Source organism: Urtica dioica, chromosome 12, assembly GCF_054948205.1.
Source record: "Urtica dioica subsp. dioica isolate 48M chromosome 12, U.dioica_male_clone48M_v1_H2, whole genome shotgun sequence".
NCBI classification, from domain to species: domain Eukaryota; kingdom Viridiplantae; phylum Streptophyta; class Magnoliopsida; order Rosales; family Urticaceae; genus Urtica; species Urtica dioica.
In genome coordinates, this window is record NC_142767.1 from 6278465 (window position 1) to 6350051 (window position 71587).

The 71587-nt window shown below is 43.2% G+C and overlaps 6 protein-coding genes and 1 long non-coding RNA gene across 7 annotated transcripts; 5 read left to right on the forward strand and 2 right to left on the reverse strand.

Moving 5' to 3' along the window:
- The first annotated feature begins 14113 nt into the window (after window positions 1-14113).
- LOC149378794 (mitogen-activated protein kinase kinase kinase 20-like) lies at window positions 14114-15151 on the forward strand. Its single transcript, XM_089603861.1, has one exon. It carries the CDS (start codon window positions 14114-14116, stop codon window positions 15149-15151), a length of 1038 nt encoding a protein of 345 aa, XP_089459987.1.
- A 23702-nt stretch (window positions 15152-38853) lies between these two features.
- Window positions 38854-39891, forward strand: LOC149378795 (mitogen-activated protein kinase kinase kinase 20-like). Its single transcript, XM_089603862.1, has one exon. It carries the CDS (start codon window positions 38854-38856, stop codon window positions 39889-39891), a length of 1038 nt encoding a protein of 345 aa, XP_089459988.1.
- A 438-nt stretch (window positions 39892-40329) lies between these two features.
- LOC149378796 (uncharacterized) lies at window positions 40330-41984 on the reverse strand. The gene is made up of 5 exons (XR_016294294.1): window positions 41899-41984; window positions 41627-41798; window positions 41413-41529; window positions 41237-41317; window positions 40330-41131 (listed from the first exon to the last, which is right to left on the reverse strand). It is a non-coding gene; the product is annotated as an uncharacterized LOC149378796 (long non-coding RNA).
- A 4472-nt stretch (window positions 41985-46456) lies between these two features.
- Window positions 46457-46768, forward strand: LOC149378797 (uncharacterized). The gene has a single exon (XM_089603863.1). It carries the CDS (start codon window positions 46457-46459, stop codon window positions 46766-46768), a length of 312 nt encoding a protein of 103 aa, XP_089459989.1.
- Window positions 46769-52580: 5812 nt separating this feature from the next.
- On the reverse strand, window positions 52581-53988 carry LOC149378798 (uncharacterized). Its single transcript, XM_089603864.1, has 3 exons — window positions 53878-53988; window positions 53394-53814; window positions 52581-52672 (listed from the first exon to the last, which is right to left on the reverse strand). Exons 1-3 carry the CDS (start codon window positions 53986-53988, stop codon window positions 52581-52583), a joined length of 624 nt encoding a protein of 207 aa, XP_089459990.1.
- Window positions 53989-65234: 11246 nt separating this feature from the next.
- LOC149378799 (uncharacterized) lies at window positions 65235-66926 on the forward strand. The gene is made up of 4 exons (XM_089603865.1): window positions 65235-65348; window positions 65419-65511; window positions 65584-65685; window positions 66831-66926. The coding sequence occupies exons 1-4, from the start codon at window positions 65259-65261 to the stop codon at window positions 66924-66926; spliced, it is 381 nt and encodes a 126-aa protein (XP_089459991.1). The 5' UTR covers window positions 65235-65258.
- Window positions 66927-70099: 3173 nt separating this feature from the next.
- LOC149378800 (mitogen-activated protein kinase kinase kinase 20-like) lies at window positions 70100-71137 on the forward strand. Its single transcript, XM_089603866.1, has one exon. It carries the CDS (start codon window positions 70100-70102, stop codon window positions 71135-71137), a length of 1038 nt encoding a protein of 345 aa, XP_089459992.1.
- The last annotated feature ends 450 nt before the right edge of the window (window positions 71138-71587 follow it).

The window sequence follows — 71587 nt, forward strand, 5'->3', positions numbered from 1 at the left end:
CATGTTATTCTGGGGACCGCGCCATCCTCCATTCTGATAGGTGCTCATCGGGCCTTGATTGTAGGGCGGCCGATTGTTGATGAAGCTTGCTTGTTGGCCCTTGTTCCCTTGCGCGCACTCATCGCTAGAATGAGGGCCGGCACACCAGAAGCACGGCTCGGGAGTAGGGGCGTGGATAGCCTGAACTGTAGCTTGCTGCCCGTGGAGCGTTTTGGTGAGGTCGGCCACCTGTGCTGCGAGAGCTTTTATCAATTCCATCTCGGGCGTGACCGGCTCGCGCTTCTGAATTCTTCGCTCGGAAGGACATTGGTCGTTGTTGTATGCGAGCTCCTCGAGGATGGCATGAGCTTCCTCCTCGGTCTTTTGAAAGAAGGATCCTCCCGCGGCGGTGTTGACGAGGGTGCGCGATGAAGGAGAAAGGCCGCCGTAGAAGATTTGCACCATCATCCACCCTTGGATGCCATGGTTAGGACACTTCCGTTGCAGCTCCTTGAAGCGCCCCCAAGCTTCAAATAACGACTCACCATCGAACTGAGAGAACGAATGGATTTCGTTACGCCTCTTATGCATCTTCTCGAATGGGAAGAACTTCGAGATGAACTTTACGCGTAAGTCCGCCCCCGAGGTGATGGAACCCGGCGGGAGGGAGTTGAGCCACGTCTTGGCTCGGTCCCGTAGTGAAAACGGGAAGAGGCGGAGGCGGATGGCTTCGTCGGACACGTTGTGGAGCTTGAACGTGTTGCTGATCTCGACGAAGTTGGTGAGATGGTCTTGCGGGTCTTCGGCCGGTGATCCCGAAAATTGGGATTGTTGCACCATATGGATCACGCCGGTCTTGATTTCGAAATTCTGATTACCCGCAAGAACCGGAAGAACAATGGCCGATTGTGTGGCATCGGTCGGTGGCAGCCCGTATTGGAATAGGGTCTTGGGCTCCTCGGCGTTGTTCCTGTTCTCTTCCATTTCTCGTTCCTTTGATTCTTTTCGATTTTTTCTGCAAAATTTTTCGATCTCAGGGTTGATTGGAACGAGAGCTGATGACCCGTCTTTTCGCATACACCTTCAAAAGCAAGAAAGTGACGCAAAAAGTTAGAAAACAAAGATTAAGAAATTAAATAGCAAGAGCAAGTAAATTCAATCGCTATTGTAGACTAGTCCCCGGCAACGGCGCCAAAAACTTGTTGCGATATTTCTCGCGCACGCAAGCGTACGTGTGTCGCCCAAGTAATATAGAATGTAAATTCGAGTATCGTACCCACAGAGACTAGTTACTCTAGCGATTTTCTAAAACTTGATGCTAATTAATTCCAAGTAAAGTTGAGAAGATGGTTGTAACAAAAGAAATAATAAAACTAAAGCAGAAAGTTAAATATGAGTTTTGCAAGAAGAGAAAGTAGGGGTCACGATTTCACCGGAACTAACTAGGACGGGGGTTTCGGGCTCGAACAACAAAATCTACTCCTATGGATACTAATCTCACTCTATCAAAATTATTCACTAGCCTCTCTCGAGTGTTCTAGCAAACCTATGCAATTGACGGATTATTATCCTCTCGGCATCTAATCCTATTAAAACAATCACACGCAATGAAACAAGAGTTCAAACGATTACATAAATTGCCTAGAGTTTATAACCTAGGATCAACTATGATGACATGAACAAAAGCACGATTATTTACTCTCTCTCGAGTAGCTAAACAATCCTAGATAACAGTTCTAATGGTGATCAAGCATAAGAACGCATAATGAACGATTCATATCAGGCAATCCATAATAATGAAGCAAACAATAATTATCTAACCCTAACGAGCCCCCCAACCATTATCAATCCCGGCTACATCGCAACCCCATAAGAAACTTAGCCTCTAATGGAATTCATAATCAACGCTAAACAACAACAGAATAATTAAAAGCACTAAAATAAAGATTGAAACTAAAACAGAATTCATATTAAATAAAATTGATGTTCAACAATAATCCAAAGAAATAAAATAAATAAAAGAAAGGGAAGAAAGAAGAACGAATGAATTCGGAGAAGGAGAACTCGTCGGGTTGTCAATTCCGTTGAAGAACGCCTTTTTCCTCTTCCAAAAGCTCTCAAGAACAACCAAACAATAATATAGAAACTAAAACAAAAAAGGAGATTCTGTTTTCAGAGCTTAGAGTCTAATTTATAGGTCAAGGGGTGATTTTCGGAGCATATTGGGCCTTTGGAATGGGTTGATTCGCTCAAAAACATCAAAAACGGAAAGTAAGTCCGTCAAAACCCGAAGAAGGGCGCGGCGCGCGGTCCTCCTTGCACGGCGCGCGGCTCCAAATTTCAGCTATGCGCGGAGCGCGCGTAAGACTCTGTGATTTTCATGTTTGCGTTTCCCGGTATGCGCGGCGCGCGACTTGAGGCGCGCGGCGCGCGGTCTCGTTCTTTGCCTTGGCGCGGCGCGCGATGGTGGTTGCGTGGCGCGCTGTCTCGCCAATTTCCTTGCTTGTGCTTTTTGACTCTATTTCGACTGTTTTATCTCCAAATCCCGTCATTTTTCCATGAAATTGATTGTAGACGCTCTATTGCTCATCTAAACCTGAAATTACACAAAAACCTACTAAAAACCATTAAATTACTTGAGGACTCGTCGGTTTTTGGTTCGGGAAATAGGAGTTTTACGCGTGATTAACGCACCTATCAAATCTCCCCAAACTTAAACCGTTGCTTGTCCTCAAGCAACACAAAAGACTAAACAATAAAATAAACACACCAAAGAAGTTACACTAAAAACGAATGGTGATTACAAAGTTAGCAACAATATCAAGTGTTAGTTACATGCCTCAACCTACAAAAATTTCCGAATCCAAGTCAATCATCACATGAAACCCAAAAATAATTAGATTGACTAAATGGCCTTTTGCAACACATTCCCGCTCAAAATCCCCCGTGTGTGAAATATGTCCCGAAAGAGAGAGAGATCAACTCAATATGTTCGTTCACATCTTCTAATGTCAAATGCTCAAATAATAATGAGATGAATGTGAATCGAACACCATAATGCTTTTCGCCGCTCACTCTCCACTAATGCAAGACACTTACCAAGGAAATCAATAGGACTTTGTCGGCTTGTAATGTTCGGCTAGGGTCAACGGTAGGATATGGTCAAAATGTGGCTAAAACATCAACCTAGCGACTCAATCTCACCAAACTCACCAACTTTCACATGATGTTACTTACTCACCCATTCCCACGTTCATGGCACAAATTTCACCTTTCGAGAACATTTTTCTTTTTCTAAGCCTTTACTCCCCAATGTTTCCCCCCCCAAACTTTGACTATGCAACGTCTAGTCTCTAAAACTAATGTCACAGATTACCACGCCAGGAACTAATACAAATAATAATAAAATGCATAAATTAAACACTCTTTGTTTTTGTAGTTTTTTTTTTCCTTTTTTTTTTCTTTTTCTCTTTTTTTTTTCTTTTTCTTTTTTTTTTTCTTTTTGATACAAAACAATAAAAATAAACACGAACAATCACCGGCGTGGTGTCTAATGAACTATAAAACACGTAGAGACTAGTCGAAAAACATGTCACAAAATCGAAAGAATTCACTCAAGAGTCGCTAAGTTAACTGGGTTCTTTGTGGGATTTGAAACATTATTGGCTCGGCTTTTTCTGACTAAGTATCGAGAAAGGATTCATCGTTCGGCTTTTTCTGAAAAGGGTGCTCAATGGGATGTTACGGGTCGGCTTTTTGGCTTAGAGTGGCTAACAAAATGAAGGCCTATTTCATCTTTCCTAGGTTCGTGTCAGGTCATTTCGCCTCGAAGAGGGCTAGAGCGGTTCTTAGTGTTCGTGAGCTAAAAGACATTTAAAGATGTGATCGAACCTCTAAGGACTACTCAAACCCCGGGACGGACGTGTGTGCATAAATGGGAAAAATCAACCGAAATTGCGTTACTCAAACCACCAGTCAATCACAATGAAGCATAAAAAATTTTAAAATTGACTCGAACTCGGATTTCTTTGAAAATACATGGTATCATTGGCAAGTAACGAGAGAAAACACTTTAATACTATCGCCTCTAAGCAATCACCAGACAAAATTAAGAAAATAGAAAAAATAAAAAAAACAACCTAATCTAACAGAAATCCCCCACAAAGTAGTTCATCCCCCCAAACTCAATCTCTACATTGTCCTCAATGTAGATCCATAAAAACACGGGAGATCGAGAACTTACCTCGCGGGGGTGGTAGAACTCCCCTACTCGTCGCCGCCGCGCTCGGGCGGCGGTGGATCTTCTTTCACGCGCTCTTTCTTCCTCCATGCCTCTTTGAATGGTTTCGGCCAACGTCCTCGCCATGGCTTGAATGGAGACTTCGGCTTTGCACCCTTGCTCGCACTTTTTGTTGATTCTTCTTTAGGAGCCCGTGGCGGAGGTGTGGATGGTGGATTGGCGACTTCGTGCGTCTCGAGGACGTAGACCTCTTCATCTTCCTTCTTGCGCTTTCGGGTTTCGCAGGTCCCGAATGTCTCTTCCTCGTTCTTCACGCGCGTCTTTAGCTCCCTTCTTTGCACGTCTATGCGAACACCACAAGTGGCTAAGAAAGCCCTCCCAAAAAGAATGGGGATATCGCGATCCTCGTCCATGTCGATGACGTAGAAATCGGCCGGAAAAGTGAATTTTCCAACTTTCATGAGCATGTCTTCCACGAAACCGCGCGGGTGCCTTACGGTCCGATCCGCCAGTTGGAGAGTGGTGCGCGTGGGCTTTAGTTCACCCACCCCGAGTTTGGTGAAGACGGCCGACGGCATAAGGTTGATGCCCGAACCAAGATCGCACAACGCGTTCTCGATGAAGATGTCTCCAATGGTGCACGGCAATGTGAACTTGCCCGGATCTTCTAATTTTGGCGGGAGCTCTTGTTTTAGAAGCGCACTACACTCGGCTGAAAGTGCCGCCGTGAGCCTTTGCGGGAACGGAAGTGGCGGCTCATATGTATGGACCGGCGGGTGCGGCTTAAGAGCTTTGGTGACTGGGGCAGCCTCTTCTTCTTCTTTCTTCGGGCTCTTGGTGGCTGCAACGTGTTGATGAGAAATGGCATTGCAGTGCTCCCTTGGATTCACTTCGGGGGCGCTTGGAAGCGTGCCTTGGGGTCGTGTGTGAATGGCGTTGGCGAGCTGCCCCACCTGCGTCTCGAGGTTTCGGATCTGCGCCGATTGGTTCGAGAGGGCTGTCTTCGTTTCATGCATGAAGTCGGTGGTGGTATTCACGAAGGCAGTCGTCGACGTGGCCAGATTAGCTACGAGCTCCTCCAGATTGGTCTCATTCTTGTAGGCTCGCAGTGGTGGGGCTTGATATGGCGGTGGTCGGGGCTGATTCTGAGGCGGTCGAGGTTGAGCTTGCGGTGCGGGTTGCATCGGCATGTTATTCTGGGGACCGCGCCATCCTCCATTCTGATAGGTGCTCATCGGGCCTTGATTGTAGGGCGGCCGATTGTTGATGAAGCTTGCTTGTTGGCCCTTGTTCCCTTGCGCGCACTCATCGCTAGAATGAGGGCCGGCACACCAGAAGCACGGCTCGGGAGTAGGGGCGTGGATAGCCTGAACTGTAGCTTGCTGCCCGTGGAGCGTTTTGGTGAGGTCGGCCACCTGTGCTGCGAGAGCTTTTATCAATTCCATCTCGGGCGTGACCGGCTCGCGCTTCTGAATTCTTCGCTCGGAAGGACATTGGTCGTTGTTGTATGCGAGCTCCTCGAGGATGGCATGAGCTTCCTCCTCGGTCTTTTGAAAGAAGGATCCTCCCGCGGCGGTGTTGACGAGGGTGCGCGATGAAGGAGAAAGGCCGCCGTAGAAGATTTGCACCATCATCCACCCTTGGATGCCATGGTTAGGACACTTCCGTTGCAGCTCCTTGAAGCGCCCCCAAGCTTCAAATAACGACTCACCATCGAACTGAGAGAACGAATGGATTTCGTTACGCCTCTTATGCATCTTCTCGAATGGGAAGAACTTCGAGATGAACTTTACGCGTAAGTCCGCCCCCGAGGTGATGGAACCCGGCGGGAGGGAGTTGAGCCACGTCTTGGCTCGGTCCCGTAGTGAAAACGGGAAGAGGCGGAGGCGGATGGCTTCGTCGGACACGTTGTGGAGCTTGAACGTGTTGCTGATCTCGACGAAGTTGGTGAGATGGTCTTGCGGGTCTTCGGCCGGTGATCCCGAAAATTGGGATTGTTGCACCATATGGATCACGCCGGTCTTGATTTCGAAATTCTGATTACCCGCAAGAACCGGAAGAACAATGGCCGATTGTGTGGCATCGGTCGGTGGCAGCCCGTATTGGAATAGGGTCTTGGGCTCCTCGGCGTTGTTCCTGTTCTCTTCCATTTCTCGTTCCTTTGATTCTTTTCGATTTTTTCTGCAAAATTTTTCGATCTCAGGGTTGATTGGAACGAGAGCTGATGACCCGTCTTTTCGCATACACCTTCAAAAGCAAGAAAGTGACGCAAAAAGTTAGAAAACAAAAATTAAGAAATTAAATAGCAAGAGCAAGTAAATTCAATCGCTATTGTAGACTAGTCCCCGGCAACGGCGCCAAAAACTTGTTGCGATATTTCTCGCGCACGCAAGCGTACGTGTGTCGCCCAAGTAATATAGAATGTAAATTCGAGTATCGTACCCACAGAGACTAGTTACTCTAGCGATTTTCTAAAACTTGATGCTAATTAATTCCAAGTAAAGTTGAGAAGATGGTTGTAACAAAAGAAATAATAAAACTAAAGCAGAAAGTTAAATATGAGTTTTGCAAGAAGAGAAAGTAGGGGTCACGATTTCACCGGAACTAACTAGGACGAGGGTTTCGGGCTCGAACAACAAAATCTACTCCTATGGATACTAATCTCACTCTATCAAAATTATTCACTAGCCTCTCTCGAGTGTTCTAGCAAACCTATGCAATTGACGGATTATTATCCTCTCGGCATCTAATCCTATTAAAACAATCACACGCAATGAAACAAGAGTTCAAACGATTACATAAATTGCCTAGAGTTTATAACCTAGGATCAACTATGATGACATGAACAAAAGCATGATTATTTACTCTCTCTCGAGTAGCTAAACAATCCTAGATAACAGTTCTAATGGTGATCAAGCATAAGAACGCATAATGAACGATTCATATCAGGCAATCCATAATAATGAAGCAAACAATAATTATCTAACCCTAACGAGCCCCCCAACCATTATCAATCCCGGCTACATCGCAACCCCATAAGAAACTTAGCCTCTAATGGAATTCATAATCAACGCTAAACACAACAGAATAATTAAAAACACTAAAATAAAGATTGAAACTAAAACAGAATTCATATTAAATAAAATTGATGTTCAACAATAATCCAAAGAAATAAAATAAATAAAAGAAAGGGAAGAAAGAAGAACGAATGAATTCGGAGAAGGAGAACTCGTCGGGTTGTCAATTCCGTTGAAGAACGCCTTTTTCCTCTTCCAAAAGCTCTCAAGAACAACCAAACAATAATATAGAAACTAAAACAAAAAAGGAGATTCTGTTTTCAGAGCTTAGAGTCTAATTTATAGGTCAAGGGGTGATTTTCGGAGCATATTGGGCCTTTGAAATGGGTTGATTCGCTCAAAAACATCAAAAACGGAAAGTAAGTCCGTCAAAACCCGAAGAAGGGCGCGGCGCGCGGTCCTCCTTGCGCGGCGCGCGGCTCCAAATTTCAGCTATGCGCGGAGCGCGCGTAAGACTCTGTGATTTTCATGTTTGCGTTTCCCGGTATGCGCGGCGCGCGACTTGAGGCGCGCGGCGCGCGGTCTCGTTCTTTGCCTTGGCGCGGCGCGCGATGGTGGTTGCGCGGCGCGCTGTCTTGCCAATTTCCTTGCTTGTGCTTTTTGACTCTATTTCGACCGTTTTATCTCCAAATCCCGTCATTTTTCCATGAAATTGATTGTAGACGCTCTATTGCTCATCTAAACCTGAAATTACACAAAAACCTACTAAAAACCATTAAATTACTTGAGGACTCGTCGGTTTTTGGTTCGGGAAATAGGAGTTTTACGCGTGATTAACGTACCTATCACACCCCGAGAATGCCAATTATGTGAGGACCTACAACAACAGGCCCCCGTTCCAAAACTCCAACAACTACAAAAATGGAGTCTGGAACAACCAATACACCCACGGGTGGAGAGAGCCACAACAACAACAACAACAGGGATTCCTACAGAACCGGCCTCCACCGGCGTTCCAAAATCAACAACAGGGGCAACAACAAGGGTTTCAATTGCGCCAACAACAAAATCAGCCCGCTCCCAAGGACAAGCTGGAAGAACTCATCACCTCCTTCATCACCGAGTCTCGAACGCGAATGACGAATCAAGAGGCGCAAATCCGGAGCCTTGATACGACAGTGGGGCAACTAGCAAAGGATTTCCATGCGAGAACCCAAAACGCACTTCCTAGCACCTCCAAGGTAAACCTAATAGAGCATTGCAACGCTATCTCACATCATCATGTTGCAGATGTCGAAAGCTCGAAGAAAGATAAGGGAAAAGATGTCCCGATCGCTGTAGCTCCGAAGCCACGTTCGCCGGTCCACATCCACGAGCTGCCACATCCGTTCCCGCAAAGCACCACGCTGGCACTGTCTGCAGAATGTAACGCGCTTCTACAACAAGAACTCCTACCAAAATTGGAGGATCCCGCCCAATTCACGCTGCCATGGACCATTGGAGACGTCTGCATCGACAACGCTTTGTGCGATCTAGGTTTGGGCGTCAACCTCATGCATGTGGCCATCTTCAACAAGCTGGAAGTGGGTGAACTAAAACCCACGCGCACCATTCTCCAACTGGCAGACCAGTCTGTAAGGTGTCCGTGCGGCTTCGCGGAAGACATCCTCGTCAAAGTCGGAAAATTCACTTTCCGAGCTGATTTCTACATCATCGACATGGACGAGAACCGCGACATCCCCATACTCTTGGGACGAGGTTTCTCAGTCACATGTGGTGCTCTCATCGACGTGACGAAAAGTGAACTGAAGACGCGAGTGAAGAACGAGGAAGAGACGTTCGGGATCTACAAAGCCCGAAAGCGCGATCCCCAAGATTGATGAAGTCAAACCTCTGCCGCTCCCATCACCACCACGTACGCCTCCAGACAAAACTACGAAAGGAAAGAGAAAGGATGCGACGCCGAAATCACCAATCAAACCGACGCAAGGACAATGGCCAACACCGTTCAAAGAGGTGTGGAAGAAAAAAGAGCACCAGAATGAAAATGAAGATCCACCGCCGCTTTAGCGCGGCGGTCACGAGTAAGGGCATTTGACCACCCCCGCAAGGTAAGTCCTTCTATCCATGTTTTGCATAATTATATTTGGGTCAATGTAAGTTTTAAGTTTGGGGGGGGGGGGGGGGGGGATAATTGTTTGTCTTGCGGGAGATTTTTGTACATTAGTAGTTGATTTTCTAGATTGTTTTTGTTTTGTTTTAGGATAATTGGTAGAAATTGATGTTTGTGTGCTTTAACTGACTCAATAAATGTTTACCGATGATATGGATAGTCTTAAGCCGTAGACATGTGAAAAAAATCCGTGAATTACCGAGTGAAAAAGAATCTTGTTGAGTTTTGTGTAATCACTTAAAGCCCGAGTAATGTTTGTCTCGATGTTTAGACGACCTTGAGTAGTAGTCTAACTAAGTTATGAAAAGTGACCACCAAACACACTAAGAACCTTTTCGGATCCCTAGTCGAAGCGAAATTGAGCGCATATTGATCTAGTAAGAATGATATAGGCATTATGAATAACCCGTCGAGCTAAAAAGCCAACCCGAGAATATTTATCAATTAGAACCCACTCACAAAAAGCCGAACGATTTACCTTTCTCAATACTTAGTCAGAAAAAGCCGAGCCAATAATTTTGAAATCCCACAAAGAACCTCATTGACTTTAGCGACTCTTGAGTGACATGGTTGAGTGAAATTTTCTCTATTTTATGACATGTTTTCCGACTCGTCTCTATATATTACATTGTCCACTAGACACACCACGCCGGTGATTATTTATATTGTTATGTACCGAAAAAAAACATGCAAAAAAAAAATCTGAAAAAATAGAAAAAAGAAAAAAAAATATGAAAAAATAGAAAAAGAAAAAAAAAGCGTCTATTTATGTCATACATTTTAATTTTGGCGTGGTGTTCTATGTTTTCGTTTTAGAGACGTGTCGCTTATTGTTGTTGAGTTGAAGTTTGGGGGGAAACACGAGAAATAAAAGACTAAGTAAAACGTTCACGTTAGGTGAAAGTTAATGCCAAGAATGTGGGGATGAGTGAATGAGCTTTGTTTGAGGGTTGTGATTTTGGGTGAGAGATTTGAGTCGCTAAGGTCGACGTTTGAGCTACTAAAAATTCCATTCCATACCTTTGACCCTAGCCTAAAACATTACAAGCCGTTAAGACCTATTGACAAGCTAGGAATGACATGTGCGCATTAGTGGAGATCAAGGGTGAAGAGAAGGCTTATGGTGTGTAGAATCGAATAAACTATCATTCAACGAATCGATTCTTGTGGTCGTATATTAGGATTGGGAAAGACTACGAGACTTGGGATCGAAAGCTAATCGAGGCGAAAGGACACTGCAAACGGCTTGAACTAACACGAACTTGTAAGGAATTTTTTACATGGGGTAGTTGACGTAGAGTTTAAAACCATGGATTTCCGTGTAGATGTAAGTCCAGAGGTTTGAAATTGAGGCAAATATGAGTCAGTTATTTTACGTAAAGCATTGAGATTTATCAATTTAGTGTAGGTAACTTCTTTTGTGTGTTTTATTTTGTGTTATTTGTTTCGTTGCTTGAGGACAAGCAACGGTTTAAGATCGGGGGTATTTGATAGGTGTGTTAATCACGCGGAAAACTCCTATTTTCCCGACTAAATCCAAGCTTGTTCTCGAGTATTTGTGATGTTTTTTTGTGTGTTTTAGAGAGACTTATAGGTTTTAGAGGCCAATGAGATATAAAGAAGGTTAGTAGAGCATCACGTGAAGTAACGGAGCAATTTTGAGAAGACTTGAAGAGGAAACGCGGATTTGGAGTCGATCTGAGCCGTTGGATCACTTTTAATTACCCAGTCTGCTCCGAAAACTAAGAGAAACCCAAGGATTTCGACCTAGGCCTATAAATACACCTCTCAATCTCTTGTTTAGGCATCTTAGCATTTTTTTATTGTTTTGATCACTTAATATTTGGGAGAGATAGAGAAAAAGAGGATAGCCGTTCTTCATCAATTCACGCCAATTACAGTTTTATTCTTCTCCTTTACTCTTGAACTCCCGTATTTTAATTTACAATTGAGTTTTTAATTATGGTTTCTTATTTTTATTTTCTCATTTTCTTTTTGTTTTCTCGCTACGCAATGAACTAATTCCATTAAGGACTATGGCGTAGCGGGTTTAGGATTCGGTTATGGATATGATTTAATATATTGAAGTTCAATTTCCATTCTCTACTACTTTGCTTAATTCAAATCCGTTTTAATGCTTGATCGAGATTAGCTACCTTGTTCATGATTTTATACTTCAACTTGATGCTTGAGAAAGATTAGGTTGTTAGTGTTTTGGTTTGAATTACTATGTTGCATGACTAGGCTAGAGATAGTTAGGTTGCCATAGAATCGCGTGAATACTCTTGATATGAATGCATGCCATTGTTAGGGATTGAGATCGAGAGAAGATTTTCCTAATTTTGACATAGATTGTTAGATGCTCGAGAGAGACTTAACAATATTATTCTGTGAGTATGGTTAGCAAAGAGTAGTGAGTTGATTATTGCTTGTGCGTGAAATTCGTGTGTCCAAACCGTTGAATAAACCCGTGAAACCTTTGTCCTTAGCCTCTCTTTCTGCTTACAACTTTTATTTGAGTATTTTGTTAATTATTTGCGTTAGAACTTGTCAATAATGTGTGACATCTTTCCATCTCATCTTTAGTTCAATTCGTGCTAGTTGATTTGTTTGTTAATTAAGCTTGTTCCTCGTGGGATCGACACTCGTACTTAATTCACTATATTACTTGAGCGACACGTGCACTTGCGCGCGTAAAAATCGCAACAAAGTGCCACATCAATGCATTGACGTTAAAAAAACTTCATCGCAGCAATATAAAAAACTGTGTAAAAATTGTTAAATATCTGTAAATGATCAAACGTAGAAGAAGATATCAACCATATATGTTATAGATATCGTATATAAGAAAAAAAAACGTGAATTCGATTTGTTGTAAAAAATTGAATGGCTATGAAAAAAAAACTTCATTTTTCAAAATTTGCCATTAAAATACGGGGAAGAAATTTATATCAAAAGTTTATAATGAAATCAAAAATAGAAACTTACCCGATTCAATAAGAGAAAAGGGTGATCCAACCATTATGGCACACTGCACAATGGTGCCCTAAAAATTTAAATATGAAAATTATCTAAGGAACGATGAAATATGTCAAAAATATTCTCGCCAATTTGAGAGACTAAATACCCACGTAATGTCATAAGTGCATGTTAATTTGTAAGGATTGATTTGAAATTAATAAATAAAATATATGTTATTAAAAAATTCAAACTCAAACGCATAATAAATTTTAGAATAAAAAATTGAAAGTAGGGCAATCCAAAAATGTATAAAAAAAATTAAAAAAAACAAAACAAAAAGGGCTATTTTGCTAACTTTCCCAATCAACCTACTAATATTAAGAGAAAAGCCAAAGTTTCATTCAATTAAGTGAATATAGCATATTTTGTACACTACCTAAATTACCATTGAAATCCCACTCACCCAACCCAACTTCACACTCTCTCTCTCTCTCTCTCTCTCTCTCTCTCTCACGATATCGTCTACTTCTCCGACTATCTCTCCGCCGGGGAACGACGCGTCTCCGCAGCTTTCGGAGGCTCTGCCGGAGGCGCCGGCCACGTCGAACGTGACTCAGAAGATTCTGCCGTATCCGCCGCTGCAAATATGAGTGGACAGTCGACTCGTCGCCTCCACCGACTCAAACGACGATGCCGGTAGATTTTCCGCCTCCACCGCCTCGCGTTTCACGCCGGCGATGATTAGAGGTTTTCTAGAGTTTTCTGTTTTAAATTGTGGCTTGGTTTGCTGGTGGTGGAGAAGAAGAAGAGGACTCGCCGCATCCGCCGCTGCAAATATGTGTGGACAGTGGACTCGTCGCCTCCACCGACTCGAACGACGATGCCAGTAGATTTTCCGCCTCCACCGCCTCGCGTTTCACGCCGGCGATGATTAGAGGTTTTCTAGGGTTTTCTATTTTAAATTGTGGCTTGGTTCGCTGGTGGTGGAGAAGAAGAAGAGGATTCGCCGATTTTGTTGATTCACTGTGAATTCGAGAATGTTAATTTAATTAACTGACTGTTGAGTTAGGTTAATTAATTAACTTATTGGTTGAATATTAGCTTAGGTTCTGATTTTTTTGTGAGTAAAGTTAATATACTAAATGATTTAATTAGGAATTAGGTTAATTAATTGAATGATTTGAATATCAATTGACTTAAGCTCTTATTTTTGTAAATTTTTTGTGAATTTCAAATCCTTCACGAATCGGTTAATTAATTAACCTAACTCGCTTCAGTACGTTAATTAGTTAACTGATTTGTGAAGGAAGCGAGAGCAAAAAATATGGACTATTTGATTAATAAAATGAAACTTGAGTTATTCTCTCAAGAATAGAAAATTTGACTAATTACAACAAATTTCACAAAAAAAAAAAAAAAAAAAAAAACTCACATGTTGCCACGTACTTAGTTAGTTAATTTATTATTATTTTTATATATATTTAAACTTATTCCTAGTAAAGTCGGCTTTGGAAAGAGTCCGACTTTAAGTCAAGCATTTCCTAAATTAGGTCTTCGAATATTATATCGTGAATATCCATAATTTTGTATATAATAATCATGAAGAAACACGTGCGTGCAATAGTTGATATATATGTAAGCTCTCACTATTCCCTCAACTTCGATACGAAGAAAGAAAACCCTGGTTTCCGTTTCGAAGCAACAAGCCATCAAGTCAGCAGTTAACGATCAGAGCCGCTGAGAATGGAGAAGAAGAAGAATAATGATAAGATTTTGTGGAGAGGAGAGAGAAGCGTTAGGTACGCCGGTGGAGAGTGGATGCGAGGTCGGCTTCTCGGTCAAGGCAGCTTCGGACGAGTCAACTTGGCCTACTTCCCGGACCCGAGCTCCCGAAACTTCCCCGGAATGCCATTCATCACCGCCGTGAAGTCGTGCCCTATGAGTGGGCCTTCAGAAGAGCTCGCCACGGAAAGGAAGATTCTAGAGCGTTTCAAGGACTGCCCTTCCATAGTCCAATGCCTGGGATACGACGTCACTTTCGACCATGAACCGCTTCTGAACGTGTTCTTGGAGTATGCTTCGGGAGGAACGCTGGGAGATCACGTGGCCTCGGCTCGCTCGGGTCTTCCCGAGCCTCAAGTTCGGCGCTTCACAAACTCCATCCTCGGAGCGATCCACCGAGTCCACCAAGAAGGCTACGTCCACTGCGACGTCAAGCTCGACAACATCCTGCTCTTCGAAAGAGATGACGGGCTCACTGCCAAACTCGCAGATTTCGGTTTGGCGCGGCCCGCCTGCGATTTCCGACCGGGCATGATCTGCGGAACAGAGCTGTATTGGGCTCCCGAGGTGTCGATTTCTTACGGCGGAATTCAGGGGCAGCCTTCGGACATTTGGGCACTTGGCTGCGTCGTGTTGGCGATGCTCACCGGCGCTCTTCCCTGCCGAGGAGGCCACGTCACTCTTCCGCGCAGAGTCTTCTCCGAATCCGCTGAGGATTTCGTCTACAAATGCTTCCGGAAGGACCCGCAGAAGAGGGCCACAGCCGAGACGCTGCTCCATCACCCCTTCATCACCGGAGCACCGGAGGACTCCGACTTTGCATTCGTTGATTATTACGATGATGAATTGGCGATAGAGTCCTACTTGAAGGAAATTTCAGAGATCACCAATGATGACTTGGCGATGGAGTCCTACTTGAAGGAAATTTCAGAGTTCACTAATGATGACTTGGCGATCGAGTCCTACTTGAAGGAAATTTCAGAGTTTATTCTGGTGTAGCACCACTGGAGCTGGAAGGAAATCACCATGTATGTTAGTATGGTTTATTGATCACAACTCAGATTCTGATGGACGACCTGTAAGGGTATTAGAGTAATTTAATTTTCATTTTTCTGTTATTGACTTGTTTTGAGTAGAAGAGATGCCTTTGTCCCTTTCCTAAGGGGAGACTATTGTTCTCTTATTATTTACGCGTCTGTATTATTTATTTTCTATCAGATTCTTTGCTAAATACTACTACTCCCATTAATGTGTCAATGAATTCTTTGACAATGATCGTGTATAATCCAGTGGCATGAAAGATCCAAAGAATCCTAGAGCTTTCTAGTTTATTAACAAGGGTATTCAGACCAATTTCTTACAGTTTGGTCTGTGAGTGGACTCTGTTCTTGAAACACTAAAAAAAGAAACTGGAATTAAAATACTGCTGTATGCATTGGAAAGCAAATTGATGGAGTTCATATATACATTCACCCACACAGCATGTAAGAGTTTTAAAGGACTGTAGATAGGAAATATAAAGGGACTTGAAAAAACTTATAAGGGCTGGATAGGAAATATCAAGGGCCTTGAAAAAACTTGTAAAACTTGTAAGGAATTTGTATTCGATCAGATACAAAACCATGATACATAACTAAACAAGTTGACGATATACAGCTTGTGACTACACATAACTCCCGGCTTGTTAAGATTAAGGCTTCACAGTTTGGCTAATGTACTTGTTTCGAAACGGCACCTTCACTACTCAAATCTTCAGCTCTCTCCATAAGGCGAGCTACTTTTTCCTTCCTATGGCCAATTTTCTTCTCGAGCCTATCTATTTCTCGATTAACAGCTTCTGTTTCCATCCTCACACGCATGTACTTGGAAACCAGTCCCTCCAAGTTGGTCCTGTGCTCTTTCCCCGTCTGTTCATTCTCTTGAGCTTCGCTGAGATCTCGTTGAGAGGCTTCGTACTTATCAAGACTTGCGTTAAATCAATCAACAAACGTGGTTGTCGCGTCTACCACATATTTAGGAATTGAATTGGAAGAGAGACCTATAGCAAGTGAACTCTTGAGCTCAAGTGTTTTCCCAGTTCGGATGATGCAGTTCAGATCCATATTAACGAGCTATCTCAACTCTTTTTTTGCCTCCACAATCTCTGCTGCGCTAAATGTGTTTCAATTATCCGAGTTCGATGTTTTAACTTCCAAGAGATTATGTATATCAGAAAACAAGGTGTCTAGTGCTGAAGACTTCCCCTACACAAAATATGAGTTTGGAAAAGCTCAGAGATGAACTGACAATAGTCAATACAATGAAGAACTAATAAGCTCAAAAGAAAGCTAAATTGTTAACAACTTACCTGAGCTTGTGAAATGGGTTGGCCAACAACTGCTGAATTGTTGGCATCAGAAGATTCACCGATATGTGTTTGTTAAGGCACCTGACCAAAAAATTATAAGTTTCGAAGGGGAATTATATGAGCACACGAATGTTGTATCTATTTTTTTTTTACTGCACGAGGAGTTATCTTCTACCTTTTCTCTTCCTCTTTTTCGTCCTCTTTTACTACCTTTTTCTCTTCTTCTTCTTTGTCTTTGTCGTCATTTTCCAGATTTTTAACCTGCGTGTAATGATGTCATATATAGAGGGGTAACAATAACGATTCACAGTTAGTTACAATCGAACCCATGACTTTTGGATGATGTAGACTTTTTACCTCTACTGTAATTGTGCACATATCATTCACTCGGTACCCTCTGGCAGGGTCGTGTAATTCACTCAAAGGCATGAACGACTTGTATCCCCAATCACTTTTACTTGCTTTGAACACATGTTATGTTTCTGCAAAATGAAATGAAACGCAATTGTAACATAAATTAACACAATTTTATTGGGGGAAGACATGAAATCTGGAAGATGCCAATTTTTAAGACATCCAAGATATGCGGGCCTAAGACGCCTATATGGCGCAACCAAGTCGTCCCTCGCGACGCGACGCACCTAAGACGCTTACATGGCGCACCTAAGACACCTACATGGCGCATGTGAGACGCCTACACGGCGCGCGTAAGGCACCTACATGGCGCACCTAAGACGTCTACATGGCGCGACCAAGTCATCCCTCGCGACACACCTAAGACGCCTATATGGCGCACGCTAAGACGCCTACATGGCGCAACCCAGTCGTCCCTCGAGACGCATCCAAGATGCCTACATGGCGCACTTAAGACGCCTACCTGGCGCACCTAAGACATCTACATGGCGCACCTAAGAGGCCTACATGGCGCACTTACAGACGCCTACATGGCGCACCTAAGACGCCTCCGCGACGCGCCATAAGGCATCCAAGAGGTGCAGACTTGTATACCCAATCACTTTTACTTGCTTTGAACACATGTTGTGTTTCTGCAAAATGAAATGAAACGCAATTGTAACATAAATTAACACAATTTTATTGGGGGAAGATATGAAATCTGGAAGATGCCAATTTTTAAGATAATGAATTGTTTAGATTACGGTTTTTGTTCGTTTCATAATTTGTAATTAATATGATTTCGTCCAACCGTGTATCGAAGTTACTTATGATGAATTATGATCTGGCATGTACAGAATGAAAACTGTTGTCGGTCGTTTTCGGAAAACCTGAGACTCCGAGAAGACACGCCGTTCGAATAGCCGATGGTCCGGTCGGAGGTCCGGAAGAGCGGCAAGCCTTCCGTCACGAGTCGACTGGTAAGTCCTCGTGCCAAACTTTCTGCTCCTCAAGTCGAGTTATACTCCTCGAGTCGATCCTTGCTCCTCGAGTCGAGTTATAACTCCTCGAGTCGAGATGACTCATCGAGTTGAGCCTCACTCCTCGAGTCGAGCCTTGCTCCTCAGGCAGAGTCATAACTCCTCGAGTCGAGAGGACTCCTCAAGTTGAGTCACTCTCCCCGAGTCGAGCCTCGCTCCTCGAGTCGAGTCATGCGTCCACGAGTCGATTAGCAAATCCTCGTGTCGACCTTGATTCCTCGAGTAAAGACTTTCATGCTTCATGCGATTTGCGTGACATCCCGAATCCCAAAGACCCAACGGGCCGGGTCCTCAAAGATCTCTAAAGGCCCAAAAAAGGTCCACGAGGTGAGCTACACGAAGAAGACGTGCACGACGCGCGAGGAGCGAGCTGTGCACCAGGCCAAGGAGGCGCGCGCCGCGCAGCCCCTTGGCGAGCGCGCGCGCGTCCGAAAACTTTCCCCGCATGCGCGCCGCGTTAGGAGAGCCGCGCGCCGCGCACCATGCGCCGCGCCAGGAAGGCCGCGCGCCGTGCGGGGCAGTTTGTGCACCGCGCACGCGCTGCGCTCCTCTTCTCGGCGGAGCACGCGCCCCCAGTCCCACATGGACGAGAAATGAGCCTCTTATGGCCCTCCAACCACTATAAATACCCCCTCCCATTGAGGGGGAAGCAATCCTATTCAAGAGGGACGACTTGGTTGCGCCATATAGGCGTCTTAGACCCGCATCTCTTGGATGTCTTACGACTCGCCACAGAGGTGTCTTTAGCCTGCATCTCTTGGATGTCTTATGGCGCGCCGCGGATGCGTCTTTGGCCTGCATCTCTTGGATGTCTTATGACGCGCTACGTAAGCGTCTTTAGCCTGCATCTCTTGGATGTCTTATGACGCGCCGCGTAGGTCTTTTGCCTGCATCTCTTGGATGTCGTATGGCGCGCCACGTAGGCGTCTTTAGCCTGCATCTCTTGGATGTCTTATGGCGTGCCGTGTAGGTGTCTTTAGCCTGAATCTCTTGGATGTCGTACGGCGCGCCGCTGAGGCGTCTTTAGAGCGCACTTGTTCCCGTTTATGTTTGGGTGTTTTGTTTTGGTGGAGCGTACTTTCTTGAGGATTTCGAGCGTACTTATCATTGCCTATGTTACTAGCCCCCCAAGTTTTTGGGTTTACAAGCATTATTTTGATGACCGAAAATTTTTGATAAAGTGGATTTTGAAAGAAAAACCTCGAACTTTATTAATATTGCGAAAATTTGAAATACTAAAACATCGGCTCGTAAACCTTATTGAATGTTGGAAAGCAAAGCAATAAAATGGAGAAAGCGCTGGCTACTGGTAGTACTACCTCAAGTGTTCCGCATTCCACAAGTGACAGATCGGGGTCCCGTCCATGTATTCGATGCAGTAGGTCCCGTCATGTATGACTAGGCGGACTCTGTAGGGTCCTTCCCTGTTTGGGATGAGGACGCCGACACCTTGCACTTGGGTGTCATGCAGATGTCTTCGTGGATTTCGCGGAGGACCTTGGTCGACTCGACGTTATCTCTAAGTGGGTAGATCGTGTTAACCGTCTTTCTAGCGGGTTTTCCATCGATTCCTTGGATGTAGCATGTTCTTTCCTGGGATTGATCTCCATCCATGATGCTGATTCCATCTTCGGTGGGGAACTTCACCAGTAGGTGGTATGTAGAAGTAATAGCCCTTAGTCGGTTCAGCGCGGGTTGCCCAATGATGACATTATATGGCGACTCTTGATCAACCACTAGGAATGAGACCATGTGAACGACTTCAATGCCTCCGGGAGTTCCGAAGGTGACCGCCAGATCAATGATGCCATTGGTCATGACTCTCTCCCCAGTGAACCCGAATAATGGTGTTTGGGTCAGAGTTGGGCGTAGCCCCCCGAGCTTCATGCTCTCTAGGGTGGACTTGAAAATTATGTCGGCAGCTTTGCCGTTGTCGATGAGAACCCTTTTCACCAGTTATTAGCCACTTGGGCTTTGAGCACTATTGCGTCATTGCACGGATGCAAAACTCGCTTGGCTTCTTCGTTGGTGAAGTACATCGTCTCGTGAGGCACGGACGGAGGTTCCTCGTACGTAAAGTAGACGTGCAACACAGCGTTTTCTTGAGCCACTGCCCTTAGGAATTTTTTCCGTTGTCGGGCTGAATCTCCGCCTTGTGGACCTCCCAGTATGGTGGTCACAACGTGGAGCTGCAAATTATCAGCATCAGTTGTTGTGGTTCGGTTGGCAGTAGCAGTTGCTCCTCCTCCTTTGCTAGACTGTGGTCTGCTTGTGGTGGGGCCCGCAACGCTAATATCTGAGCCGTGAAAGGCGAGGAATTCTCCTCAACGACCCCATAGGCACTTTTCGCAACATTCTACCTTTGACCAAGTCGGTCATGGGCTGAACGTCGGGAGCGACCTTCTTTATGAGGCTGCAGGTGCATTCCCCATATTGGGTGAAGGATCCAAAAGACCGGATTCATTCACATCGGGGAGTTCCCCGTCCTTTGTGAGAGAAGTCTCGATATCCTCCGAATCATCAGCACCCTCGTAATCTGAGTCGCGGTCGCGACTTTCCTCGTTGAGGTTCTCAGGATCCCCATTGGGGATCACCGGGTTACGCGTTGGTTGTTTTGCAGCCAGTCGTCTGTGGTACCTCGCGTTCTTCGCCTTTAGTTGGCGGATATTCTCCTCCAATTTCATGATGCGGTCGTCCCTGCTATCTGGAGATGGAGATGGTGAGCGGGTCGAGCTCTCTTGATGGAGCGACTCTTCGTGACCATGCGCTCGGGAGCGCAATAAATTTTTTTTGGTCCCAGTTGCGTTATCAGGGTTGTTAACGCCCTCAGAACGTACGGGTTGCTGACTACTCATCTTTTCTCGAGTCCGAGAAAGTCGAGTCTTCAAGAGAAAAGAAGAAGATGGACAGAGAGGATTTCGGGCTGACCAGGTCGAGAAGTCCCCTCCCTCTAGCGCCAAAATATTGTCGCACGCAAATGAACAACTATTGAAAGCTTCGGACGGTTCGACCCAAGGCCGGACCAAGTGGCCGCACCCGAGCCAAAGGTGTGAACTCGAAAGTCTCGAGCTGGCTTTTCTCCAATCAAAGGGCTTCTCAGAGGAGAGAAGGGATGAATAGGGGGAGTGACCGTGCCTTTTGTGTTGGATGCCTACGTCCCCGTGTGTGGGATCAGGTCAGAACGTAGTTCAAGGCGTATGTAACGCAGTATGACGCGCGGAGCCTAGAGGGTGTGCTCGACAGAGGAGACGGGGCGCGGAGGAGTCCTCGGCGACGTCTCAGAACTCTGGGATCGAGTGACCCGAGAGAGAATGTGTGTTTTCTCTCTTTTGGAGACGCGGGAGACTCTAAGTCAAGAGTTCCTTGTCGTGGCAGAACTTCCGGACGCGTAGGCGATTTCCAGTAGGAACTGCAGGACGCGTAGGTGATTTAATGTCAGAAATGGTGGACGCGTCTAGTGTGCTAGACGTGTAGGCGATTTTCAGTTGAAAACCGCAAGAGCACTCGTGGGCTTGGGATTAGTCGTTCGATCGAGAGAGGCGGCGCTTGGGATCCCCGGGAGCGCTTCGGAATCACTGAGAACGAGAAATCGATGAGAATCCACTTCAGGCCAAGGATGGCATCCAGAGAAGCAGAGAGAGGCCACCAATTTCATAACATTTTCCCACTTTCTACCAAAAGACTAATTTGACCCAAAATGCCACCATCTATGTCAACAATCTTAACTATATCTGCGTTTTTACTATTTGTTTTGGAGCCATCTATTTTTTATTATTTAATGTGGCATTGTGCCGTAATAAGTTAATTAACGGTTTGTATGATTTTTCTTGGTGCTGATCTGCAGAGCAGGGATGCCAAACATTAGTAGCTTAAAAAACAGTAATTTGACAAGGTTTGTAGCTTCCAGGCTTGTACTGTTTAGAAGTATCAATACATGAAAAATTCAAGCTTTTTAAGACACCTACATGGCGCATGTGAGACGCCTACGCAGCGCGCGTAAGATGCCTACATGGCGCACCTAAGACGTCTACATGGCGCGACCAAGTCGTCCCTCACGATGCACCTAAGACGCCTACATGGCGCACCTAAGACGCCTACATGGTGCACTTAAGATGCCTACATAGCGCATATGAGACGCCTACACGGCGCGCGTAAGGCGCCTACATGGCGCACCTAAGATGTCAACATGGCGCGACCAAGTCATCCCTCGCGACACACTTAAGACGCCTACATGGCGCACGCTAAGACGCCTACATGGTGCAACCAAGTCGTCCCCCGCGACGCATCCAAGACGCCTACATGGCGCACTTAAGACGCCTACCTGGCGCACCTAAGATGTCTACATGGCGCACCTAAGAGACCTACATGGCGCAGTTACAGACACCTACATGGCGCACCTAAGACGCCTCCGCGACGCGCCATAAGACATCCAAGAGGTGCATACTAAAGACGCCTCCGCGGTGCGCCATAAGACATCCAAGAGATGCAGGCTGAAGATGCCTCCGCGGCACGCCATAAGACATCCAAGAGATATAGGCTAAAGACGTCTCCGCGGCGCGCCATAAGACATCCAAGAGATGCAGGCCTAAGACGCCTACATGGCGCACCTAGACGCTTACATGGCGCATTTAAGACGCCTACATGGCTCATCTAAGCCATCTACATGGCGCAACAAGCCAAGCTATTATGGGAAGGAAAGCCAAACCCTTCGAAGGCAGAAGACTTGTCGAAACTATCGGCAAAAACGCGTATCTACCGAGACATGCCATAGCTAATCGGAATACGAACGCAGGCAGCCCGCTTGATGGAAAGCTGGCCTTGTATGATAACCATCTCATCCGTCCGTGTGTCCAACTAACATCAAAGGTCACGCACCTCACTCCGAAAAACTTCTGTCGACCGAGTCGCCACTTATTAAGCTTGACGCCGCATAGTCAACTCTCCAGCCATCTTCACCGCCACAAACTAAGCATGATCGCACTCGCCTTGGAAGACTCCCCATTCCACGCGAGCTAATTGAAGCTGCTCTCGAAGTCTCGCGAACTTCGCCTTTGAGCGAGAACCTCGCTCGGCCTGAGCTAGCTGAGACTTCGCTCGAGCAAGCTCCTCCTGGAAGAGTCCCATGCGACGAATGAGGTCGTGTAGAATCTTCTCGTCTCAGGTTAAACGAGCAAGCACCTGAAGCGATTTGAAGAGCAGGTTAGCCAAAACAAAATGTTTGCAAAACAAAGTGAAAAGACAAACAGAGGGCAACTTACCCTCTGGGCGTCAAAAACACCATGACAGAAGAAGTCCACATCGCTACTCGTTACGATGTCCTTTCACATTTTCAACGGAGACTATCTGCCCTCGCGTCGGCAGAAAAGTCAGCCAGAATTGGAGCGACACTGCTCCAAGGGCCTCAACTGAGACCCGCACTCACGACTGGGAAATAAAGGTCGATCTTCCAAACGCAGACGGAGGAGCGCCACCAAAGTAAGAATGGTGGATGCCCCCGTGAGACTGACTTATGCCCGACGCGTGATCGAACTTCTAGCGTCGATCCAGAGCAGTCGAAGCCCTCCGGAGCGGCAGAGCCTTCCACCGGATACCACTCCGTCTTCTTGAAGCATCGGCCCACAGCATCAACCTCTGTCTCCGAGACCTCGGAATGAGCACGCTTTTGCGAAATGCAAAAGTGCAGTCGCCTTCCATGCTGGCCGAGACGGACGCCATGATCTTCCCCTAACAGGTCACAATTCGACAATAATTGCCATGCTAGTCATTGACGAGTCCCACGGACTCCGGCTTGAAGATGTCATCAAACAAAACGCCATAGAAGAAAGACTTGGCCGGGACTTCGCCCAAAGATCAACAAGCAGCGACACGCCGGTCCGCCTCTGCACACGCGCCCGCCTGCTTTCGCGTGCATCTTCCCTTGTTCCGAGACTAGAGCGACAGATGCAATCGCGTCCGCCTCGCCCACGTCGAGCTACGTCTCTTGTCCACTTGGATCTTCCTCCATGTGTTGATCACACGCTCGTGTTGAGAGAGACGGAAAAACCGGAGAGAGCACATGCAATTTGTGAGAATATTCTTTATAATCACAAAGGCTTCGCGACGGCGAAGCTTTGGGAAATAAATTTTCCTCAAACACTCAGCTGAAACAACTAAAAGTTCACCGCCCGGAGCCTCCCGAGCCATGAACTTGAGGGGCTGATGTTGTCGGTCGTTTTCGGAAAACTCGAGACACCGAGAAGATACACCGTTAGAAGGGCCGATGTTCCGGCCGGAGGTCCTGAAGAGCGGCAAGCCTTCCGTCACGAGTCGAATGGTAAGTTATCGTGCCAAACTTTCAGCTCCTCAAGTCGAGTTATACTCCTCGAGTCGAGCCTTGCTCCTCGAGTCGAGTCATAACTCATCAAGTCGAGATGACGCCTCATGTTGAGTAACTCTCCTCGAGTCGAGCCTCACTCCTAGAGTCGAGCCTTGCTCCTCAAGTCAAGTCATAACTCCTCGAGTTGAGACGATTGCTCAAGTTGAGTCACTCTCTTCGAGTCGAGTCATGTATCCACGAGTCGATTAGCAAATCCTCGTGTCGACCTTGATTCCTCGAGTAAAGACTTTCATGCTTCATGCGATTTGCGTGACATCCCGAATCCCGAAGGCCCAACGGGCCGGGTCCCTAAAGATCTCTAAAGGCCCAAAAAAGGTCCACGAGGTAAGCTACACGAAGAAGATGCGCGTGGAGCGAGCCGTGCACCAGGCCAAGGAGGCGCGCGCCGCCCTAGACAAGTTACGCGCCACCCAGCCTCTTGGCAGTCCAAAAACTTTCCCCGTGCGCGCGGCAGGGTTTGCGCGCCGCGCACCATGCGCCGTGCGTTGCGCGCCGCGCACGCGCTGCGCTTCTCTTCTCAGCGGAGCGCGCGCCCGTAGTCCCACATGGACGAGAAATGAGCCTCTGAAGGCCATCCAACCACTATAAATACACCATCCCATTGAGGGGGAAGCGATCCTATTCAAGCCCATTCATTCTCAAGAAACTTGAGACCTCTCTCTGCTTCTCTAGATTCCATCCTTGGCCTGAAGTGGATTCTCCTCGATTTCTCGTTCTCAGAGATTCCGAAGTGCTCCCGGGGACTCCCGAGCGCTGCCTCTCTCGATCGAACGACTAATCCCAAGCCCACGAGTGCTCTTGCGGTTTTCGACTGAAAATTGCCTATGCGTCTAGCACACTAGACGCGTCCACCATTTCTGACATTAAATCGCCTACGCGTCCTGCATTTCCGACTCGAAAGCGCCTACGCGTCCGGAAGTTCCGCCACGACAAGGAACTCTTGACTTAGAGTCTCCTACGTCTCCAAAAGAGAGAAAACACACATTCTCTCTCGGGTCACTCGATCCCAGAGTTCTGAGACATCGCCGAGGACTCCTCCGCGCTCCGTCTCCTCTGTCGAGCACACCCTCTAGGCTCCGCGTCTCATACTGCGTTACATACGCCTTGAACTACGTTCTGACCCGATCCCTCACACGGATACATAGGCAGCCGACACAAAAGGCACGTTCACTCGCCCTATTAATCCATTCTCTCGTCTGAGAAGCCCTTTGATTAGAGAAAACCCAGCTCGAGACTTTCGAGTTCACACCTTTGGCTCGGGTACGGCCACTTGGTCCGGCCTTGGGTCGAACCGCCCGAAAATTTCAATAGTTGTTGATTTTCGTGCGACAACAAAAACTTCATTCTCGACTCTACGAGAATTTTATGAAAGCCTTTCATTTGCTTCTCTTCTAAAATAATCCTAGAGAGGGCTAAGCGGAGCGAATAATGTTTTCCATGAGATGGGAAATGAAAACTACTAGCCCCACAGGAGATTTGTGAGTAAGTGATTTTCTGATAATGAGCAAGGAATATTAGGGTTCTTATTGTATATTTTTTTCATAATAATTATGATGATTTTGAACTATAATTCGGTGGAGGAACTTTAGGGCATCCTTGGGGAAATGCACCCGGTGCCGTAGATAATCGAGTGGAGCATAGTTCACATTGAATCTAATGGATCTACTGCTGGATAGATGCCTTTGGCGGCCACAAATCGTTCAATAATATAAAAATCCGATGATACCGCCTAAGTCAACTTACTAATGGGATGTCATAACATATTACAAAATTTAATTTTAGCCAACGATCCAATCAAAGCACTAATTGGAATTAGTGTATCCATTTTATTCATAGCACTATCCAGTATAAATAATTTCTTTTTCGATTCATCCCTGGAGTCGAATACCTCTTTCAAGAATTGTTTTTGATCCAATCGGCAGGAATCAATAGAAAGGGCAAATCTTTTATGATATACCAGCTCCGGCTTGGTTTTTAATAGAGTGAATAGATCTGCCCTTTCAAGTCATGCTTGAAGGAAATTTCTGTTATGCATATTGCTAATAATTGGCGGGAAATAATAGACAAATTGCATAATATTAGCCAATAACTTGATATTAAATTCTCTTTAATATCAATAAACAAAAAGGTTTCCTACAAACTCCCACATGAATGAAATTGAGTAACGTCCACACAGGACATGACTCGTCTCGATATGGTGACAACTTCTACATTCAATATCTGCATAAGATATGTAGACTTTAATAAAAAAAAAAAAAGATATTGTCTCGGTACTCACGAATTTCATCTATGGTGTCTCATCCCTTTCCCCTTCCTACCTTTACCGTAACTTACGTCCGTACGGGTACCTTTCTCTTACATACTTTTACCGTACCGTACGTCCGTACGGGTCAAATTACCGTACCTTACATCCGTACGGGTACCTTTCCCTTTCCTACCTTTACCGTACCGTACGTCCTTACGAGTCAAATTACCGTACCTTACGTCCGTACGGGTACGTATAACCTTTGAACCTTCCCTTGAACTGTTAGTCGTCTGTGTATAAACGATAAACATATTTCCCTCAGATATCTTCCAAACAATATTCAGTTCTCGTGGTTATGTTCACTTCGTCCCTAAACCATGCGCCTGATTCTGTAAGAGTTTCTAAAGAACTAATAAGCCAATTAATTCTCTTTCGAAGTGACCCCACTCCTCTCTCACACATGTGATTCTTTACCAAAAGTAAACCCGCATTACTTCATCGAAATATCAAAAGATTCGATATCACATAATCATTAGAAGCTCAAGGCTTAACCTCGTACGGGTGTCACCATTTGATCATAGGAATAGGACCAGGGGGTCTCCCCCCATAATGACCTCACTTCATCTTGACAATTAGGTTGTCCCTTTAAATCAAGATCTTGGGATCTCTAGTCAACATGGTTAGGTTTCCTTTGCGTACCCTTATAGTCAATGGGCTTAAGTTCCATTCCATTAGATGTCTTCTCTAAATGGTCCATCTATAACCCGTATGCTAGCAGATCCTCAATATTCTTTATGGACCTAACATAGTCAATTTCATTGACTCCAGATAAGAGAAGTTTAACTCATAGTTTTATATCGTTGAAAAATATGCCGAGACATACCATAGTTCATCATGTTATGTGCTCTACTAATCGCAGATTGATTATTACAATATAAACATATCATAGACATAGGCTAAGATAGTCATCCACCAAGTTCGGTCTCTTCGTTACATTTTTCCAATGTATCCCATTCAGATTGCATCATGAATTAAGTTATCACAATTTGTATGGAGGATTTTCAAGACACAACATTATCTCTCATAGTGAATACAAATCCACTAATCGATTTTAGATATCCAACACGAATCAATGAATCACTCAATGACTTTTGGGATATCATCTATGAAGTAGATCATAATATACCGAATCTATCATAGATACCTCGGTACCCTCATGAGTTCTTTCTAGTGTTCAAAACATGGAATACCCGTATATTTAGCCAATCTACTCATAGTGTAGGCCTAAGTCTAATCATGTACAAGTTATTAAGTACATGAGACTCCCTAACAATCTCACATTTCAACTTGAGAAAAGTTTTTTTATTTTATTCTCAGACAAGCATTGTCTAACTTCAATATGAGATCTAGAAATTCTAGAATAGTTCTTTCCAATTTTGTCTAGAATTTTGTCATCGACGTGTGACCATTTGAAGACAATCTCATTGGACTTTCATGTAAATTAGACACCCAATAATACATTTGGAAGTCCAATATCTTTCATATCAAACTCATAGTTTGATATATCAAGTGCAATTGATCGAGCGATCATTTTCACTCATAATTAGTATGTCATCAACATAGGAACATAGAATCATATACTCATTTGTCACACTCGTGGATCTCAAAACTAATTGACATTCTAACGGCGTTAAGTTTCACTCGGCATATCTAAAACGTGTGTATTCAATAAAGATGCAACCAAGGCCTTTGGTTCACTCTTTATTTTCTTGGGAGCGGTTGTCATCACACTGCCAGAGTAAACATTCACAAGTACTTGTAGGAAGCTTTCCTTCCTTTAAATAACTCGAATAAGGATATAACATCATTCACCCATATCCCTTATTCAAAAGGTAAATTACTAGCAGGATGATTACCCCCACATGTCTTACGGTAACTTAAGCAACATCACATTCACAAACGAAAGTGCGATTAAATCGTTTGGCAATGCCATGCGATATAGGATAATATAATGGATTGGCGTTGTGAATATATACGTGTTGTGCACAGAAGCACCAAATGGTTCATCATATTCAGCTTTACGGTCATTTCGCACCATATCAAACTTTTTATAAAGTTGACTTTTACCTTCAACTTTAAACAAGGAAAATTACTCAATTGCCACAAAATTACTTTTAAGAAAGTAAATTATATTGTACTTTTTATCAATGAAATAGATAACTCAAAACTCACAGATGTCAACAATAGATGTCAATTGTTGACATCATGTTGAGGGTAAAATTGTATTTGTACAAATAGTTTACTATTATTTTTGGCTAAATTAAGCTTTTGGTGGGAAATTGGAAAAAAAAATTATCAAATGATGGTAGTTGAGGCAATTTCTCAAATAATTACTCTTTGTATTGTGTCAATACCCATATGACATAGTCATTCCATACACAAGAAGACATGCAAAAATAATAATTTTGGATGTGATGACAAATTCATCTTTCACATAACCCACGCTCAAATATGAACCACTATTGGTAAAAATTAAATAATGTGACTCGTCAACGAATTCAAACGCATGTGTAGAAAATAGTTTTTCACATATATAAGATTCTATCTTATTTCATGCATATGGAAAAAATAAAACTCATTTTATCTCGAGACATCCGATGGCAATTCAAGTACATTTTACCATGACTTATTCAATTTCATGTCATAAAGACATTCATGTACGAGAAACCTTGGCGGAAAGCCATAATCTATGGAGTTTAAAACTCCAAGTTACATAGGAGTACACGGTAATACGGACTTCAACCTTTACCATATAAGTTTCCTTATTATTCCACATTACGGTTATCAACACACCGTAAGTCACCGACCGACATTGTCGCTAATAAAATAATTACCAAGGAACATTGGATAATACTTTATTTAGAATGTCCCTCCATTCACCTCAAGCGTGGCTGAGGATTTACTAACTTTCGGCAATTAACCATATTTTATGATCTTCTAAGTGATCATGAACCTCATTTCGGAGCGCATCTCTTTGAACCAGAGATAAATAACCTCGTTATAAAAACATAACACCTCTCACAAGTGCTTAATTTTTTTTTATTACCTTCAAAATCCGAAGACACAATCTCGATCATTGAGACCACATAAAATAGATTAACAAAAGTTAAATCCCTTCGGTTTGAATTTTGTGGAAGATTAAAAATCTAGCACTTGATTCACCACAATCTTTGAACTCACCAAAGACAACACGTAAAGACGGCTAAAATCTAAAATTTAGATCCCACGTCCATGGTTATGAATTTCTCATCCAATTAAATCCAACACTCCTTAAATTGAGCGCTTTGAGCTATATAAAAAATATAGTATGACATTAAAGAGTTGTCCAAAAAAAAATTCCAACCCGCGGAGAAGTTGGAATCTTATTCCTCGTAATTAAGTGTCATATGCACTATTCGACCATTTTCTACCTCTCGATGTTTGAACCCACTGTCAAGAACCTCACAAGACCTCATTGGTCGTAGAACAAAAACTAAAAATTTTGTTTTCAAATTTCATGGGATTTCAGCCCATATACTATTCTCGGATACAAGGCCAACAACATAGTGGTGAGCACTCGTGCAGCAAACCACATGAAATTAGACCTCGAGTCTATTTCCAGCCGTAGCTAACAACACTTTTTTTTACCAAAAAATATATGGGATTTAAATAACCCAATGATTATATCACGTGACACAAAAGCCAAATCCGGAGGCGCCCTCGAATCAACAAAAAATGTAGTCTCCACGTCTACAAAATTACAAATAAAAAAAATATTAATTTCTCATGAATACTTCCACACAGAAAATAAACAAACAGTCTTGAAAAATCTGGGCATGCAATCTGTCTAAAACAAAAAATAACAAGACTGTTGACATGATACGTAAACATGATATACAGATTAAAGTAAATAAACTAAAATAAATAAAACGGTCGATATCACGAAGAAATCGGTATGAAGGGAAATGGAGAACACGTCGTGGCTTGTTCGACAATTTTCTAAAAGCGTTATTGGTCTCCCACCGTGTGCTGGAATAACATGAGCAACCGCATCCCAGGATACAACGATGTACGAGTTGAACAAAGCACAACCGTCTTCAACGCCGTCGAGCTTGAGCGTATGGCAGAAAACTACCACCAACACCGAGAGAATTGAGAGGAGAGTTGGAAAAAAAAACTCAAGAAAAGAGCTATATCATGTGTGTTCTAATCAGCCTTTCAGCCATGGCTAAACTTCTTTTTCACTTCTCTCAAATGAAAACATGCTCTAGCCTTTTATAGGCTCAACATCATAATGGTTTTTGACCCAAAATCATTGTTCTAGAATAGCATTTTAATGCCATAAAAGTGTGCTGAAAGATGTTAAATACATCCATCTTTAAAGACATGAAGGCTGATAAAAATGTCCATCTTTAAAGCCACGAAGGCTTATAAGAACGTCTATCTTTTATGCCATGAAAGATGTTAAAAACGTCTGGCCCATGCACATAAGTGTTTCAAAATTAATGATGTTTTTCAACACACATTGAACATCAATTTCTCATTTTCCTTAGCTCCGATTTTGGAAAATAAATAACCGATTCCATACCTCTCACAACGAAGGATAATAACCATTTCAGTTTTGATATGTGGGCACCACTTGAAAATTTGCTTCAAATTAGTCAATAACCTGATATTAAATTCTCTTTAGTATCAATAAACACATAATTTTCCAATAATTTCAGAATTTATTCTGGTCTAACACTATTGGAGATGAAAAGAAATAGATTTTGAACAACCTCCACTCAGATTATGTTATGGAGTGTTTTTTGTCCTATTTGTGGTATTAGTAGAAGAGAGACCTTTCTCGCTTTCCTATGGGGAGACTACCTGTACTCAGGGCCGGCCCAACCCTTAGACGGGCTAGGTCATTGCCTAAGGCCCCCAAATTTTGGAGTAAAATTTAGGCTCAAAATTTCTGTAAATATAAGCCCACTTTGTTGTAGCTGATGTCAACGTTTATTATGAGAGATCTGCACCAAAGTCACTTCTTATGAACAAAATTGCATCTATGTCACCACCAAAAAACGTGTTGCAAGTAAGTCACTCTTATTTATTATTAGACCAAAATACCCTTAAAGTAGAACCAGAGTTAAATATTTACAAAACAAAAATAGACTAGAAGAAGAAAGTAGAACCACAGTTAAATATTTACAAAACAAAAGTAGAATAGAAGAAGAAAGTAGAACCACAGTTAAATATTTACAAAACAAAAGTAGACTAGAAGAAGAAAGTAGAACCACAGTTAAATATTTACAAAACAAAAGTAGACTAGAAGAAGAAATAGATAATCTGAAGCACCTCGACTCCGTTGGACAACTTATCGGCACCGTTCTCCGCCGCCGCCACCTTGGAAGACGCCGCTGCCTTGCCTCCTTGCTTCGCCGCCGTAAAACACACACCAACTTCTTCAATGTGTATTACCTGTTCGACGTTATTACCTGTTCGACGAAATGCCAAAGCCAAAAGCACGACTTCAATTCATACCTCTTTGGAGACGATACAGAGTCTTCCGTCAGCCATTCCGTTCTCGATGAAGGTCTTCGCCGCGTAGCCAATTTATTTATCTGTTGATCATCTCATTGTCAAACCTTGAAAACTCATTCATTGATATTTTTTTCGCCCCAAGCTTAGGGATTGTTTTCAAATGGAGTGTTGTTATGCTAGGGTTCCGACGATCGGAAAGAAGAGAGATCGGTCCGAATACGCCGGCGATTTTCGAGCGGCTCAGCTCCGGTCGTTTTCAACCCCGTTCCGGCCATGAAATCCACAGTCCTCTCATCGCCATCGCTTCTGCCCCCCTCCAACCTCGACCCCGCCGGAATCCCCCCCGGAAACCGCCTCTGCTGCCTCCGCTTCCCTGGCGCACTTCGATTCCTTCATCCTCTTCTTCCTCGTCGAAACGAACTTCCACCACCTCGACTTCCTCGCCAGCCCCGGAGCCGGCAGCGTCTGATCCATCACCTGCTCCGGCGAGCACCACCACCAGATCCGGAGAATCTCCGCGATCCCGAACTCCGGCGAAGGCAGTGATGGTGAGTTCGTCGGCTTCGTCATGGTCGAAACCATGTACTCCGTGGACTGGTTCTCTGTCAAGGCCGGTCCGAATCTCCGCCAGCGAAGATGAACACCGGGAGAGATCGGAGCACGACGGCTTCGAGGCTACGAAAAGACTGGTTCTGTGATTTCGGCGAGAGCTCAGGCGAGGGTTATGGCGGCGGTGGCCTCGTCGGAGCGACGATCGGCGCGGTGGTCGGAGTATGAGTTAGAGAGATTAGGGTTTGGGAGGGAATTTGATGAGAGATTAGGGTTTGGGTATGGATATGGCTTCTTGTTGGATATAAAATAGACTGGTAATTAAGACATGAGAAATTGCTCAAACTACCACCTTATCACTAATTTTTTCCAAAAATCCACCAAAGTATAATTTTGGCCAAAAATACAAGTTGGCCACTTGTGAAAAACCAAGTTTACCCTCCACTTTAAATTTTCTTTCAATCTCACACCTACCCTCTCATACCTCATTTAATACCATCATTTAATCCATTCTGAATTAAACTTTTTTTTTTATCTCTCTCTCTCTCTCTCTCTCTCTCTCTCTCTCTCTCTCTCTCTCTCTCTCTCGCGTCAGAAAAGAGCTCAAAGCTCAAAACCAAAAGAGAACCAAAACCTTAGATTTCAGCTCACCCAATCCTTGCCAAAGTTGAGCTGACCCAAACCCTTGGATTTGAGCTCCGACACGCTCAAGGAAGCACGACCAAAGTTCATAGATCCGGTTACGACGAAGACCGTAGCTCCGACCAAGCACGTAGCTCCGATCCTCGCCGAAGGTTAGTTTTGTTTTTTGTTTTATCAAACTTTTCTTTCGTTTTTGTGTATATTTATTCTGGGTATGTTTAAATTTGGGGCAAAAATAAGGTTTTCGTGATTCTGGGTAATTTTTTAAATTGTTTAGCGAAGTTCGTAAGTTTCGTCAGATGTCAACAGTTGACGTCAACAATTGACGTCAACAGTTGACATCAATTGTTGACATCTTATGTCAACAGTTGATGTTATCTGTTGACATATATTGTTGATGTATAATGTCAACAGTTGACATCAACTGTTGACATCAATTGTTGACATCTGATGTCAACAATTACTAACTTTGGATTTCTTCTTGGTTTGTACAGTGATGGCGGAAATTTATTTATTATTCAAGCAAGGTGGTACTTTAGTTGAACCTTGTCGGTATCATGAGAAAAGATATTTCGGAATTATGGTGTCGTCCGAAGTGAACTTCGCTAGCTTTGTTCAATACCCTTATGCCATGGAATCCCCTTATGCCATCAATACCCGAGGAGGGGTGTGATTCGGTTGACATATATTGTTGATGTATAATGTCAACAGTTGACATCAACTGTTGACGTCAACTGTATGTTAACTGTTGACATCAACTGTTGACATCTGATTCAACAATTACTAACTTTGGATTTCTTCTTGATTTGTACGCAGTGATGATAGAAATTTATTGAGGACATCACTGTAATGAAGAGTTGGTTGAAGAAAGATGAGGAAAGGGATTGGTACAAGCCACTAGAAGATAAATTGTCATAGGGATGGAATTTCATAGAAGTTGAAATCAAATTGAAGACATTTTACTATGAACTCTAGACTGAAGAAGAATGGCTTGGCGATCAAGTAAGATAGTCAATTCTACGTTTATGTCTCACGGCTTAGATCTGCAAGATGTCAAAGAAGATCACGAGAAGTACATACACCGGCAAAAGTTCACGATCGACTTATACCGGCACGGGGCAGTGAAGTTAGTGACCCATGTTGGATCAGACATGGAGATTTATGACAATCAGGAAACAGTGTAAACAATAGATAGCAATGTGTTTCATGTACTACTCTTATCTTAATCTTTTGGTATGCTTTTGATAGCAATGTTGTTCACGTACTACTCATATCTTAATCTTTTGGTATGCTTTTGATAACATGTTTAATGAATATCAACAATATATCAATTATCAATATGTAGTTGTTTTTTTTAATGGTTTTGATGTCAATTGTTGACATCTATGATTCATGAGCTCTCTGTTTATTGACATTGATGTCAACAATTGACGTCAGCTATTGACATTGATATCAACAGTTGACGTCAATTGTTGACATTGATGCTGTTGACATTGATGTCAACAGTTGACGTCAATTGTTGACATTGATGTCAACAGTTGACGTCAATTGTTGACATCAACGTCAACAGTTGAGGTCAACAAGTAGTCTGCACAAAAGAGATTCTCTTTAACAAAAGTAGTTTGAACAAAAAGCATAATGAATTAAACAAATAGACTCTTAAACAAAAGTAGTATGAACAAAGCATAATAAATTAAAAAAAGTAGTCTGAACAAAGTATAAAAAAATAGTCATCCAATCCTAATGTAGAACGAATTGCCGATTCATGAGTTGGAACCGAATCACACCCCTCCTCGAGTATTGATGGCATAAGGGGATTCGATTGCATAAGGGTATTGAACAAAAGCTAGCGAAGTTCACTTCGGACGACACCATAATTCCGAAAGATCTTTTCTCATGATACCGACCAGGTTCAACCAAAGTACCATCTTGCTTGAATAATAAATAAATTTCCGTCATCACTGTACAAATCAAGAAGAAATCCAAAGTTAGTAATTGTTGACATCAGATGTCAACAGTTGACGTCAACAGTTGACGTCAACAGTTGATGTCAACTATTGACATTATACATCAATAATATATGTCAACAGATGACATCAACTGTTGACATAAGATGTCAACAATTGATGTCAACTGTTGACATATGACGAAACTTACGAACTTCGCTAAACAACTTCAAAAATTACCCAGAATCACGAAAACCTTATTTTTGCCCCAAATTTAAACATACCCAGAATAAAAATACACAAAAATGAAAGAAAAGTTTGATAAAACAAAAAACAAAACTAACCTTCGGCGAGGATCGGAGCTACGGTCTTCGTCGTGACCGGATCTATGAGCTTTGGTCATGCTTCCTTGAGCGTGTCGGAGCTCAAATCCAAGGGTTTGGGTCAGCTCAACTTTGGCAAGGATTGAGTGAGCTTAAATCTAGGGTTTTGGTTCTCTTTTGGTTTTGAGCTTTGAGCTCGTTTCTGACGAGAAAGAGAGGGAGAGAGAGAGAGAGAGAGAGAGATAAAAAAGTTTAATTCAGAATGGATTAAATGATGGTATTAAATGAGGTATGAGAGGGTAGGTGTGAGATTGAAAGAAAATTTAAAGTGGAGGGTAAACTTGGTTTTTCACAAGTGGCCAACTTGTATTTTTGGCCAAAATTATACTTTGGTGGATTTTTGGAAAAAATTAGTGATAAGGTGGTAGTTTGAGCAATTTCTCTTAAGACATTGTATAGGTGACAAATATGCAAAAAAAAGACACGAATGCAATTTAGACTCATTTGTGATACAAATAAAATAATGTGATGTTGTTGTGACTTCAACAACAAATTTCACGTTTATTATTTGTCTTACAATACGTAAACAAAAAGACTTATTGTACGGGATCACTTTCGCTTTTGCCTACTTTTGCCCTTTAATTTTTTTTTTTTAAAAGATAGTTTTCTTTATATAAAAAAAGACTATTCACTCGTATTAATCTACATCATTACCATAACAATAGTTCACACGCTTGAATGTGTATTTCTCTTACAAAAGTCAATGGGAGCTTCAGGCCAAAAAGATTTTTACACTCTTGTATGTGTATTTCGTATATATTATAATTTTTTAAATGATAACAAATTATCTTCTTTTTCTATCAATTTTAAGCTCTGTTGTGGATCTTTAAATGTGTTATTAAATAGGGAGTTTGAGTATAATAGCCCATTTAAATCATAAAATTGTGAAAATGGCCAACTTTATATTTATTTTGTACAATAACTAATAAATCACATAAACTCACTTGAAGAGACAATAATACATTTCATTTAAAATGAAGGGTTACCAAATATAAATTAGTCAATAAAAATAAATAAATAAATGACAAATATTACAATAAATAATCTTTCATTAATAGATTAAAAAAAATCTCTAAATATATTACGATGTATTCACCGTCGATCTTCACCGCTGGTCTTCAACGCCAAGTCAACTTGCGCGATTTTTCGCCGATCCATCTCGAACCGCCAATTCTCTGACATGATACACAGAGTCGCCAATTCTCCTATAAATAAGTTAAAAATAATACGAATAAAAAGAAATAAACCGAATTAACATGAATTAATTTTGAATTAACATGAATTAATTACGAAATAACCCGAATTAACACGAATTAACATGCATTAACATGAATTAACATAAATTATCACAAATTTTCTTACATATATCGGCAAATTTAGGGATTGAGATCGAGAGAAGATTTTCCTAATTTTGACATAGGTTGTTAGATGCTCGAGAGAGATTTAGCAATATTATTTGTGTGAGTATGGTTAGGAAAAAGTAGTGAGTTGATTATTGATTGTGCGTGAAATTCGTGTATACAAACCGTTGAATAAACCTGTGAAGCCTTGGTCCTTAGCCTCTCTTTCTGCTTACGGCTTTTATTTGTGTATTTTGTTATTTATTTGCGTTAGAACTTGTCAATAATTTGTGACATCTTTCCATCTCATCTTTAGTTCAATTCGTGCTAGTTGATTTTTTTGTTAATTAAGCTTGTTCCTCGTGGGATCGACACTCGTACTTAATTCACTATATTACTTGAGCGACATGTGCACTTGCGCGCGTAAAAATCGCAACAGACAGCTCGAATGTCGAATGATGGTGTCGTTGATTCTAGGTCTTTTCCTCGACCTTGCCGCTGTGATCAATTTCTGCCTCGGCCGACCGCACTACAACCGTGGCATGAGCGCCAGCGTGGTTGTCAACCCTTCTCATTCCTCAGCCATTGAAATAATAATATCGGATTAATTACATGATATATAATAATGAAAATGAGTTTAATGACTTCGTGGAATAGGACATGGTTTCCAAGAATAGACTTTTCTCTTTCATGAGCATTATAAATTGGCTCACATAATTTTCAAAATAAAAAAACAAAACTTTCGTGCAAAGAAGAAGGAAGAAGAGAGAGAGAGAGAGAGAGAGAGAGAGAGAGAGAGAGAGAGAGAGAGAGAGAGAGAGAGTACAAAACAAAGGAAATTGCTACAAATAAGGAAAAAAGAATCTAATAATTAATAATAATTGTGGGGGTATAAATTTTTATTTATTATTTATTGGGCTTTTCGACCAAAGGCCCAATAAATGATCCAGTCCGGCTCGAGGAGGAAAAGCCCAAGCCCAGTTTACAGAGAAGTGATTCAGTTCGCCCGTACTGACCTAGCCAAGTAACGAAGTCGTGGTCAACCTGCAATCTCGCCGAGAATATAGGATCTAAGACTTGACCAGTCCGCGACGTGACGCGGACGAGCTAATCAACACGTGTCCAAGAGACGATCATTTCTTCGCGTATAAATAATAACTGTTGTATTCATGTTCGCACACACGCAACCTTACCCGATTCAATAAGAAAAAAGGGTGATCCAACCATTATGACACACTACACAATGATGCCTTAAAAATTTAAATATGAAAATCGTCTAATGAACGGTGAAATATGTCAAAATATTCTCGCCAATTTGAGAGACTAAATACTCACGTAATGTCATAAGTGAATGTTAATTTGTAAGGATTGATTTGAAATTAATAAATAAAATATATGTTATTAAAAAATTCAAATTTAAACGCATAATAAATTTCAGAATAAAAATTGAAAGAAGGGCAATCCAAGAAAGTATAAAAAAAAAAAAAAAAAAAAAACTCACATGTTACAACATAATGAGTGTAGCTATATATATAAAACTTATTAAAGGTGTTAAAAATAACAAATTTTAAAGTTTCTTAGTTAATTTTTTTTTTTTTTTTTTTTATATATATATAAACTTATTCCTAGTAAAGTCGGCTTTGGAAAGAGTCCGACTTTGAGCCAAGCATTTCCTAAATTAGGTCTTCGAATATTATATCGTGAATATACATAATTTTGTATATAATAATCATGAAGAAACACGTGCGTGCAATAGTTGATATATATGTAAGCTCTCACTATTCCCTCAACTTCGTTACGAAGAAAGAAAACCCTGGTATCCGTTTCGAAGCAACAAGCCATCGAGTCACTAGTTAACGATCAGAGCCGCTGAGAATGGAGAAGAAGAAGAATAATGATAAGATTTTGTGGAGAGGAGAGAGAAGCGTTAGGTACGCCGGTGGAGAGTGGATGCGAGGTCGGCTTCTCGGTCAAGGCAGCTTCGGACGAGTCAACTTGGCCTACTTCCCGGACCCGAGCTCCCGAAACTTCCCCGGAATGCCATTCATCACCGCCGTGAAGTCGTGCCCTATGAGTGGGCCTTCAGAAGAGCTCGCCACGGAAAGGAAGATTCTAGAGCGTTTCAAGGACTGCCCTTCCATAGTCCAATGCCTGGGATACGACGTCACTTTCGACCATGAACCGCTTCTGAACGTGTTCTTGGAGTATGCTTCGGGAGGAACGCTGGGAGATCACGTGGCCTCGGCTCGCTCGGGTCTTCCCGAGCCTCAAGTTCGGCGCTTCACAAACTCCATCCTCGGAGCGATCCACCGAGTCCACCAAGAAGGCTACGTCCACTGCGACGTCAAGCTCGACAACATCCTGCTCTTCGAAAGAGATGACGGGCTCACTGCCAAACTCGCAGATTTCGGTTTGGCGCGGCCCGCCTGCGATTTCCGACCGGGCATGATCTGCGGGACAGAGCTGTATTGGGCTCCCGAGGTGTCGATTTCTTACGGCGGAATTCAGGGGCAGCCTTCGGACATTTGGGCACTTGGCTGCGTCGTGTTGGCGATGCTCACCGGCGCTCTTCCCTGCCGAGGAGGCCACGTCACTCTTCCGCACAGAGTCTTCTCCGAATCCGCTGAGGATTTCGTCTACAAATGCTTCCGGAAGGACCCGCAGAAGAGGGCCACAGCCGAGACGCTGCTCCATCACCCCTTCATCACCGGAGCACCGGAGGACTCCGACTTTGCATTCGTTGATTATTACGATGATGAATTGGCGATAGAGTCCTACTTGAAGGAAATTTCAGAGATCACCAATGATGACTTGGCGATGGAGTCCTACTTGAAGGAAATTTCAGAGTTCACTAATGATGACTTGGCGATCGAGTCCTACTTGAAGGAAATTTCAGAGTTTATTCTGGTGTAGCACCACTGGAGCTGGAAGGAAATCACCATGTATGTTAGTATGGTTTATTGATCACAACTCAGATTCTGATGGACGACCTGTAAGGGTATTAGAGTAATTTAATTTTCATTTTTCTGTTATTGACTTGTTTTGAGTAGAAGAGATGCCTTTGTCCCTTTCCTAAGGGGAGACTATTGTTCTCTTATTATTTACGCGTCTGTATTATTTATTTTCTATCAGATTCTTTGCTAAATACTACTACTCCCATTAATGTGTCAATGAATTCTTTGACAATGATCGTGTATAATCCAGTGGCATGAAAGATCCAAAGAATCCTAGAGCTTTCTAGTTTATTAACAAGGGTATTCAGACCAATTTCTTACAGTTTGGTCTGTGAGTGGACTCTGTTCTTGAAACACTAAAAAAAGAAACTGGAATTAAAATACTGCTGTATGCATTGGAAAGCAAATTGATGGAGTTCATATATACATTCACCCACACAGCATGTAAGAGTTTTAAAGGACTGTAGATAGGAAATATAAAGGGACTTGAAAAAACTTATAAGGGCTGGATAGGAAATATCAAGGGCCTTGAAAAAACTTGTCAAACTTGTAAGGAATTTGTATTCAGATACAAAACCATGATACATAACTAAACAAGTTGACGATATACAGCTTGTGACTACACATAACTCCCGGCTTGTTAAGATTAAGGCTTCACAGTTTGGCTAATGTACTTGTTTCGAAACGGCACCTTCACTACTCAAATCTTCAGCTCTCTCCATAAGGCGAGCTACTTTTTCCTTCCTATGGCCAATTTTCTTCTCGAGCCTATCTATTTCTCGATTAACAGCTTCTGTTTCCATCCTCACACGCATGTACTTGGAAACCAGTCCCTCCAAGTTGGTCCTGTGCTCTTTCCCCGTCTGTTCATTCTCTTGAGCTTCGCTGAGATCTCGTTGAGAGGCTTCGTACTTATCAAGACTTGCGTTAAATCAATCAACAAACGTGGTTGTCGAGTCTACCACATATTTAAGAATTGAATTGGAAGAGAGACCTATAGCAAGTGAACTCTTGAGCTCAAGTGTTTTCCCAGTTCGGATGATGCAGTTCAGATCCATATTAACGACCTATCTCAACTCTTTTTCTGCCTCCACAATCTCTGCTGCGCTAAATGTGTTTCAATTATCCGAGTTCGATGTTTTAACTTCCAAGAGATTATGTATATCAGAAAACAAGGTGTCTAGTGCTGAAGACTTCCCCTACACAAAATATTAGTTTGGAAAAGCTCAGAGATGAAATGACAATAGTCAAAACAATGAAGAACTAATAAGCTCAAAAGAAAGCTAAATTTTTTAACAACTTACCTGAGCTTGTGAAATGGGCTGGGAAACAACTGCTGAATTGTTGGCATCAGAAGATTCACCGATATGTGTTTGTTAAGGCATCTGACCAAATAATTATAAGTTTCGAAGTGGAATTATATGAGCACATGAATGTTGTATCTATTTTTTTTTTTACTGCACGAGGAGTTATCTTCTACCTTTTTTCTTTTCATGTTTTTCGTCCTCTTTTACTACCTTTTCTCTTCTTCTTCTTCTTCTTCTTCTTCTTCTTCTTCTTCTTCTTTGTCTTTGTCGTCTTTTTCCAGATTTTTTACCTGCGTGTAATGATGTCATATATAGAGGGGCAACAATAACGATTCACAGTTAGTTACAATCGAACCCCATGACTTTTGGATGATGTAGACTTTTTACCTCTACTGTCATTGTGCCCGAATGTTAGGATTGTAATCCATAATTGAAGACCTCAAGCCGGGATCCGTTGGAAGATTAGCAGAGTTGAATTCTATTTCCGATTTCGCCATTTTTGTACTCTCATCATTTAATGATGTAGTATCTGACTTTCTTTTATAATATCTATGCATCACTGTTGAACAAATGAAAAATCCATTAAATAATAAACAAAGTAAAACATATAAAAGAAAAATAATAATTATATTCATACTCGCAGTGAATGCGATACCCACCTCACTGTTCACGCTCTGCCAACCTCTGCGATTTTTTTTTTCAATCCCCTCTTCCACTGCGATTCCTCTCTTTCTTTGATTCTTTGTTTTTTTTTTTTGTTTGTTCTCTGACTACCCTATATATATATATATATATATATATATATATATATATATATATATATATATATATATATATTCTTTTGTATATTACCTTTTTGCTCTCTGACTGAGTGACTTGACTCCTAATCTATCCACGTTTCTTTTTTTTCTTTTTGTTTTTTTGCTTTCTTTTCTTTTGATAAAATATTAGGTTTAGTATCCAAAAGTTCAGTGTGGGCTGAAGCCCACGCCCCTGTGCACGAGGTACCCTCTGGCAGGGTCGTGTAATTTACTCAAAGGCATGAATGACTTGTATCCCCAATCACTTTTACTTACATGTGTTTCTGCAAAATGAAAAGAAACGCAATTGTAACATAAATTAACACAATTATATAGGGGGAAACCATGGAATCTGGAAGATGCCAATTTTAAAGATATTGAATTGTTTAGATTATGGTTTTTGTTCGTTTCATAATTTGTAATTAGTTAATATGATTTCGTCCAACCGTATATAGAAGTTACTTATGATGAATTGATGATGGAGTCCTGCTTGAAGGATATTTCTGTCATGCATATTGCTAATAATTGGCGGGAAATAATAGATAAATTGCATAATATTAGCCAATAACTTGATATTAGATTCTTTTTAATATCAATAAACACACAATTTTCCAACAAACTCTCACATAAATGAATCGTCTCGAACCGCCAATTCTCTGACAGGATACACAGAGTCGCCAATTCTCCTATAAATAAGTTAAAATTAATATGCATAAACAGAAATAAACCGAATTAACATGAATTAATTACAAAATAACCCGAATTAACACGTATTAACATGCATTAACATGAATTAACATAAATTATCACAAATTTTCTTACATATATCGGCAACATGATGGCCATCTCGCTGCTGGTACCGCAGATCTGTGTCGGTGCGTCCGGAGACGGAGCGAGTCTTGGCTCGCATATCATTAGCTCAAAATCAATGAAGGCAAAGTGTCATTCGCCGATTCAAATCCTCTGATCCGTACTATCCACCTCTTCACCATTTGAATCATTTATGGTGATCGGAACAGCCACGCGTCGAGATTCTCCAAGAGCTCTCCGACGGAGATTTTTGCCGCCGCGATAGACCGCTCTCGGAGAAGATGAAGCCAAACGAAGACTACGAATCGGTGGCGATCCACGCCGCCGTGGAAGAGCTCAGATCGGTCGTCGGACAGTGATAGGTGCGTGTCGTACGTAGAAAACTCATATCATCCCAACTAAATCCGAGCTTGTTCTTGAGTAGTTTTGAAGTTTTTCGTGTGTTTTGAAGGTTTTCAGGTCAAAAGTGGGATTTCTATGATACTCTGGGCAAATCTGTACAAATCGAGGCATTCGGGGATAAAAAACGAGTCAAAAAACGAAGAAGGAGTCAAGAAGACATCCAGACCTCGCGCCGCGACCCTCTTAGCGCGCGCCGCGAGGTATGGAAATCATCCCAAGCCATCTTCGAGCAGTTTGCGCGTTCCGCGAGGGTATGGAAGTGTTGACCTCGCGCCGCGAGGTCGAAGAACTTTAGAGTCGAAAATCCCCGAGCGTCAAGCGCGGAATGCGACCTCCCGAGAAGATCTACCTCACGCCGCGACCCATCTACCGCGCGCCGCGATGTGCGCGAAACAAAAAGAGGAAACGCGTTTTCTGGGTCGATCTGAGTCGTCGGATCAAATTTTGTTACCCAGTCTACTCCGAAAATTAGAGGAAACACCCTAATTTCGACCTAAGCCTATAAATACACTTCTCAACCTCTTGTTTAGGACTTTTTTTAGCACTTTTTCATTGTTTTCACTTAGTATTTGGGAAAGATAGAGAAAAAGAGGAGAACCGTTCTTCATCAATTCGCGCCAATCATAGTTTTATTATTCTCCTTTACTCTTGAACTCCCGTATTTTAATTTTCAATTTAGTTTTCTATTATGGTTTCTTCTTCTTCCTATTCTTTTATTTTCTCTTTGTTTTCTCGCTACGCTATGAACGAATTCCATTAGGGACTATGGCGTAGCGGGTTTAGGATTCGGTTATGGATATGATTTAATTTATTGAAGTTCAATTTCCATTCTCTACTGTTTTGCTTAATTCAAATCCGTTTTAATGCTTGATCAAGATTAGCTACCTTGTTCATGATTTTATACTTCAACTTGATGCTTGAGAAAGATTAGGTTGTTAGTGTTTTGGTTTGAATTACTATGATGCATGCCTAGGCTAGAGATAGTTAGGTTGCCATAGAATCGTGTGAATACTCTTGATATTAATGCATGTTGTTGTTAGGGATTGAGATCGAGAGAAGATTTTCCTAATTTTGACATAGGTTGTTAGATGCTCGAGAGAGATTTAGCAATATTATTTGTGTGAGTATGGTTAGCAAAGAATAGTGAGTTGATTATTGATTGTGCATGAAATTCGTGTATCCAAACCGTTGAATAAACCCGTGAAGCCTTGGTCCTTAGCCTCTCTTTATGCTTACAACTTTTATTTGAGTATTTTGTTATTTATTTGCGTTAGAACTTGTCAATAATTTGTGACATCTTTCCATCTCATCTTTAGTTCAATTTGTGCTAGTTGATTTGTTTGTTAATTAAGCTTCTTCCTTGTGGGATCGACACTCGTACTTAATTCACTATATTACTTGAGCGACATGTGCACTTCCGCGCGTAAAAATCGCAACAAGTTTTTGACGCCGTTGCCGGGGACCAAGTTTTTAATTGCAATTCAATTAACTAGATTTCTATTTGAACATTCTTTTATTTTCTGTGTCTCACTTGTTTTTACGTTGTCTTTCTCTTTTGAAGGTTAATGCGAAAAGACGGTGATTCGAGTCTCCTTCCGATAGATTCCGAAATTGAGAAAACGTGCAAGAGAAATCGAAAGGAAAAGAAGAAACACTTAGACGAGGAAGACATTGAAGAAGAGACCATGGCCAACGAAGAGAGACCACTCGTCGACTATGTGTTACCCACCACTCAAGGGTATCGCCCGGCCATTGTCAATCCGGCCATCGGAGGGAACCAAAGCTTCGAGATCAAGATGGGGACAATCAACATGATCCAGCAAAATCAATTCTCCGGAGCCCCGAATGAAGCTCCGAACGAGCACATCTCCAACTTCAACGAGTTGTGCGGGATATTCCAGATCCACAACATCGACGCGGACGCCATTCGACTCCGACTGTTCCCATTTTCCCTCCGTGACCGGGCAAAAACATGGCTCAACTCGCTTCCCCCCGATTCCATCACCACATGGGAGGGGCTGTGCAACACCTTCCTCGCCAAGTTCTTCCCGTTCGAGAAGACGGCCCGCCTAAGAAACGCCATTCACAGCTTCACGCAAATGGACGGCGAGTCCCTCCACGAAGAATGGGCACGCTTCAAAGAGATGCTCCGAAAATGTCCTAACCACGGGGTCACATTGCCAGTCCAACTTCAAACGTTCTACTACGGACTCCTCAACTCGACGAAGACCTTAGTTAACACCGCCGCGGGAGGCACGATGCTAACTAAGACGCCATCGGAGTTCCAAGCCCGATCAATGCCCGATAGAGAGGAGAATCATGAAGGCCGGCCCCGCCACTGCTCAAGCCGCGATGGCCACAATTGATCTGGAGACAATGCATTAGATGACGATAGAGATGGCAAACCTCCGAAAGGAGATGCGGGAGATGAAAGAGATGAAAGCCGCAGTGAACTCCACGCAAACGACTTGGGAGCCGTGCTTCTGGTGTCAAGGGAGTCATTTCACCAACGATTGCCCGCACACAAATGATGGACATGCAGAAAATGCAAACTACGTGGGGAATTACAACCGGCCCACATTCCAAAACTCCAACAACTACAACACCGGAGCGAGGAACAACCACCCCAACTTCGCATGGAGGGCGCAACAACAACAAGGCTTCCTACAAAGTCGACCACCGGGGGTGCCGCACCAACATCAACAACAGGTGGGAGGTCAGAATCGTCCACAACAAGTTCAGCCCGCACAAAAGTCAAACATAGAGGAGCTCTTGGCTTCCTTCATCACCGAGTCTCGAACGAGAATGACGAATCAAGAGGCACAAATCCGGAACCTCGAGACGACGGTGTGGCAACTAGCACGGGATTTCCATACACGACCTTAGGGTGCCCTACCAAGCAACATGGAAGTCAACCCGAGAGATCAATGCAACTCCATCACACTGAGAAGCGAGCTTAAACTCAAAAGCGCCGACAAAGGGAAGAGAAAGAAGAGGACAAGCCATCTTCCTCAACGGTCGCAACTCCAACGATCACGCCTCCCCCCCCCCCCCCCCCCCCCCCCCCGCGGCCACAATCAAGATGGTATCGGTGACATTCCCGCAAAGATTGAAGAATGTGAAGCTCGACAAGCAATATAGCAAGTTCATGGAGCTCTTCAAGCAACTTCGCATCAACATCGCATTCGCCGATGTCATTGAGTAGATGCCCGCCTACGCGAAATTCCTAAAGGACATCGTCACGCACAAGCGCAAGATCGAAGATTGTAGGACCATTACACTCTCGGAGGAGTGTAGTGCTATAATTCAACGAAAGCTCCCACCAAAGCTCAAAGATCCGGGAAGCTTCACTGTTCCATGCGCAATTGGCGAGTTCTCCTTCGACAAGGCACTCTGCGACTTGGGGGCAAGCATCAATCTCATGCCCTACTCCATTTTCCAACGGCTGGGAATCAGCGAAGTGAAGCCCACGCGAGTGACACTTCAAATGGCGGACAGGTCGATCAAGCATCCCTGAGGCATCATCGAGGACATACTCGTGAAGGTCGACAAATTCATCTTCCCCGCCGACTTCGTGGTTCTTGACATGGAGGAAGACCGCGACATTCCCATCATCCTAGGAAGACTGTTCCTAGCCACCGGAGGAGCCCTAATCGACGTGCGAAAAGGCGAGCTGAAACTGAAGGTAAATGACGAAGAGGTCACCTTCAACGTTTTCAAAGAAATGAAGTACCCAAAAGCAAGCGACGACATATTCCGGGTAGACGTGTGCGAGGCAGTCATCCACAACCACTCTTTTCGCTCGGAGGAGCCGCTCGAGATATGCCTCTTAAACAACTCCGATTTCACTAATGCGTTTGTCACATGTGCAGCCCTAGAATATGCAAATCACATGAATGGCTTCGTGGCGAACACGAGAAGATATTTCAAGGAGCTCGGGGAAAGCAAAAGACGAGCCAAACCATCGATAGAGGAGCCACCGGAGATCTAACTAAAGGAATTGCCCGCAAATCTCCGCTTTCCTAGGTGAAAAGAAGACACTGCCTGTCATCATCCTCGCACAACTCAACGCCGAGGAAGAAGAAAAGTTGTTGCGAGTGTTGCGAAGTCATATGCCCGCAATAGGATGGACTCTTTCCGACATCAAGGGAATAAATCCATCCTATTGCGAGCATCGCATCCTCATGGAAGACAACTCTCGGCCGCCGTCCGTGGAGCACCAAAGGTGACTGAATCCAGCCATGAAGGAGGTGGTGCACAAAGAGATCTTGAAGTGGCTTGACGCGGGGGTGATCTACCCAATCTCCGATAGCGCATGGGTGAGCCCGGTTCAATGTGTCCCGAAGAAAGGAGGCATCACGGTGATCAAGAACGACAACAACGAGCTTATCTCAACGCGCACCGTCATAGGGTATCAGATTTGCATGGACTACCGCAAAGATCATTTTCCCTTCCCATTCATCGACCAAATGCTCGATCGACTCGCCGACCACGAGTACTACTGCTTCCTTGATGGATACTCGAGGTACAACCAAATAGCCATCACCCCCGAAGACCAAGAGAAGACCACGTTTACATGTCCGTACGGCACCTTCGCTTTCCGGCGAATGCCCTTCGGCTTGTGCAACGCCCCGGCCACTTTTCAACGATGCATGATGGCAATCTTCTCCGACATGATCGAGAAAACCATTGAGGTATTTATGGATGACTTCTCTGTTTTTGGTTCCACTTACGATGTTTGTCTCGAGAATTTGTCTAAGGCATTAGGGCGTTGCGTGGAGACAAATCTGGTGCTTAATTGGGAGAAGTGCCACTTCATGGTCAAGGAAGGGATCGTTCTGGGGCATCGAGTGTCACCGCAAGGGCTGGAGGTAGATCGGGCAAAGATAGCAACGATCGAGAAATTGCCACCCCCGGTCTCGGTCAAGGGCATGAGAAGCTTCCTCGGGCACGCAGGCTTCTATCGGCGATTCATCAAGGACTTCTCAGAGATCATGAAGCCCCTCTGCGGCCTGCTCGAGAAAGACACAAAGTTCGTCTTCACCGACGAATGCATGAAGGCGTTCAACATCCTCAAAGAGAAGCTAAGCACGGCTCCCGTAATCACCGCTCCCGATTGGACTCTACCATTCGAGATCATGACTGACGCGAGTGATTACGCCGTGGGTGCGGTCCTTGGACAACATCGAGACAAGTCATTCCATACGATATATTATGCGAGTCGCACTCTCAACGACGCCCAAGTCAACTACACCACCACCGAAAAGGAGCTCATTGCCGTGGTTTTCGCCTTTGATAAATTCCGGCCCTATGTCATCGGCAACAAAACCATCATCTACACCGACCACGCCGCTATCCGGTATTTGATGGACAAGAAGGATGCGAAACCTCGACTTATCCGGTGGGTGCTCCTCCTCCAAGAGTTTGACGTGGAAATCAAAGACAAGAAGGGATCGGAGAACTTCGTCGCCGACCATCTCTCGCGCCTAGAAGATCTCTCACATGTCCCCGACCATCGCATGCTCATCAACGACGACTTCAGGGACGAGAAGGTGCTATCCTCGGAGGGAATCGCACCGCCATGGTACGCCGACTTTGTCAACTACTTGGTGTGCAACAAGATCCCTCCTGATTTCAATCATCAACGCCGAAAGAGGTTCCTCTCCGACGTGCGCCACTACTATTGGGAAGAGCCTATTTTGTACCGCCATTGTGCGGATTCGGTGATTCGTCGATGTGTGCCTGATGAAGAAATACTCCCTGTGCTCTATCACTGCCACACTTTGGAGTGCGGAGAATATTACGGGCCCGATCGCACGGCTGCAAAGGTACTTCAATGTGGTTTCTTTTGGCCTAATCTAATCTGTAATAGCCGGAAATTTGTCGAATCATGCGACAGGTGCCAAAGAACGGGAAACATCACAAAGCGAGATGAGATGCCATTGAAGAATGTCGTGGAGATAGAGCCTTTTGACGTATGGGGATCGACTTCATGGGCCCCTTCCCATCCTCGTACGGCAACAAATACATTCTTCTTGCGGTCGACTACGTGACACGGTGGGTCAAAGCAAAGGCAACTCCAACAAACGATGGCAAAGTGGTGCTCAACTTCCTCCAGCACAACATCTTCACGCACCATGGCACTCCCCGAGCAATCATAAGTGACGGAGGCTCGCATTTCTGCAATCGCCAATTCACCGCGCTCCTCGCAAAGTATAGTGGCACGCACCGGAAAGCTCTCGCCTGCCACCCGCAAGCCAATGGACAAGCTGAGGTCTCAAACCGTGAAATCAAGAAAATCCTGGAAAAGACGGTGGGAAGCTCTCTCAAAGATTGGGCCCGAAAGCTCGACGATGCATTATGGGCGTACCGAACAGCTTTCAAATCACCACTTGGTATGTCTCCGTATCGGCTCGTCTACGGCAAAGCTTGTCATCTCCCGGTGGAACTCGAGCACAAGGCACTATGGGCGATGAAGATTCTGAATTTTGACCACAAAGCCGCGGGAAAACAAAGGCTCTTTCAACTCAACGAGCTTGATGAACTCCGACGAGAAGCGTACGAGAACGCAATGATCTACAAAGAGAAGAAAAAGGTGTGGCATGACAAGCACATCAAGCCCAAAGAGATCCAACCGGGACAACAAGTTTTACTCTACAACTCTCGGTTGAGACTCTTCCCCGGAAAGCTCAAGTCGCGATGGTTCGGGCCATTTAAAGCCATGCAAGTCTTCCCGTCGGGAACGTTCGAGATTGAGAGTGCAAGCGGAGAACGATTCAAGGTCAACGGGCAGTGAGTGAAACCATACTTCGGAGCGGTTTTTGAGAGCGAGAAAGTGGTGGCCTATCTCGACCTCGTCTAGCAATAAAAAGTGGTAACCCGTCAAGCTATTGACGTTAACTAAAGCGCTTCGCGGGAGGCAACCCGTGCTTTCTTTCGTTGCATTTTTTATTTTTTTTTATTTTATTTTTTTAATTGAGGTCTATCTTTATGCTGTCCGTTAGGTGTATTTTTACGTTATTTTGTTAAAAAGACGCTACTGCGCGCCGCAGAGTAACTAGCGCGCGGTGCGCGGTAGCGAAGATCTTGACGAATTCATATCCGAGCAACATGCGCGGAACGCGCAGTTATTAAAATCGCTACCTCACGGCGCGACCCTAGTACCTCTCGCTGCGAGGTCCCGTTATGTTTGAATTAAAAACGGCAGATTTAGGCGCGAGGTCCCGTTATATTTGAATTAAAAACGGCAGAGTTATACATTTTTTTTCAATTCAAACTCTTTCCTCTCAAACTTTCTCCGACTTTCTCAAGTACCAAACTCAAGATTTCGATTTTTTTTACAACAAAACTCTCAAAATCACACATTCACTTCGTTGTTCATCACATTGGTTGGATTTCCTCTTCAAACTTTGTCTTAGCCTTGTGTGTTCTTCATTCTCATCTCAAGACAACAAAGGTAAAAATTCTTGAAACTTATTTTCGTTGATGAATTGATGTTAGGAATCGTGATTGAATATTGTGGTGAGTATTGTGGTACTTTGGGTCGAGCCATTTATGCCCAATTTGTCGATATGAGTGTTAGTTTGGCTCGCCCGCCACGTGTTCGATGAAATGTCTAAACGAAATTGAACTTGAAATTGTGATCGCTTGGGGGTTTAAATTTATAAGTAACAATGAATGAAAGGGATTGAGATTCAAGTTTGGGGGAGTGAGTCAATACAAACACATGCTATGAGTGAATTTGGATATACTAATTTTGGGTATATTTGTCTTGTAGATGCATCGAGCCGCCTCATCGTAGTGACCCAAGCGTGCCCGACGCTCATTCCTGGCATTGCCACACCCTCCCATGCTCACCAACGGCGCCGGTGAAATATGGGACAAGATTTGCCAAGTAAACTTGCTACCCGAGAAAGCGCTCTGACCCGACTACCGGTGCGGAAACATGGAGCACGAAATTGCGAGCCGACACTGGAAGAAATTAGCCGACATCGAGGTGAGAGCGGCACCAAATCTCGTTTGGGAGTTCTACTCGAACCTCTCCGTCACTGTCGACAACTTCGTCCGTGTGAGGAACGTGGTTGTCAATATCTCGTCGGTCGCGATCAACGCCTACCTTGAAATCTCGGAGCCCGGCCATGACGAGTACGCACCACTCCTCTTGCACCCACAATGGGAGTAGTGGATTCACTTGCTAGCACACCCCGGCGCCCAATACCAGACGAAGAGGGTGCGCGGTCAAGTCGTCCCTAATTTTCTCGCCATCTCCGATCTCAACCGATATGCCAAGGCGTGGCAACACGTCATCTGCTCGACACTCCTCCCGTGCAAGAGAGAGCACGTCCTCCCTCGCCTCGCCCTCCTCGTCTACATCATATCCGGCAAAACAATCAACATAGGGAAGGTGATAAAGGAGAAGTTCGTTTTCTGCGCAAACCGCGACACCGAAGTGACGCTCGGGCACGGTGCCATCATCATCGGCATGTGCTTGGAAGCAGGGTTAAAAATTGTCCACAATGAAGCCCGACTTGGGCTTGGGGACCCTATTGATGTCGAGAAGATAATGAAGCTTCGGCAATGGAAGCATGGTGACGCACATCCAGATGAGGCGGGATTCATAAATGTCCCGGAGCAACACCGAGGCGACCCAAATGCCCCCATTCTCGGACCACCCAATGAACCGGAGCACGCCCCGACCCGCCAAGAGCAAGAGCACAATTACGACGATGTAATGACCATGATGAACCGGCTCGACTCCCGTCTGAGCGACACCCACAACGCATTAGGGAGCTTCCTCAATGATTTCGGAGAGCTCAACGTGAGCGAGACGGGTTTCAACAAAATGTCTACAACATGTGGACGGCGCATCAACAGACCATCTACCCGGACGCCCCGAGCTACCCGGCCTATCCTCCGCACCTCATGACGCCATATCCCGCTTTCCCTTCATGGGATTCGGGCAGCTACAACCCTCCACAACCCGAGGATGAGGGCGACCATGATGAAGATGAGTAGGGGAGCTCGGCCACCCCCGCAAGGTAGTCCCCTTTCCATCGTTTTTACCGTGTCAGTACATTAAGGTCAATGTAAGTTTTAAGTTTGGGGGGGAGGGGTAATTTTTTGTCTTGCGGGGGATTTTTGTACATTAGTAGTTGATTTTCTAGGTTGTTTTTGTTTTGTTTTAGGATAATTGGTAGGAATTGGTGTTTTGTGTGCTTTAACTGACTCAATAAATGTTTGCCGATGATATGGATAATCTTAAGCCGTAGACATGTGAAAAACAACCGTGAATTACCGAGTGAAAAAGAATCTTGTTGAGTTTTGTGTTATCACTTAAAGCCCGAATAATGTTTGTCTCGATTCTTAGACGACCTTGAGTAGTAGTCTAACTCAGTTTGGAAAAGTGACCACCGAACACACACTACAACAATTACAACAATTACCGACGATTTTTTTCGTCGGTAATAACCCGAGAATCATCGCTAAATGTATTTAGCGACGATTATTATCGTCGCTAAATGTCCGTGCCTAAATATATTTAGCGACGATTTATTCATCGCTAAATATTTACCGACGATATTAGCGACGATAATGTCGTGACGAGAAGTTTTTTTTCATTTTGAAACAGGTAATTAGCGACGACTTTTTCGTCGCTAATTAGCGCGGGAAAATTTCCCGCGTGAATTAGCGACGACAAAGTCGTCGCTAATACCTTCTGTGTAATAATAATTAGCGACGACTTTGTCGTCGCTAATTATTATTATTATTAGTATTTTTTATTTTTTTCGTCGTTAATTATTAATTTTTTATGGTTTTTTGTTTATGAAATTCTAAAATGAAAAATCAAATAAAAACTAAATTATATTATCCAAATCAACAAATATATAAAATCCGGTTACGTACGTTTTCGGTTATCGACAAATATGTAAATAATAATCTACTATACACAAAATATCTAATAAAACACTAGTCGCGACGTTTGCTTTGCCGTCCCACCGCTCGTTTTCTCCCTCCTCGACGTGAAACGCTCTTCTGCTGGTGCTGAAACTCTGCAGGCTGCGGCGGAACAATGTGCTGATCAGTAGACTGACTTGGTCTACCGGGCGTCGTCTGCTGGCTAGCGTCGGGAGTCCTCTGCTGGCCGCCCGTCAGAGTGTGGACGCCGGGCGTCGGAGTGTGGACGCCGGTCGTCGAAGTCTGCTGGCTGTGGGATGACGGAGCGTGCTGCGAACTCTGCGGAAATTGAGGCATAAACGAGCTCAGGTTGAGGCCGGGCACCTGACTCTGTATTGCCTCGGCGAACGAGGCGATGGTCGACGTGAACAGCTCCTGGGAGATATATCCTGGATGCGACGTCCCAGCCTCCGAACTACCGTAGACTTCGGCGACTTCAGCCGCCATCCGTGCTCCCTGTGGCACCAAACGTCCGACGCCGGTCAAGTGATCAGTCCGCGAACCCATAATATCGCGGATCGCCTGCTGCTCTAGGACGGAAATATCAACGTCCGCTCCTTGTTGCTCAGCCTCCGCTCGCAACGTGTTGAACCTATCGACCAGTCGATCCTGATATAATTAACTAGTTAGTATATATTAATCGAAAAATAAGAAAAATAAATGTAAACTTACATAACGTGCGGAGGCTTCAGGAGTCAGCCATTCGGACTTGTCGGACTGATGTTGGCGCTTGTAGTTCGCAAACAAGCTCTCGAAAGCGTCTGTCTCGGCGCTCTTCTGCATGTAAACAAAACTTCAAGTGTTAGATAATTTTTACGTTTGATGTATCATATAAACATAAAACTTACGTTCTTCATGCGGTGGGTCGAGAACCCAATCGTCTCCTGTCGAGTCTTCGTCTTCTTCTTCGCGCGATTCACCTTGTTCTTCGCTTGTATGGCATGTAATATAAGTAAACGTACACGTAAATAACAAATCGTTTAATAAAAGGGTAAACACATATTTAACGTAAATGATTTGATTACCTTAAACTCATCGCTCGTATATCGTTGTATCAGCGTCTCCCATTCGGTGTCGAGCTTAACGGTCCTCGGTTTCAGCGACCGTGCCACCTGTACGCTGCTCTTGCAGTCGATGTCGAACAATGACCGCAAGGTATGCCTCCAATCGCGAAGACGAGTCTTCGCATCTCGAATAATTGCCGCATCGACAATCGCCTTCTTCTTCCCGGTTGCATCACCATCGACTCGAATGTCGTACTTGTCTCGAATCGCTGCTCGGATCTTGGCCTCATTCGCCGGCCCCACGTTCGCATTCGTCCACCTTGGGACCGTAGGCGAGATCTTGTCTCGGACGACCAACCCGAGCGTGTTCGCGAACGTCGCGAGATCCGGATCCATCTCGCGCTCTGGCTGCAAGAACGAATGAAACTCCTCGTTATAAATAACGACTTCCTTCACCCCGGGGCGCCGTGCACGCTCAGATCGAAGCACGACCGTCGGCCCACGCACGGCCGATTCGATATCCTCGTCTTCTTCTTCGACGCCATCACGTACGGGCGCCGACTGGCAATAATTCTGGAGACGGGCTAAGAAGTCATCCCCGCCTCCGCTGCCTCCAGCTCCTGTAGCCGCAGCCATCTGAAATTCAAAACAAAATTTATTTAGTTATGCATTCGTAATGATTTTAATCAGTTAATTTAGTAAGTAAATGAAAAACGTTATATACTATCAATCATCGTCGTCTGACAAATCATCTTCTTCCATCAAATCTTCGTCCTCAGTTTCTTCGTCATCGATAAACTCTTCTTCTTCAATATTTTCCAACAAGTTCACTGCGTCGTTGCTCACGGGCTCTGGTATCGCAGACTGATGACGCGTCGACAGTGAAGTCAGGGTGCTTCCCCGGGGTTGCATCTCCCACTAATCGCAATTGTCGAAGTATGTCGCTCGCTGATTTTCTCACTGGTGGTGGTCGTTTCTCATTTCGTACCTTGTACAGTTTGCTCTTCCTCATCGGGTGTAACAACGGCAAGAATCGACGATGATCGCAGTAAACAATCTTGTTTCGAGCCTTGAAAGATGGTGTGTCGTTGTTACACGTCGGACACGCAAGGTACCCTTGACCACTCCATCCCGACAAACTGCTTCTCGCTGGAAAATCATTCACCGTCCATAGAAGTACGGAAAACAACCTGAATAGCTCACCGGTCGAACCATCTCTCAACACAACACTGGTTTCCCACAATTCCTTCAGCTCATCAATCAGCGGTTGTAAGAAAACGTCCATGTCTTTTCCCGGCGCACTACGACCTGGTATAAGCAATGTTAACATCAAGTACGATGTTTTCATGCACAACCACGGCGGTAAATTGTACGCAGTCAAGACTACCGGCCACATACTGTACGATAAACTCATGTCACCAAATGGGTTGAAACCATCGGCGGCAACACTTTCAGTGCCACTGCATCTCTAGAGCTGTGTGCCGACTCGCGTACAGTCGCTTAAGTCGATCTTTCAGTGGAAAATAGCGCAACACTTTATGCGCTACTTTTTTTCCACCGTCTTTCTTCAGCCACCGGCTCTCATTACAAACTGGACACTCGTCTAGATTGGCGTTGTCCTTCCAAAACAACGCGCAATCGTGTTTGTAGACGTGAATCGACTCGTAACCCATACCAAATCGACGCAATTTCGCATTTGCTTCGTAGTGTGACTCTGGAATCGTGTTGCCGATCGGATGAGACTTTTTCAGTACTTTCAGTAGCTGATCAAACGACTTATTCGTCCACTTGTTCATCACTTTCAAATGCATCAACGTGACAACAAAGGAGAGTGACGAATACTCCGTACAACCCGGCCATAATTCTGTGTTCAGGTCGCTGAAAAGGTCATCGAACTGTCCACTCTGGTATTCTGCATTCGGGTCAATACTGTCATCGTCACCGTCTACGTCGTTGTGATCTAAGATATCGTGTACAGCATCAAACATCCCACCTCGTCCTCTGTAATCCGTCTGATACTACATTACGTCATCTTCTTCCTCCCCGTGAAAGTTCCACCTCGTGTAATTCCTCTTAAATCCTCTGATAAAGAGATGATTCTCTATATCAGGAATTTTTTGCATCAATACATTGTTACACCTCTTACATGGACACTTAACTCGTCCTTCGATGTTTACGTGTTGTCGGGCCATTGTCATGAACTCTGTCATGCCAGCCGCAAACTCAACGCTTAAACGTTGGTCCTCGATTATCCAATTCCTTTTTGGATAACTCATTTTACCTATAGATTGAACATTTCAAAATTTAGTAGTTTTCGGATTTTATTTTATAATTTTACGATCCTACCGAAATTTCGGCAGAACCTCCCCTATAAACTTAAAAACCCGGCATCAAGCCTTTAACTTTAAAACCTACATAGAAACATCCTAAAACTAACAATAAATCCAACCTCAGTGGTTCGATTATTAAAATTCATAATCCATATCAACTAATTAATTTCACATTATTAATCATTTGTAACAAGAATTAAATACAATTCCATTTAATTTACATAAACTAACTAATTGTTTTTACATGTTTTTACATAATTTTACCTAATATAAATATTTATAACTAATTTAAATATTTATACCTAATATTAAAATTTATAACTAATTTAAATATTTCTGTAAACAAAACTAATTTAAATATTTATAAAATTTATAACAAATATATAATTAATTCTATAAATATAAATATTTATACTAAATTATGTAAATATAACTAATTAATTCATTTACATTTATAAGTAATTAATTCATTTATATTTATAACTAATATATAAATAAAGTTATATATATATAAATAACTAATATATATAACTAATATATTAATTCTATAAATAACTAATATATATATATATATATATATATATATATAAAGTTATAAAAAAAAAAAAAAAAAAAAAAAAAAAAAACTTACCGTGACAACAGATGACGGCGCGCGCGCGGGAAGCGGGGAAGAGCTGCCGGACTGGGGCGGACGAGGACGAGGACGGCGTCGGTGGCGGAGCGGCGGAGGAGTTGCAGACATGAGAGAGAAATTAGGAGAGAGATGTGAGGAGAGAGAGAGAAGTGAGGAGAGAGAGACTTACTGGGGAGGCACACGGCGGAAGAGGCACACGGCGGAGGAGGAGAAACCAGAGAGAAAAATGGGGATTTTAGGGTTTGGGAGCGAATGAGGGAACTGGGTCGCTAATTATTTTCCCGCGAACTTAGCGACGACAAAAACAAATTAGCTACGATAAATTCGTCGCTAATTATCTTTGCCGCCAAACTTTAATATTTTTGGCACCAAAAAATCAGCGACGATATTATCGTCGCTAAAAGGGTGATTAGCGACGATTTATTAGCGACGATTAAGTCGTCGCTAATAGTTTCGTCGCTAAAAGTGGTATTTCTTGTAGTGACACTAAGAACCTTTTCGGATCCCTAGTCGAAGCGAAATTGAGCGCACATTGATCTAGTAAGAATGATATAGGCATTAGGAATAACCCGTCGAGCCAAAAAGCCAACCCGAGAATATTTATCAATTAGAACCCACTCACAAAAGCCGAACGATTTACCTTTCTCGATACTTAGTCAGAAATAGCCGAGCCATTAATTTTGAAAACCCCACAAAGAACCTCATTGACTTTAACGACTCTTGAGTGACATTGTTGAGTAATTTTTATTTTATTTTATGACATGTTCTCCGACTCGTCGATCTCTACATATTACATTGTCCACTAGACACACCACGCCGGTGATTATTTATATCGTTATGAAAAAAAATGTTTATTTATGTCATACATTTTTATTTTGGCGTGGTGTTCTATGTTTTTGTTTTAGAGACTTGTTGCTTATTGTTGTTGAGTTGAAGTTTGGGGGGAAAATAAGGGAAATAAAAGACTAAGTAAAACGTTCTCGTTAGGCAAAATTTGATGCCAAGAACGTGAGGATGGGTGAGTGAATGAGGTTTGTGATTTTGGTAAGAGAGTTGAGTCGCTAAGGTTGATGTTTGAGCCACTAAAAATTCCATTCCATACCTTTGACCCTAGCCTAAGACATTACAAGCCTTTCTCTCACCCGTCGAGCCAAAAAGCCAATCCGAGAATATTTATCAATTAGAACTCACTCACAAAAAGCCGAACGATTTACCTTTCTCGATACTTAGTCGGAAAAAGCCGAGCCATTAATTTTGAAAACCCCACAAAGAACCTCATTGACTTTAGCGACTCTTGAGTGACATTGTTGAGTGATTTTTTATTTTATTTTATGACATGTTCTCCGACTCGTCGATCTCTACATATTACATTGTCCACTAGACACACCACGCCGGTGATTATTTATATCGTTATGAAAAAAATGTTTATTTATGTCATACATTTTTATTTTGGCGTGGTGTTCTATGTTTTTGTTTTAGAGACTTGTTGCTTATTGTTGTTGAGTTGAAGGTTGGGGGGAAAATACGGGAAATAAAAGACTAAGTAAAACGTTCTCCTTAGGCAAAATTTGATGCCAAGAACGTGGGGATGGGTGAGTGAATGAGGTTTGTATGAGGGTTGTGATTTTGGTAAGAGAGTTGAGTCGCTAAGGTTGATGTTTGAGCCACTAAAAATTCCATTCCATACCTTTGACCCTAGCCTAAAACATTACAAGCCTTTAAGACCTATTTTCGAGCTAGGAATGACATGTGCGCATTAGTGGAGATCAAGGGTGAAGAGAAGGCTTATGGTGTGTCGAATCGAATAATCTCACTACTACAAAATTGATTTTCTGATGCGCAAGACTATCAGATGCGACTAGTCGCACCTAAAAGTCGCATCTAAATGACTTTCAGGTGCGACTAGTCGCATCTGATAGTCTTTCAGAAGCCGAAAAAATTCGCTCAAATTGTCTTTTGATTTTGACAATCCGATGCGACTAGTCGCACCTGAAAATATGTTGAAACTTTCAGGTGCGACTATGTCGCATCAGATAGTTTGAAATTTTTGAGCGGGCTTCATCTCCCCCTCTTTTATTTCATTAGTCTGACGTGGCGAATGAAATTTTTATTTTTTATTTTTATAATCAGGTGCGACTAGTCGCACCTGATGACTCATCAGATGCGACTAGTCGCATCTGATAGTATTATCAGGTGCGATGCTGTCGCACCTGATTATTAGGGTTTTGTTTAAAAACCCAGGTCGCGATCCTTTCTTCTCCAGCCGCTCAAACTCTGTAAAAAAAAAAAAACGCTCTCTCTCCCTGCGAACTTCTCTTCTTCTCCGGTTGTAAACTCATTAGCCCACATCCATCTCCTCCGTCCCTCTCTTCTCCGACTAATCCTTCGCCTAAGAACACTTCGCCGACCACCACCGGACCACCACACCGAGCTCTGCCGAGTCCCAGCCACACCGAGCTGCGCCGCCGAGTCTCAAGTTCCGCTGCCTCCGAGTCCCAGCCACACCGAGCTCCGCCGTTGTCGCTGCTCCATCTTCTCCGTCCCTCTCTTCTCGGCCTCTTCCTTCGCCGACCACCACGCCACGTACCCGTACCCGGCCACCGGACCTCCGCCTCATCCGGCCACCGGACCTCGCCAGTCACCACTGCCTCTCTCTCTCACTCGGTATTTCTCTCTCTCACTCCCTCTCTGCCTCGCTCCCTCTCTGCCTCACTCCCTCTCTGCCTCGCTCTCTCACAGCTCGGTTTAAACTCACAGCCGTACGTCGTCTCGTGCCTCCGGACCTCGCCGTGCGCTCAGCCCCGGCCCCGCTGCCTCCGAGTCACCACCGACTCTCTCTCTCACTCGGTATTTCTCTCTATCACTCCCTCTCTGCCTCGCTCCCTCTCTGCCTCGCTCTCTCTAACTCGGTTTACACTCACAGCCGTCGTCTCGTGCCTCCGGACCTCACCGTGCGCTCAGCCCCGACCCCGCTGCCTCCGAGTCCCAGCCACACCGAGCCTCTGTCCCCGAGTCCCAGCCTCCGAGCCGCTGTCCCCGAGTCCCCGGCCGGCCGTCCTAGGTTAGTGTATATATATATTAGTGTATATATTAGTTAGTTAGGTTAGTGTATATATATAATATGTTAGGTTAGTGTATATATATAATATGTTAGGTTAGTTAATTAATTTGAATTATGTAAGTTAATAATAATGTGTAACTTAATTAGTATTAATTTGATAATTAATTTAACATGTTTAGTAATTTGATAATTAATTTTGATAATTTATTGTAAATTAGTTAGTATTAATATGATATATGGTTAAAATAAGTTTGATTTTGATAATTAAGTTTAATAATGTGATTAGTTTATATTAGGTTAAAATTAAGTTTTAGTTGTTTTTTGACATGTTTTGAAATATAGTTTGTGACATTTTTAAATTTTTTGCTTTTAATTAATTTAGATTAATTGTAAGTAAATTATTACCTAGAAATTGTAATTAGTTTAATAATTACATTTATGTTGCTTAGTTTATAATTAGTTAATTAATTTGTGATAAGTTTACGTAGTTGATTTAACATGTAATTAAATTGTAATTTAAATAAGAAAAATAGTTTTGTGACATGCTTTGATAGTTTGTGACATGTTTGATAGTTTGTGATATTTTGTTTATTTCGATTTTTCATTTATAAATGTTGTGATCGAACCACGGAGGTTCGGTTTAGGGCTGAGCTAATTTATAGGATAGTTCTGGATGGTTTGTGTATGTTTTTAAATAATTTTGCAGGTTTTTGGTTTGTCAGTATAATAGGGGAAACTCTGCCGAAATTTCGGTAGAGTTTCGAATTAATTAGTTTAAAACCTCCCAACTTATTCAATCCGAGCTCAAAATAACATAGAATTCATAATCTCTCTTTCATTTTGATCTCCGTCGTCCTTTATCAATAACTCTTCCAAACTTTCATTTCTCGCTCTCATTCAGCGAAATGTCCAATCCAAGTAGAGATTGGATCACGGAGAATAATCGGGTGACATTGCAGTACAAAACCGGTGTTAACGAGTTTATTCGCGCTGCAAGAAGATTCCCGAACGAAATTGGCAAATATCGGTGTCCTTGCAAACCTTGCAACAACGTGAGATGGCACGACATCGGGGTTGTCAGGAATCATTTGCTGAACAAGGGGTTTACCCCAGGCTACACAAAATGGTATCATCACGGCGAGCTCGAGCGTGTCGTACTTCATCATGAAGAAGATTCCATCGGAGGAACAGATCAGAGAGGAATAGGAGGATTGCACGGTGCTGTGGAGGATATCAGGGATCACGAGGATTTCGACGATGCTACGGAGCCGACCCAGAGCGAGGTGCGTGCAGAGGAGCAAGTGGAAGACCTCTTCGCCGAGTTGGAAGCAAAATTGTACCCTGGATGCAAAGAGTTTTCTTCTTTGTCGTTCTTGGTTTCGTTGATGCACCTCAAAGTCACGAACCATTGGACGAACAAGTCTTTTACAGAACTCTTGCAGCTCTTGAAGAAGTCTCATCCAGCTGGTAATCGAATTCCGGAGAAGCATTACGAGGCAAAGGCGAAGCTGAAGCGTTTTGGCATGGGATACGAGATGATCGATGCGTGTATTAACGATTGTGTCCTATTTCGAAAAGATCTCGCGGAAGTCGACGTGTGCCCAGTATGCAACGAGAGCAGATGGAAGCCAACTGGGAAAATGATACCGCAAAAGATTTTGCGATATTTTCCCCTGAAAGATCGATTGAAGCGGTTGTACGCGTCTCGACACACGTCGCTTTTGATGCAGTGGCACGAAAGAGATCGCGTCAGGGAAGTTGGTGTTCTACGACATCCTGCGGATGGTACGACGTGGAAAAACCTGGACGAGAGATACCCAGGCTTTGCTGCAGAGCCTCGAAACGTGCGGCTTGGACTAGCTGCGGATGGATTCAATCCGTTCGGAGAAATGAGTTTATCGTACATCATGTAGCCTGTGGTACTAACTGCGTACAACTTGCCGCCTTGGTTATGCATGAAGAAAGAGTACTTGATGCTGACGCTTTTGATCCCGGGGCCTCACTCACCAGGAAAGGACATGGACGTGTGTTTGCAGCCAATTGTCGAAGAGTTGAAAGAACTGTGGGAGACCGGATTCCGCGTTCGAGATGGCGCCAACGATGAAGTGTTTCGATTGCGTGCCGCGCTACTTTGGACGATTAACGATTTTCCAGCTCGATCCTATTTATCGGGATGGAGTGGCCAAGGGTATCTCGCTTGCCCGACGTGCAACCTTGACACGCCGTCTTTGAAAGTCAGAAACAGGATCGTCTACTACGACCATCGTCGATTCTTGCGTATGCGTCACCGATTGAGAAAAAGCACCGATCACTACAAGGATCGCCACGAGAAACGCAGTAAACCCGAGAAGTTGACTCCGCAAGACATACTCGCTCAGTTGGCTAGTGTCTCTTGCACGACAACTGGCAAACATGCTGGCTCTGTGGGCAGAAAACGAAAGCGAGCCGAGTGCGAACTAAATTGGGCCAAGAAAAGCATCTTTTACGAGTTGCCGTACTGGTCAAATTTGGAGTTGAAGCATAACATGGACTTCATGCACATAGAGAAGAACGTGTGCGAGAATCTTCTCGGAACCTTGCTCAGCTTAGAAAAGAAGAACTACGACACAGATAAGGCGAGGTTTGATTTGATGGACTTGGGCATCAAGACCGCTCTCCACTTGAAAAAACAAGGGGATTCGTGGTACAAACCGCGAGCATCTTACACCTTAACCCTTGTTCAGAGGCAGCGATTTACCGAGTTCCTCCAATCTGTCAAATTTCCAGATGGGGTTGCTGGGAATTTGAAGAAAAATGTGACTGCTGATGGAAAACTCACAGGTTTGAAGTCGCATGATTGCCACGTGATCTTGCAGAGGTTGTTGGCTGTTGGTATTCGTCCTTTTGTGCCAAAAGAAATACATCAGACGATCTCCGAGCTTTGCAACTTTTTCAAGCTGATAAGTTCGAGAACCTTGAGAGTAGAAGATCTTGAAAATGCGCAAGAGTCTATCATCGAGATCTTGTGTAAGCTTGAGATGATATTTCCACCAGCTTTTTTCACGATCATGATTCACGTGGCGATTCATCTACCAGATGAAGCGTTGTATGGCGGCCCGGTGCATATGCGGTGGATGTACCCATTTGAGAGATACCTTGGGACATTAAAACATTTTGTCAAAAATAGAGCTAGACCAGAAGGCTCTATTGCGGAAGCTTATGTTGTAGAAGAAGCTCTGACGTTCGTTGCAAGGTATCTTGAAGATAAAAAAAGTGTAGATGAAGTTCAAGTGCAAGAGCTCTCTGTTTTTCGATCCGAGATGTGTGTGCCTTATGGGATGATGAAACCGATAGTATTAGACGATGAACAGAAAGAGAACGCGGAGTGGTACATCTATACCAACTGTCCTGAAGTGGATCCATATTTGACGTAAGTTATCGTTGGGAATGTGTTTCAATTCATTCTTTTTTATATATTGCTATTGAAGTAATGTTTTTAATAACAGCGAGCATTTGGATCTCTTGAGCGAATCCGGAGTTCGCGATATTGAAGCGGAGCATAGAAAGAGGTTCAAAATTTGGTTTGAGAAGAAGGTAATAACACAATATCAATGCAATTTTTTGATAAACGCACAAGTGCTAATCAATGCTTTCTTTCGTAATCAGATTTTTGATATGAAAGCTAGTGGTTCTGACGTGTCTGACGAGCTCTATTCGCTTTCTATCGGTTCCCTTCAAGTCGCCTATCAATATCCAAGCTGCTTTGTAAATGGCGTGAAGTTCATCACTCGTCGTCGCGATAATCAACGAGTCACTCAAAATAACGGTGTATGTGTACTTGTGGATGATTTCACTTACTATGGTCGAATGGAAGACGTCATCGTCGTGAACTATAGGCATAACTGTAGTGTTGTATTGTTCAAATGCATTTGGTACGGTGACAAGTATCATGCAAACCGACTAGTGCACACCGATAAGACTACTGGAGAAACGAGTGCTTATACTGCGAAACAGTGGTTTAAAGAGGAGCCGTACGTACTCGCGACTCAAGTGAAACAAGTTTTTTACATCGAAGATCTTATTAAAGGCGGCGACTGGGAAATCGTCCAGGAATGCAATCATCGAGGGATTTGGGACATTCCTGAAGTTGACCCCTCCAACTCAGCCTCGATCCCATTGAATATAGAGTTGTCAAACATCGAGCGTTTGAATCATCGACACGAAATCGATGAAGCTGAGTTAGTGACTGTCGTTGACGATGATGAAGAAGACGATGATGAAAATGAGAGACATGTCGTTTTTGAGGGAGAAGATGTTGATGTCGATATAGAAGATGATATTAACATTATAGGCATAGATGATGATGAATGATTAATATCTTTTTTGTATGTTTATTTACTATATAATGTAACCACGGTTTTCCTCCGCCATATGTGAGGTTTGTTAATAATAAAATCCGTGGTGCCGTCCACGTTTTTTTTAAACAGAAAACTAATATTTATTTACTAATATTGTTCACATCTTACAGGATGTCAGATGCAGGTGGAGCAGGTGGAGATGAGTCTCCGCTACACCGTTCAGGAGCAGGTGGAGATGAGTCTCCGCTAGAGACACCGGGTTCCCAAGGTCCTAAGAAAACAAGGGGACCAACAACCGGGTCTACTTCGGCAAAAGCAGCGCATGGGGTACCCGGTGCGAAAGTTGTTAGGTACGACCCAATCAACCAAACTTTCTACCAGGACGTAAGAAAAACAATAAAAAAGGTAGGAGTATTCAACAACCACGTCGGCGCTTTGGTGAAAGTCCATATCCCGGTCACACTTCGTGATTGGAACGAAGTGACGCCCCAGATGTTGGGCAATATTCTGAGCGCACTTCATTCCGAGTACACTTTCGTGTACAAGGATGATGAGACCGATGAGCTGCTTCCGGCGGATTGCTATCGTCATCAGATTGATCAGACTATCATTCGCGATGCAAAGCGTATAAGGCGCAACCAAAAGTCTAGATTATCAGGGACTTTCTTAGGAAAATGTTGTGGGCAAATGAATGTCGCCAAGAAAGAAATCCCAAAAGGATATCAAAAAGACGATTGGGAGAAGGTGATAGAGGAGTTCGCAACTGACGATTGGAAGGTAATGTATAATTCTAAAAATTATGTTATCTTCTATGAAATCGAATTATAACGCAATTTAATATGTGCAGAAAAAGTCTACTCGCAACAGAGACAATTCCAAGAACAAGAAAACGAAGTCCACACAAGGGTCGATTTCTTTTTTGGCTCATCGACATTTGAACGTAAGTTTATTCTAATTTTGTAATTTTTTTTTTGCAATAAATACATTACTCATATTTTCATAAGAACTGCAGAGTAGGGAAGATGGGACTTTGGCCTCGGCGTTAAACACGTGGGAGAAAAAACATCAAGACGATCAAGGCAATTGGACGACAGCTTGGGCGCAACAAGCATTTGTAAGTTACTTGTGTTAATTACTTAATAATCAAGTTTCGATAATCTTAATAATTTTTTTAACATATGTTTGAAGGCGCGAATTATGACTCAAGTTCCAGATCCAGTGATTAGCGAGCTACAAGCAGCGTTGGCCGCACAACAAGCTCAGATGGAGGCGTTTCAGCGACAGTTCTTTGCCTACACACAGCAGCATCCGTCTCCCATGCAGACATCCCCCGCGATGATGCACCCTGCCACGACGCCGCCATCAGCTTCAATGCCGAATGTTCAGACGCCGGCATCCGCTTCAATGCCGAATGTTCAGACGCCGCCATCCGCTTCCATGCCAAATGCTGATCAGACGCCAGGTTCGGTAGAATTTCAGCGACATCGTTCGAGCGGCAGCGCATCAGGCCGCCAAGGCGCACGAGCAAGATCTGGCGGAAGAGGAGGCCGTGCATTCCAGAATTGGCAGACTTCGAATGAAAAAGGGAAACAAAAAGAATAAATTGTAATTTTTTTAATTTATTGAATGTAAATTATCAAATTTTATGAATTTAATATTATTATTTATATACTTATTCTAATTAATATTATTCAAATTATTTATTTAATATAACAAAAAAAATTATTTAATTAATTTTTTAAATTATAATTTTTATATATTTAAATGGCTGATTCTAATAGAATCAGCATTTTAAAAAAAATAACTACAGACAATCGGATGCGACTAGTCGCATCTGATACTTTCGCGGGAAGAGTATCGGATGCGACTAGTCGCATCGGATTGTACTAACACCCGCCAAATATTTCGCGGGGAATTACTATCAGATGCGACTAGTCGCATCTGATACTCTTCCCGCGAAAGTATCAGATGCGACTAGTCGCATCTGATACTATAATTCACGCTTTAATTTCTTATTCTGAGGGATATTTAGGTGCGACGTTTGGTGCGACTTGTCGCACCTAAAATGTCGCACCTGATAGTGATGACTTTCAGGTGCGACTAGTCGCACCTAATATCATCAGGTGCGCACTTTCAGATGCGACTTTGTCGCATCTAAAGTCGCACCTGATGATACTTTCAGGTGCGACATTTATGCTTTCAGGTGCGACTTTTGTCGCATCTGATGCTATCAATTGTACTAGTGTATATCATTCAAAGAATCGATTCGTGTGCTCGCATATTAGGATTGGGAAAGGCTACGAGACTTGGGAATCGAAAGCTTATCGAGACGAAAAGACATTGCAAACGGCTTGAGCTAACACGAACTTGTATGGATTCTTTTACATTGGGTGGTTGACGTAGAGTTTAAAACCATGGATTTCCGTGTAAATGTAAGTCTAGAGGTTTGAAATTAAGGCAAATATGAGTCAGTTATTTCACGTAAAACATTGAGATTTACCAGTTTAGTGTAGGTATCTTCTTCTGTGTGTTTTTGTTTTGTGTCTATTGTTTTTTCGCTTGAGGACAAGCAACGGTTTAAGTTTGGGGGTAGTTGATAGGTGCATGTCGTACGTAGAAAACTCCTATCATCCCAACTAAATCCGAGCTTGTTCTTGAGTAGTTTTGAGGTTTTTCGTGTGTTTTGAAGGTTTTCAGGTCAAAAGTGGGATTTCTATTATACTCTGGGCAAATCTGTACAAATCGAGGCATTCGGGATAAAAAACGAGTCAAAAACGAAGAAGGAGTCAAGAAGACATCCAGACCTCGCGCCGCGATCCTCTTAGCGCGCGCCGCGAGGTATGGAAATCATCCCGAGCCATCTTCGAGCAGTTTGCGCATTCCGCGAGGGTATGGAAGTGTTGACCTCGTGCCGCGAGGTCGAAGAAATTTAGCGTCGAAAATCCCCGAGCGTCAAGCGCGGAACGCGACCTCCCGAGAAGATCTACCTCGCGCCGCGACCCATCTACCGCGCGCCGCGATGTGCGCGAAACAAAAAGAGGAAACGCGTTTTCTGGGTCAATCTGAGCCGTCGGATCAAATTTTGTTACCCAGTCTACTCCGAAAATTAGAGGAAACACCCTAATTTCGACCTAAGCCTATAAATACACTTCTCAACCTCTTGTTTAGGACTTTTTTTAGCACTTTTTTTTTAATTGTTTTCACTTAGTATTTGGGAAAGATAGAGAAAAAGAGGAGAGCCGTTCTTCATCAATTCGCGCCAATCACAGTTTTATTATTCTCCTTTACTCTTGAACTCCCGTATTTTAATTTTCAATTTAGTTTTCTATTATGGTTTCTTCTTCTTCCTATTCTTTTATTTTCTCTTTGTTTTCTCGCTACGCTACGAAAAAATTCCATTAGGGACTATGGCGTAGCGGGTTTAGGATTCGGTTATGGATATGATTTAATTTATTGAAGTTCAATTTCCATTCTCTACTGTTTTGCTTAATTGAAATCCGTTTTAATGCTTGATCAAGATTAGCTACCTTGTTCATGATTTTATACTTCAACTTGATGCTTGAGAAAGATTAGGTTGTTAGTGTTTTGGTTTGAATTACTATGATGCATGCCTAGGCTAGAGATAGTTAGGTTGCCATAGAATCGTGTGAATACTCTTAACATTAATGCATGTTGTTGTTAGGGATTGAGATCGAGAGAAGATTTTTCTGATTTTGACATAGGTTGTTAGATGCTCGAGAGAGATTTAGCAATATTATTTGTGTGAGTATGGTTAGCAAAGAGTAGTGAGTTGATTATTGATTGTGCGTGAAATTCGTGTATCCAAACCGTTGAATAAACCCGTGAAGCCTTGGTCCTTAGCCTCTCTTTCTGCTTACAACTTTTATTTGAGTATTTTGTTATTTATTTTCGTTAGAACTTGTCAATAATTTGTGACATCTTTACATCTCATCTTTAGTTCAATTCGTGCTAGTTGATTTGTTTGTTAATTAAGCTTGTTCCTCGTGGGATCGACACTCCTACTTAATTCACTATATTACTTGAGCGACATGTGCACTTGCGCGCGTAAAAATCACAACAGACAGCTCGAATGTCGAATGATGGTGCCGCTGATTCTAGGTCTTTTCCTCGACCTCGCCGCTGTGATCTATTTTTGCCTCGGCCGACCGCACTGCAACCGTGGCATGAGCGCCAGCGTGGTTGTCAACCCTTCTCATTACTCAGCCATTGAAATAATAATATCGGATTAATTACATGGTATATAATATTGAAAATGAGTTTAATGACTTCGTGGAATAGGACATGGTTTCCAAGAATAGACTTTTCTCTTTCATGAGCATTATAAATTGGCTCACATAATTTTCAAAATAATAAAACAAAACTTTCGTGCAAAGAAGAAGGAAGGAGAGAGAGAGAGAGAGAGAGAGAGAGAGAGAGAGAGAGAGAGAGAGAGAGAGAGAGAGAGAGAGAGAGAGTAAAAAACAAAGGAAATTGCTACAAATAAGGAAAAAAGAATCTAATAATTAATAATAATTGTGGGGGTATAAATTTTTTTTATTATTTATTGGGCTTTTCGACCAAAGGCCCAATAAATGATCCAGTCCGGCTCGAGGAGGAAAAGCCCAAGCCCAGTTTACAGAGAAGTGATTCAGTTCGCCCGTACTGACCTAGCCAAGTAACGAAGTCGTGGTCAACCTGCAATCTCGCCGAGAATATAGGATCTAAGACTTGACCAGTCCGCGACGTGACGCGGACGAGCTAATCAACACGTGTCCAAGAGACGATCATTTCTTCGCGTATAAATAATAACTGTTGTATTCATGTTCGCACACACGCAACCTTACCCGATTCAATAAGAAAAAAGGGTGATCCAACCATTATGACACACTACACAATGATGCCTTAAAAATTTAAATATGAAAATCGTCTAATGAACGGTGAAATATGTCAAAATATTCTCGCCAATTTGAGAGACTAAATACTCACGTAATGTCATAAGTGAATGTTAATTTGTAAGGATTGATTTGAAATTAATAAATAAAATATATGTTATTAAAAAATTCAAATTTAAACGCATAATAAATTTCAGAATAAAAATTGAAAGAAGGGCAATCCAAGAAAGTATAAAAAAAAAAAAAAAAAAAAACTCACATGTTACAACATAATGAGTGTAGCTATATATATAAAACTTATTAAAGGTGTTAAAAATAACAAATTTTAAAGTTTCTTAGTTAATTTTTTTTTTTTTTTTTTTTTTTATATATATATAAACTTATTCCTAGTAAAGTCGGCTTTGGAAAGAGTCCGACTTTGAGCCAAGCATTTCCTAAATTAGGTCTTCGAATATTATATCGTGAATATACATAATTTTGTATATAATAATCATGAAGAAACACGTGCGTGCAATAGTTGATATATATGTAAGCTCTCACTATTCCCTCAACTTCGTTACGAAGAAAGAAAACCCTGGTATCCGTTTCGAAGCAACAAGCCATCGAGTCACTAGTTAACGATCAGAGCCGCTGAGAATGGAGAAGAAGAAGAATAATGATAAGATTTTGTGGAGAGGAGAGAGAAGCGTTAGGTACGCCGGTGGAGAGTGGATGCGAGGTCGGCTTCTCGGTCAAGGCAGCTTCGGACGAGTCAACTTGGCCTACTTCCCGGACCCGAGCTCCCGAAACTTCCCCGGAATGCCATTCATCACCGCCGTGAAGTCGTGCCCTATGAGTGGGCCTTCAGAAGAGCTCGCCACGGAAAGGAAGATTCTAGAGCGTTTCAAGGACTGCCCTTCCATAGTCCAATGCCTGGGATACGACGTCACTTTCGACCATGAACCGCTTCTGAACGTGTTCTTGGAGTATGCTTCGGGAGGAACGCTGGGAGATCACGTGGCCTCGGCTCGCTCGGGTCTTCCCGAGCCTCAAGTTCGGCGCTTCACAAACTCCATCCTCGGAGCGATCCACCGAGTCCACCAAGAAGGCTACGTCCACTGCGACGTCAAGCTCGACAACATCCTGCTCTTCGAAAGAGATGACGGGCTCACTGCCAAACTCGCAGATTTCGGTTTGGCGCGGCCCGCCTGCGATTTCCGACCGGGCATGATCTGCGGGACAGAGCTGTATTGGGCTCCCGAGGTGTCGATTTCTTACGGCGGAATTCAGGGGCAGCCTTCGGACATTTGGGCACTTGGCTGCGTCGTGTTGGCGATGCTCACCGGCGCTCTTCCCTGCCGAGGAGGCCACGTCACTCTTCCGCACAGAGTCTTCTCCGAATCCGCTGAGGATTTCGTCTACAAATGCTTCCGGAAGGACCCGCAGAAGAGGGCCACAGCCGAGACGCTGCTCCATCACCCCTTCATCACCGGAGCACCGGAGGACTCCGACTTTGCATTCGTTGATTATTACGATGATGAATTGGCGATAGAGTCCTACTTGAAGGAAATTTCAGAGATCACCAATGATGACTTGGCGATGGAGTCCTACTTGAAGGAAATTTCAGAGTTCACTAATGATGACTTGGCGATCGAGTCCTACTTGAAGGAAATTTCAGAGTTTATTCTGGTGTAGCACCACTGGAGCTGGAAGGAAATCACCATGTATGTTAGTATGGTTTATTGATCACAACTCAGATTCTGATGGACGACCTGTAAGGGTATTAGAGTAATTTAATTTTCATTTTTCTGTTATTGACTTGTTTTGAGTAGAAGAGATGCCTTTGTCCCTTTCCTAAGGGGAGACTATTGTTCTCTTATTATTTACGCGTCTGTATTATTTATTTTCTATCAGATTCTTTGCTAAATACTACTACTCCCATTAATGTGTCAATGAATTCTTTGACAATGATCGTGTATAATCCAGTGGCATGAAAGATCCAAAGAATCCTAGAGCTTTCTAGTTTATTAACAAGGGTATTCAGACCAATTTCTTACAGTTTGGTCTGTGAGTGGACTCTGTTCTTGAAACACTAAAAAAAGAAACTGGAATTAAAATACTGCTGTATGCATTGGAAAGCAAATT

What these genes read in the sequence shown, in the direction of transcription:
- LOC149378797 (XM_089603863.1), top strand. Translation starts at nt 46,457, where the DNA reads ATGCCCGCCTACGCGAAATTCCTAAAGGACATCGTCACGCACAAGCGC.
- LOC149378794 (XM_089603861.1), top strand. Translation starts at nt 14,114, where the DNA reads ATGGAGAAGAAGAAGAATAATGATAAGATTTTGTGGAGAGGAGAGAGA.
- LOC149378795 (XM_089603862.1), top strand. Translation starts at nt 38,854, where the DNA reads ATGGAGAAGAAGAAGAATAATGATAAGATTTTGTGGAGAGGAGAGAGA.
- LOC149378799 (XM_089603865.1), top strand. Translation starts at nt 65,259, where the DNA reads ATGAATGTCGCCAAGAAAGAAATCCCAAAAGGATATCAAAAAGACGAT. An exon ending in TCGCAACTGACGATTGGAAG is followed by an intron (nt 65,349 to 65,418) that starts GTAATGTATAAT and finishes TAATATGTGCAG; the next exon opens with AAAAAGTCTACTCGCAACAG. An exon ending in TGGCTCATCGACATTTGAAC is followed by an intron (nt 65,512 to 65,583) that starts GTAAGTTTATTC and finishes TAAGAACTGCAG; the next exon opens with AGTAGGGAAGATGGGACTTT.
- LOC149378798 (XM_089603864.1), bottom strand. Translation starts at nt 53,988, where the DNA reads ATGCAGAAGAGCGCCGAGACAGACGCTTTCGAGAGCTTGTTTGCGAAC. An exon ending in CTGAAGCCTCCGCACGTTAT is followed by an intron (nt 53,815 to 53,877) that starts GTAAGTTTACAT and finishes TAATTATATCAG; the next exon opens with GATCGACTGGTCGATAGGTT. An exon ending in CGTCCACACTCTGACGGGCG is followed by an intron (nt 52,673 to 53,393) that starts GCCAGCAGAGGA and finishes TAATTGTTGTAG; the next exon opens with TGTGTGTTCGGTGGTCACTT.
- LOC149378800 (XM_089603866.1), top strand. Translation starts at nt 70,100, where the DNA reads ATGGAGAAGAAGAAGAATAATGATAAGATTTTGTGGAGAGGAGAGAGA.